This window comes from Lissotriton vulgaris, chromosome 12, assembly GCF_964263255.1.
Source record: "Lissotriton vulgaris chromosome 12, aLisVul1.2, whole genome shotgun sequence".
Lineage (NCBI taxonomy): Eukaryota > Metazoa > Chordata > Amphibia > Caudata > Salamandridae > Lissotriton > Lissotriton vulgaris.
In genome coordinates, this window is record NC_141700.1 from 763,228,754 (window position 1) to 763,289,701 (window position 60,948).

At 45.1% G+C, this 60,948-nt stretch overlaps 1 protein-coding gene across 1 annotated transcript; it reads right to left on the reverse strand.

The window, feature by feature from the left end:
* Nucleotides 1-29,340: 29,340 nt before the first annotated feature.
* Nucleotides 29,341-59,723, reverse strand: LOC147678619 (uncharacterized). The gene is made up of 3 exons (XM_086946613.1): nt 59,399-59,723; nt 49,317-49,416; nt 29,341-31,128 (listed from the first exon to the last, which is right to left on the reverse strand). The coding sequence occupies exons 2-3, from the start codon at nt 49,353-49,355 to the stop codon at nt 30,274-30,276; spliced, it is 894 nt and encodes a 297-aa protein (XP_086802739.1). The 5' UTR covers nt 49,356-49,416; nt 59,399-59,723; the 3' UTR covers nt 29,341-30,273.
* Nucleotides 59,724-60,948: the final 1,225 nt, after the last annotated feature.

Sequence of the window (60,948 nt, forward strand, 5' to 3'; positions counted from 1 at the left end):
CATGATAATGACATAATCATGAATGGAGCGTGACCTCCACGAGCACACGAAAGAGAGTGCTCGTGGAAACCACGCGCAATGGTACAGCGTATATATAGCAGTAGTCTCCTGATGACACATCCTAGTGCTGTCACCTCCCAAAGGGCGGCGGCAACACTCGCCCACAACCATCCAACCCAGGCTTCACCAGTCCGTGTTTTGATCCCAGAGTCATGAGTGCCTAGGGCCCTCAACACCACAATGGCGACGAGGCTGACTGACAATGTAAATGTACAAGAATTTATATAGCGCAAATCACCAACCGGTTTCTAAGCGCTTGCTTAGGGAACCCGTCCTGGTATTCCCCTGTGAGATAACCCCGGCAGGGTATCCGCAAGGTGAAAGCCAGGCATCCCGTCGCGAGGGGCCATTGTGGAGATTAAGCAAGCTATTGCCCAGAGTCGCAGAGTGTGAATCCATGAATCGAGTAGGCACCGGAGCGAGAATCAAGTCCATGGACATTTTAGGACTCAAGACCCCGCCGAGCTGGGAATTTAACCCTGGTCCCGGGCTGACCTCTGCTTCCAGGTCTGCCTCCTCTAACCAGTGAGCCACACTTCTCCACAATCCCGCCCCCACTTTGGCATCATTATTTCTATGACTGTCCTGGATCCCAGGGGTAATGGATCAAGCCTGTTGGTAGACACAGCCCGAGTATGGGCTCAGCCATGGAAGGAACGTTTGTCCTGGCTCTTTAGTGGTTGTTTGCCCAAAAAGATTTTGTACCAGTTCATTGCTTCCTGGACCATCGCATCCAGTGGAAGCTTCTGGATAAATGATCTCTGAACTGCATCCAGCTTTCAAGATGCCACTCACAGGTGGCAACGCCCAGGAATGGCCGCCCATGCCAAGGGCGTGTCAGCCCACAGGTTGTCAAATGACACACGTGATACAAATCTCGATAAGAGTCCAAAGGGTGCTGGGAAAGAGGTGCTCATTCCCCTGGAGGCTATCAAATAGAGCTGAAAGTTTTACATAAGAACCCACGTGGCATAATCCACTTAAGAATGACTCTGACTGCAAAGTTAGAAGCTGCATACGACCTCTTATAGGCAGCCTCCCACTAGCATAATAAAACTTGAGGGTCCCCCTGCAAACTACATAGAGGGGACCCCCTCCCGAACATGACCTCTCAGGCAGGGTTACCGTGCTGAGGGGGCACCCCTGTATCTCGGGCACCCCCCGCTCCGCGAGGCCTGCAGGGACCTATGTTACGCCCTGCGGTATCTCTATACCTATTGACAACGAATGTCTGACATAATATCTACATACAAAAATATCGGCACAAAAATATCGAAATAAAAAATATCGGAGTCATATCTTCATAAAGGTAAGTACAAAAATATCGAAAAAATAATATCGTAGTACAAAAATATCGAAATTAAAAATATCGTTTTTTTAAATGTATTAATAATAATGTAAAAATAATTTTAAAATACATATAATTTTACAAATATTAAATAAAAATATTAAAACATTATTAAAAAATTAAAACTAATACATATACATTTAAAATAAATTAAACACTTAATAATTTAATGTAATTTTATTTTTTTTAATTTCATTTAATTGATTTAATTTAAATTTATTTTATTTTTACCCTGTACGCCTGTACCCCAAAACCCCAAAACTGACCCTGAACCCTAAAAATATCCCTGTACCCCAAAAACCCAAAACTGACCCTGAACCCTAAAAATACCCCTTTACCCAAAAACTGAAAACTGACCCTGAACCCAAAAAATACCCCTTTAACCAAGAACTGAAAACTGACCCTGAACCCAAAAAATACCCCTTCACCCAAGAACTGAAAACTGACCCTGAACCCTAAAAATACCCCTTTACCCAAAAACTGAAAACTGACCCTGAACCCTAAAAATACCCCTTTACCCAAAAACTGAAAACTGACCCTGAACCCTAAAAATACCCCTTTACCCAAGAACTGAAAACTGACCCTGAACCCTAAAAATACCCCTTTACCCAAAAACCCAAAACTGACCCTGAACCCTAAAAATACCCCTTTACCCAAAAAAACAAAACTGACCCTGAACCCTAAAAATACTCCTTTACCCAAAATTAATTAATATTATTTAATTACCAATTAATTATTAATTAACAATAACAATAAAGTAAATATATTAGCACATTTTCTGTAATTAATTTAATTTAATAATTAATATTATTTTTCCCAATTAATTAATTAAGAATAACAAAAAATTATATATATAAAAAAATTACTCTAATTAATGTAATTAACTAATTAATATTAATTAATTACCAACTAATTAATAATTAAAAATATGTACAACATTATATTAATTAATTAACTAATTAATATTAATTAATTACCAATTAATTGTTAATTAAAAATATTTACAAACATATATTAATTATTATTAAATTACTTCCCACCCTATTCCCCTATAAACCCATAACCCGCTACAGAACATATTTATCAATTAATCAATTAATTAAAAATAATTAAAAATTAATTCTCAATTAATTAATTAATAATTCCTACTAATTAATAATTAATTTAACATAATTAAATTACTTCCCACCCTATTCCCCTATAAACCCACAACCCGCTACAGTACTAAAAGACAATATTTAATTAAATTACATTAAAAATAAATAATAAAACATAATAAACACAATATAATATACACAAAATTTATTTAAAAATTGATATTAGTAACATCGAAATTATTTATTTCGATATTATTGACATCGATATTTAAAACTTCGATATTACTAATATCATACTAATATCGATATTAAGACTGTCGATATTACTTACCTTCTATATTATGTCCCATCGATATTTAAACTTCGATATAATTGTATATCGAAATTTAAAACTCGATATTTTGTCTGTGTACCATTGACAACATCCGGAAGTGTAGCCTCTTCAGAGGCCAGATTTGATGTTGATGTAATGGATATGATATAGTGAGAAGTGTGGCTCAATGGTTAGAGCGGCAGACCCTGATGCAGAGGTCAGGCCTGGGACCAGGATTAAATTCCCGCCTCTGCAGTTTTTGGTCTCAATTTCCTCGGACCTATTAATTCTCGCCTCGGTGCCTAATTTAATCATGGGTCCCACTCTGCACCTCTGCGCAATAGCTTGCTTAATCTCCTCAACGGCCCCAACAGCGCTAGGATGCCTGGCTTTCACCATGGGGTGCCCAGGAGTGGCAATTCACAGGGAGAGGCCAGGAAGGGATCCTCAGAGGTATGCTTACAGCGCCTCGATGCCACGTCTGGGGTGATACGTGCGCTATACAAGCAACACTACATTTACATTCACCTTGCCAGTATGAGGAAAGTCTTCATCAGAATCTTGAAGTACGTATCACTTACCCAAAGAGCAAGGAATGAAGGGCTGGTCAGTGTTTTTCCATTCTTTACATTTAATTTGTTTGAGGACATAATGAAGGCGTAAATCACCCACTTGTACCACATTGCAGCAGTAAGCATAGAGTTAACAACATTCTGGAAGTTGAACATGCGGAAGTATAATTAGCCTTATGACAATGAAGAAATCTGCCTTTATATTAACAGAAAGTATGTGTGCTGATGCAGAGGTTAGGGAAATGAGCCTTTTATTAAACATGCAAGAAACGAAAATGCTGCTTATTTTATTTTAGTAGTAGGCTCCCATTTCTATGGTTCTCTCACTACTGGGCCTCAATATAGCCTTATAGCCCGCCGTAGAGGGCTATACCGGCTATTAAAGGCCCTCTCCAGCATTAAAGGCCCGAGCCGAATGTGAGGGCCTTTAACAAGGGAGAGGGACTTTAATAGCCGGTATAGCCCAGCTACGAAGGGCTATAAGGTTATTAGAACATCCTGCCATTAGAGGGCAGAAGGTTCTAACACAAAAGAACAAAGCCTTTTGGAAGCTGAGGGGATTGGAATCCCCTCAGGCTCCCCGAAGCCTTTGTTCACAGCCAGAGCTGTGAACAAAGAAACATTGGAATGTTGGAGCTCCAGGCTTTTACCAGCCATTATAAGCCCGGAGCACTCCATTGTTTTCAACGGAGCTCCCAACATTCCAATGTTCTAATATTCTTTATTAGTCCCTGTCCCTTTAATAAAATTAATGCCTTTAGTAAAATGTTGAATTAATGTTAGAATTGAACTGCAGAACTTGACCTGTTAAAACAATATTTTTATTAACGTTGCGCTCAACGCACGATACCTTTAGGAGTTGATGAAATACAGAGAGTTCAGCCGCGGGAACTTAGAACATGTCATCATTACAAACACATTTTGTAAGAATATCTCGAGCCTCTTTTCCTGTTCTATCTATCTTACGTCTCCCTGGGTGTAGATATCTATGGTGCTAGTGCACAGTTATCCCCCTAAGTGGAATCAGTGTGGGGCGAGGACCCTTGGGTAAAACAAGGGTGAAGTGGGGCATTAGTAAATCATTGCCCCCCTAGAATCCACTGTAATCTTGCCACTGTCCCCAAACTTTCCGCCATTTCCTTGGGCAGCCCCAACTCAGGTCTATTGTTTTCTACGCTAGGCAGGCTACAGCAGTCTAAATCGGATTTCCATTCCGCTACCTGTGGGGGGGAGGCCTCACCGCAGCATCTGGCTATGTTTCATTTTGACACCATTGCCGCCAGAGTCAGACAGATTCTTACGTGTTAAGGCCAGGTTTGCTCACTGGAGATATTTAGAAGAAACCACCTGAGTTCAATTGGGATCTCGCTTCCCACCACTTTGGCCGTGATCCTCCCTATCTCTTGCCGGTAGCCTTGTATGATCGAGTAATCCCTCAATATATGATAGAACGTCCCCTCTTGGCCGCAGCCTCTCTGGCACTGCACGCTCTCTGTTTGATCCTTATGGTATAGCATCTTCTCAGAGTAGTATGACCGGTGTAGTATTTTTAGTTGGACCAACCTAAATCTGGATCTAATTGCTACCTCTCTTGGGCTCTGTATCAATTCCACCCACTCGTCCTCATCTAGTGTTCAGCTGTCCAAGCACATCTGGAGAGTTGTTTATTAGAACTTGACCTTTTTAAGAATTGTGCTGTTTGTTGAAAATGTATTTCTTCTTTCCTCACCCTATACGACTTCATGCCATTTAGATACCCTCCTATGCCGCAAGCTTAGACTAATTCAGCATATTAATGAAAGAAAACGTTTTGCTATGGAGGGCTCTGTGTGATCTAACCAGGAAATGGTACAATATTTTGTTACATAGAGAAGTCAATTGTTACACAATGGAATGACTAAGCAGGCTTGCAAAAGTTCTCATGAGAAACTTGGGCATATTATCTAGATCTGCGTTTAAAAACGCACATCGCACAATTTCATATCGCCGGCTATCGCCGGAATTTTTCGCCGTGGTAGCGCGTAATTTTCAAGGCACACCACTTAGGCGAAATTAAATCCGGTGATAGTCGGCGATATGGAACATTAGCGCATGAAAACAAGCGTTGTTTTCATGCGCTAATGTGTGTCTAGATAATATGGGGGGGTGGATTCAGCTTTATGATCCACACCCCATGTTATCTATGCCTAACACCTGATTAAAGCAGTCTTTGGGAGACCTTATCGCAGTTCTCCTTCTCCCAACGCCTGCCTTGATAATAGGGTGTTCACACCTGCAACCACATTTTACATGTGGTTGATTGTGGGAACCCCACCCTGCATCCCATTAGCGATATCTATCGCCCCCAGCGCGGGGCGATAGATAACGTCAAGAATACGTCTACAACTCAGGTTAGAGACGTATTGGGAATAGTGCGATGTGAAAGAAATGTGTTAGCGACTTTAAAAAGGCTTGGTAATATACCCCCTTCTTCGAATGTTCACCATTGGGAATGAGCAAGGAGAAGACGAATTAATGTCTATTGGAGAGGGATGAGCCCATTGAGTGAAGTCTGCAACATGTCTTGTGTTTTTCTACATGGTACATGTTCCTAGTTAGTTAGTGCACTGCATTCTATGCACATCTCCCCTGCCATTCCCTTGTCCGAATCTACTGTGAGTTACTGCGAACAGTGGTTTTTCTGTTTTTTTATGCTTATTATGAAACGTTCTCTATTTTAATCATAACTACTGCTGTAATTTCCGTTTCTTATATGGTTTGCGGTTTCTAATGCAGTTGTTCGAGAACTCGGCTGAGTTTTCCCTGAACTGCCCTTCATGGGAAGTACGTTTCTCTATAGCTATTTGCCTATTAATTAAGATTCTCTTACTCTTTCCAAAGGAAATCTTTATGGATTCCGGCTAGATTGGGTCCATTAGCTAGAATAGGGTATTTTTCCTTAATGGAACATGCTGTTATTCTCATGTATGTTGTTTATAACCAATACTTTTTTTGATATTTCTGTAAACAGACATCTGGCTAGCTTGAATAAAAACCAAAAATATTGACTAATCTTCTAATAAGACAAATAAAGATTTCAAAACGTCATCAAACCTCTCATCATTGACTGAACATTAAATGTTGTAAGTTGATGATTTATTTGGTAATGTGCTAGAGTTGTGCTCCGTTCTAACACGGTGGCAACAATTCATTGGCTCAAGAAAATTGATGTGGAAACTGGAGTTCTCTTGAGTAAATTTATGAATAAGGGCTTCTTATAAAGATTTTCCAGATATTTCTGTGCTTGCAACATCATACAATAAACAAATATACAATTATAAAAGCTACAGTATGCTTACCTCTGCCTGAAGACAGAGAGGATACAGGAGGTAAGGCGGTGGGAGGGATGTTCTACCTTTTTGTAGAAATGGGAAAAGGACACAACGATCTGGGAATACATCCCACAGCATATTAAGGCTCTGTCTGGACGCGGGGTGCTAAATTATGTCAGAATTTGGATGAGGAGGACGAGATGAGGGGGTAATGAAACACAGCACCGAAAAGTAAGTACAAGAGGCATGAGTAACCATGAGCAAGTGGTGCAGAACGCCGCGGCCAGGGCAATCTTCGGCCTTAGTAGGCGCTCCAGTGCCTCGGGCTTGCTGGTAACGTTACATTGGTTGCCCATCCGCAAGAGGATCGCCTTTAAGGCTCTGACCTTGGTCTATAAAGCTCTTCACAAGGGGGGAGCCAAGTACCTCCAAAAGAGACTGGTCTTTTATCATCCGACCAGGTCTCTGAGGTCGGAATCCCTGCACCTTGCTGTTGTCCCTCGGGTAAAGAAAGCGCGCCTTGGCGGGCGCTCTTTTGGATTGCTGGCATCTCAGCTATGGAACTCTTTGCCGTTGGCCCTGCGGGGAGCCACTAGCTTGCTGGCTTTTAGGAAAGGCCTTAAAACGTGGCTTTTTACTCAGTAGCCGTTCTCCCTTGAATTCCTGGCTCACTGCTCTTTTAGTCTTTCATTTGTTGTTATGTTATTATGTTGCAGCTTTTTGCCTTCTCCAATAAAAGCGCCGGGACACTCTTTTTGAGTAGCCGTGCGCTATAAAAATGAACAAATAACATAACATAACATAACATAACAAACAAGGTCTGCACTCGCACCCTGCCCCCACAGCAGTCTCCACTGCCTGGGGCTGGTTGTGGCCCTACAGATGGGGAAGTGATTCTTGTGTTATCTTCTTATTATTGTGTTATCAATACAGACGAATAAAACTTTGGGGCATATTATCAAGGGTGGCGATAGGGATAATTCTATCGCCCTATTGGCAAGCTGTCGCTAACAGCAGTTAGCGACAGCTTTTAGGCGATAGCGAGCGGTTTGGGGCCCGCTTTGCATGTTAGCGATATTTATCGCTAATGACATGCACAGTGGGCGTACCCAAACTGTTAGCGACTGAAAACAGTCGCTAACATCGCTATCGCCTATTAGCAAGGCAGGCGTAGCGATGGAAATATTTGTGCTAAGCGCGAATATCTCCAAATACTAACACCTGCCCAGACCAGTTCTTAGCCATGTTATCCAATGGGAGGTGGATAACACGGCTAAGAGCATTTTGTCGCTAATGCGTGAATATCGCTGTATTCGCAGTGATATTCACGCATTTCGCCGCTATCGCCGGAAAATGTATCGCTTTGGAGATAAACGTTGCTAATAGCACGTTATCTCAGCGATAAATTCCGGCGATGTTCAGCGATAAAAAAAATCATCGCTAAGCCTATTTAGCGATAAATATTGCTACTTTTTGATAATATGCTCCTAAGTTTGTTAAAAAAAGATAATGCCCAAGAGGGAGGAGATGACATGTTGCCTCCTACACCACATCTTTCTTTTCCAAAGGAAAACAGGAGAAGGTAAAGCACCCGTGGCCCCACTCTCTGTATGAGCACCACCAGTATTGCTGTTGGGACTCACACACCATGATCGTCTCACAGAAATCCCACGAACCAGCCCCATTGCTAGATCTACATAGAAACCACAACCAGTCACAAGAGCTGTCCTGCTGCAGCATGCCCAATTGTGTTTGTCCCTGAAAAGGAGAATTCTGAAGGGACCCTCCACCGTAAGTCTGCCTGGCTTCTGAACTGCCCCCTCTTAGCGCACCTCAGATGTTGCTAAGACCTGGCAAAACACGACAAGAAAGGCGTGTAGTTGTTAGAATGGAAAAGTCCTTTGCATGGATTGAGACGTGCACCCCTGCCCTGAGTGCCCAACAATACTGTTGTCTGGATCCCTAATGCAGATTTTTTGTCATGAGCTAACAGGAGCCATTTGAGTGCACCATGACATAGGCCTGTCTCACGGATTGCGGTCTTGTTGGAGCAGCCCTACCATGCTATACATGTCCATCCTGCCACAGACACATTTGCTTTCTGCTTTAAGGTAAGCGGATTTATCAAACAATTCGAATTTTTATTTATAAACATGTCTTTAATGTTTGATGAAAAGCGCATTTAAAGCCTGAGAGAATGTTTATTTTGTAAGCGTTTAAAATGCTTGTAAATGCCAGCAAGCATGTTAATTTTACACACACAGGTTACAGCCTAATCTAGTGTTTATTTTGCAAGCGTCAGAACTTGTTTAACCCCTTGCATGGTCATGACGAGCTCAGCTCGTCATGAGCTCCAGTGCTCTGGTGCTCATGACGAGCTGAGCTCGTCATGGCCATTAGAACGCTCGCACGCTGGGATAATTCCCCTGCTGTGCTGAACGTTCTATTGAAACGGGTGTGGCCGTGACGAGCTCAGCTCGTCATGAGCTGAGCTCTGAGCTGAGCACTGTAGCTCATGACGAGCTGAGCTCGTCATGAGCACCGGGGCGATGTGCGTGCCCCCCCCCCCGCCCCCCAGCACAGCAGGAAAATTACCCCAGCAGCCAAGTGGTTAAATGCCAAAAATGAATAAGAGACTGACTCACAGGATGTATTTGCACGTGAAAATATGCATCTTGGTGATCCAGCATCATCACTACATCTCCCTTTGTCACCGATGCTGCCACTTATTGAAGGAACATGATACTGAAGGGGATCTTTTGGACATGGCGGTTCAATCCTTTGAAACCCATCACTGAACGAAGAGTCATTTGGCTTTGGAACCAGGAACAAGATTGAATAGAAACCTTGGCTTCTCTCTGGTACTTGGAATTCCGTTATCATACCTTCCAACAGCAAAGAGTCCACTCCTTTCAGGAGATAGTCTTTGTTTGTCACAGCCCGGGAAAGACCTTGAAGCAGGAATATGACGGGGAAAGAAAGCTTGAAATGACCTTTTAGGGTGCGGCTTGAGTCTATAACTTGGATTAAGGGCTTTTAGCAACTGGTGTAGCTCAGGGCAGTAGACTGTAAGGCCATATTATATTATTGTATGGGATTCTCAAGGTGTGAGCTTGTAGTGTAATGCATTTCCTGATGACAAGCTTGTTTTAAAATGTAGCATTATAGCCTATACCGGTTGTTAACCCCTTGCCTGCGGGGCTAATTGCTGTGCTGGGGGGGGCGCGCACATCGCCCTGGTGCTCGTGACAAGCTCAGCTCGTCATGAGCCACAGTGGCTGTGTGCTCCAATGGAACGCCCTTTTTTTAAAAAAAGAACGCCCAGCACAGCAGGGGAATTATCCCCGCGTGGGCACGGCACAACGGTGATGACGGGCTCAGCTCATCATGAGCACACGGCCACCGTGGCTCATGACGAGCCCAGCTCGTCATGAGCATGGGAGAGGTTAAAGGCCCTGAACCCGAGTAATAGCCTCAAACCACAGGCGAGGGCCTTTAACATGGGAGAGGGCCTTTAACAACCGGCATAGCCTGAGGCAGTAGGGCTATAAGGCTATTAGAAAATCCCACCCACTGAGGGTAGAATGTTCTAAATCAAAAAAGGAGAAACAGAAAGACAAACTTTGGAATGTGGAGCAGAGGGCATATACCAGCCATTAGCAGGCCTAATTTACAGTGAAACTGTGACAGAAGAGACAAACTGTTACTCTCTGTATAAACCACAAGGTACTTATAGACATAATTTAGGGGTCACCAGGGATCGCAGCAGTGACCCGTGGCTTACCCCTTGCGACCCTTGGTACTTCCTTTGCAACCCCTGGCTGCAGAGGTGGAAAATTCAGTGCCAGGAACAGAGTGATTCCACATTCCTTCGTTTCATCTTGTATTTCTTTACAATAATAGTGACTAATATTTTATTATTCACTTTTAGTGTAATAAAAAATGCAGCACACTTAGCTGGAATGAGACCTTTGGTGTCAGCTGTGGTAAGTAAAAATGTTTTTAAGTGTATGTTGTGGGCGTGCTTGCAGGTGAGATTGTGGTTATGTGAGAGAGAGTGTGTGTAAGCATGTGTCTGTATGTGTAAAGCATGTGTGTGTGAGGGAGTCAGTAACAGGTAGTGAGTGAGATTGTGTCCAGATTTACTATTCTTTGATGCAAGGCAACACAGCACCAAAGATGCTTTGCTGCCTTGTGTCAAAGGAAGAGAGAAACAATGCACAATTTCTACTGAAATATGATGCATTGTTTCTCTCCCTGTGTGATGGTGCACTTTTGGGTGCCACATGCCAACGCATCAACCCAATTCATCCAAAGATGTCCACTTGACCCAAATTAAAGGAAAGCAGTGCATAGCACAATATTGCATTACTTATTATCCAGCACAAATTATGATTTGCTTTGGATAGTAGATCCCACCCTAAAACTTTGCACCGGTTTGTGTCAACACGGTGCAAAGCATTAGTAAACCTGTGCCCGAGTGTCAGTGATTATGAGTGAGCTCGAGTGAGATTAATAGTGAATGCAAGTGAGTGAGAATTAATAACAATAATTGTTATTGTGTGTAAGAGGAATCATGAGGCATGCCTTCTTGGAAAAAACAAGGTCACGGTTCATATGATGTCACTTCCTGTGATATCATTAAGGTGATGTCACTTCTGCTACCTCAGAATCGACGCCTATGATGGTACGGACTGTGAACTATAACATCTGTATTGAGTTTGTGTTTAGGGGCGAGTGATGACGAGTATATAATCAGCACTGCTAGGAGCCTCTCCCAAAGCACAAAAGCTGCCAGTGGAACAAGCATGCCTTTCCTCTGTTATGACAAGCATTTTTAGGGCTCGGCCTCGTCACCACTTCGTCAGAAGTGGGGCGGAGCTCCGAGCCGTATTGTTAAGGGGAGTCTGAATCGTGCAGGAAAAATTCCTCAGTGCGCGAGATTTTTTAGTAGTCTCTTTTACCATCTGCATGGTAATTGGTCCTTGCGGTGCTGTCTTTCTAGTAGCCTGCACGCAATAGGCCATATGTATTTTCGCTTCAGCACTTTCGCCATATCCTGTGTGGTTATGCGCACAGCAGTGCAATAAATGAGCAATTAGAGCTGTCAGGGTGCTGCGGTAATACAATCCAAATGGTCGGGGCGCGTTCACCAGTGTGCCGTGAGTTTTGCGGGCGCGCGTCCCTCTGCCTCCTTTCATGTTTAAGTGTTGGCCTTTCGCCAGATGCCGGCTCGCAGAGGCCTCTGATATTGCCTCTCCCCGCCTGCTCCTCACTGCAGCCCCCACCACTGGAAACGACAGGCTTCTTCCAGCCTGCTCGTCCTTTCAGCCCCCACCGCTCCTCACTGCAGCCCCCACCACTGGAAACGACAGGCTGGGAGCTCACAGAAGCCTCTGACATCGCCTCTCCCAGCCTGCTTGTCCTTTCAGCCCCCACCGCTGAAATTCATATAAAAAGCATGCTTTGATGTACATCGATATGCTCTGTTGCTGTTGCTGCCTTGGCACAGTACCTGCTGTGAGTGTGTGCAGGCAGCAGTGGTACAAGCCTCTCACACTCACAAAGAGATCACAGGCAGCAGCGGTGCAAGCTTCTCACAGTCACAAGGAGATCACAGGCAGCAGTGGTGCAAGCTTCTCACACTCACAAAGAGATCACAGGCAGCAGCTGGGCAAACTTTTCATACTCACAAGGAGATCACAAGCACCAGTGGTGCAAGCTTCTCACACTCACAAAGAGATCACAGGCAGCAGCTGGGCAAATTTCTGATACTCACAAGGAGATCACAAGCACCAGTGGTGCAAGCTCCTTACACTCACAAGGAGATTACAGGCAGCAGTGGTGCAAGCTTCTCACAGTCACAAAGAGATCACAGGCAGCAGCTGGGCAAACTTCTCATACTCAGAAGGAGATCACAAGCACCAGTGGTGCAAGCTTCTTACACTCACAAGGAGATTACAGGCAGCAGTGGTGCAAGTTTCTCACACTCACAAGGAGATCACAGGCAGCAGTGGTGCAAGTTTCTCACACTCACAAGGAGATCACAGGCAGCAGCGGGGCACGCTTCTCACAGTCACAAGGAGATCACAGGCAGCAGTGGTGCAAGCTTCTTATACTCACAAGGAGATCACAAAGACCAGTGGTGCAAGCTTCTGACACTCACAAAGAGATCACAGGCAGCAGCTGGGCAAACTTCTCATATTCACAAGGAGATCACAAGCACCAGTGGTGCAAGCTTCTTACACTCACAAGGAGATTACAGGCAGCAGTGGTGCAAGCTTCTCACACTCACAAGGAGATCACAGGCAGGAGCGGGGCAAGCTTCTCACACTCACAAGGAGATCACAAGCACCAGTGGTGCAAGCTTCTCACACTCACAAGGAGATCACAGGCAGCAGTGGTGCAAGCTTCTCACACTCACAAGGAGATCACAGGCAGCAGCGGGGCAAGCTTCTCACAGTCACAAGGATATCACAGGCAGCAGTGGTGCAAGCTTCTCACACTCACAAAGAGATCACAGGCAGCAGCTGAGCAAACTTCTTATACTCACAAGGAGATCACAAGGACCAGTGGTGCAAGCTTTTCACACTCACAAAGAGATCACAGGCAGCAGCTGGGCAAACTTCTCATACTCACAAGGAGATCACAAGCATCAATGGAGCAAGCTTCTTACACTCACAAGGAGATTACAGGCAGCAGTGGTGGAAGCTTCTCACACTCACAAGGAGATCACAGGCAGCAGCGGGGCAAGCTTCTCACAGTGACAAGGAGATCACAGGCAGCAGTGGTGCAAGCTTCTCACACTCACAAAGAGATCACAGGCAGCAGCTGGGCAAACTTCTTATACTCACAAGAAGATCACAAGCACCAGTGGTGCAAGCTTCTTACACTCACAAGGAGATTACAGGCAGCAGTGGTGCAAGCTTCTCACACTCACAAGGAGATCACAGGCAGCAGCGGGGCAAGCTTCTCACAGTCACAAGGAGATCACGGGCAGCAGTGGTGCAAGCTTCTTACACTCATAAAGAGATTACAGGCAGCAGTGGTGCAAGCTTCACACACTCACAAGGATATCACAGGCAGCAGCGGGGCAAGCTTCTCACACTAAGAAGCAGATCACAGGCAGCAGTGGTGCAAGCTTCTCACACTCACAAGGAGATCACAAGCACCAGTGGTGCAAGCTTCTTACACTCACAAGAAGATTACAGGCAGCAGTGGTGCAAGCTTCTCACACTCATAAAGAGATCATAGGCAGCAGCTGGGCAAACTTCTCATACTCACAAAGAGATCACAGGCAGCAGCTGGGCAAACTTCTCATACTCACAAGGAGATCACAAGGACCAGTGGTGCAAGCTTCTTACACTCACAAGGAGATTACAGGCAGCATTGGTGCAAGCTTCTCACACTCACAAGGAGATCACAGGCAGCAGTGGTACAAGCTTCTCACACTCACAAGGAGATCACAGGCAGTAGCGGTGCACGTTTCTCACAGTCACAAGGAGATCACAGGCAGCAGTGGTACAAGCTTCTCACACTCACAAGGAGATCACAGGCAGTAGCGGTGCACGTTTCTCACAGTCACAAGGAGATCACAGGCAGCAGTGGTGCAAGCTTCTCACACTCACAAGGAGATCCCAAGCACTAGTGGTGCAAGCTTCTTACACTCACAAGGAGATTACAGGCCACAGTGGTGCAAGCTTCTTACACTCACAAAGAGATTACAGGCAGCAGTGGTGCAAGCTTCTCACACTCACAAGGAGATCACAGGCAGCAGCGGTACAAGCTTCTCACACTCACAAGGAGATTACAGGCAGCATTGGTGCAAGCTTCTCACACTCACAAGGAGATCACAGGCAGCAGTGGTGCAAGCTTCTCACACTCACAAGGAGATCCCAAGCACTAGTGGTGCAAGCTTCTTACACTCACAAGGAGATTACAGGCCGCAGTGGTGCAAGCTTCTTACACTCACAAGGAGATTACAGGCAGCAGTGGTGCAAGTTTCTCACACTCACAAGGAGATCACAGGCAGCAGTGGTGCAAGTTTCTCACACTCACAAGGAGATCACAGGCCGCAGCGGGGCACGCTTCTCACAGTCACAATGAGATCACAGGCAGCAGTGGTGCAAGCTTCTTATACTCACCAGGAGATCACAAGCACCAGTGGTGCAAGCTTCTGACACTCACAAAGAGATCACAGGCAGCAGCTGGGCAAACCTCTCATATTCACAAGGAGATCACAAGCACCAGTGGTGCAAGCTTCTTACACTCACAAGGAGATTACAGGCAGCAGTGGTGCAAGCTTCTCACACTCACAAGGAGATCACAGGCAGGAGCGGGGCAAGCTTCTCACACTCACAAGGAGATCACAAGCACCAGTGGTGCAAGCTTCTCACACTCACAAGGAGATCACAGGAAGCAGTGGTGCAAGCTTCTCACACTCACAAGGAGATCACAGGCAGCAGCGGGGCAAGCTTCTCACAGTCACAAGGATATCACAGGCAGCAGTGGTGCAAGCTTCTCACACTCACAAAGAGATCACAGGCAGCAGCTGAGCAAATTTCTTATACTCACAAGGAGATCACAAGGACCAGTGGTGCAAGCTTTTCACACTCACAAAGAGATCACAGGCAGCAGCTGGGCAAACTTCTCATACTCACAAGGAGATCACAAGCATCAATGGAGCAAGCTTCTTACACTCACAAGGAGATTACAGGCAGCAGTGGTGGAAGCTTCTCACACTCAAGGAGATCACAGGCAGCAGCGGGGCAAGCTTCTCACAGTGACAAGGAGATCACAGGCAGCAGTGGTGCAAGCTTCTCACACTCACAAAGAGATCACAGGCAGCAGCTGGGCAAACTTCTTATACTCACAAGAAGATCACAAGCACCAGTGGTGCAAGCTTCTTACACTCACTAGGAGATTACAGGCAGCAGTGGTGCAAGCTTCTCACACTCACAAGGAGATCACAGGCAGCAGCGGGGCAAGCTTCTCACAGTTACAAGGAGATCACGGGCAGCAGTGGTGCAAGCTTCTTACACTCATAAAGAGATTACAGGCAGCAGTGGTGCAAGCTTCTCAGACTCACAAGGATATCACAGGCAGCAGCGGGGCAAGCTTCTCACACTAAGAAGCAGATCACAGGCAGCAGTGGTGCAAGCTTCTCACACTCACAAGGAGATCACAAGCACCAGTGGTGCAAGCTTCTTACACTCACAAGAAGATTACAGGCAGCAGTGGTGCAAGCTTCTCACACTCATAAAGAGATCATAGGCAGCAGCTGGGCAAACTTCTCATACTCACAAAGAGATCACAGGCAGCAGCTGGGCAAACTTCTCATACTCACAAGGAGATCACAAGGACCAGTGGTGCAAGCTTCTTACACTCACAAGGAGATTACAGGCAGCATTGGTGCAAGCTTCTCACACTCACAAGGAGATCACAGGCAGCAGTGGTACAAGCTTCTCACACTCACAAGGAGATCACAGGCAGCAGCGGTGCACGTTTCTAACAGTCACAAGGAGATCACAGGCAGCAGTGGTGCAAGCTTCTCACACTCACAAGGAGATCCCAAGCACTAGTGGTGCAAGCTTCTTACACTCACAAGGAGATTACAGGCCGCAGTGGTGCAAGCTTCTTACACTCACAAAGAGATTACAGGCAGCAGTGGTGCAAGCTTCTCACACTCACAAGGAGATCACAGGCAGCAGCGGTGCAAGCTTCTCACACTCACAAGGAGATTACAGGCAGCATTGGTGCAAGCTTCTCACACTCACAAAGAGATCACAGGCAGCAGCTGTGCAAGCTTCTCACACTCACAAGGAGATCACAGGCAGCAGCGGTGCACATTTCTCACAGTCACAAGGAGATCACAGGCAGCAGTGGTGCAAGCTTCTTGCACTCACAAGGAGATCACAAGCACCAGTGGTGCAAGCTTCTTACACTCACTCGGAGATCACAGGCAGCAGCGGTGCACATTTCTCACACTCACAAGGAGATTACAGGCAGCAGTGGTGCAAGCTTCTCACACTCACAAGGAGATCACAGGAAGCAGCGGGGCAAGCTTCTCACAGTCACAAGGAGATCACGGGCAGCAGTGGTGCAAGCTTCTTACACTCATAAAGAGATTACAGGCAGCAGTGGTGCAAGCTTCTCACACTCACAAGGATATCACAGGCAGCAGCGGGGCAAGCTTCTCACACTCACAAGCAGATCACAGGCAGCAGTGGTGCAAGCTTCTCACACTCACAAGGAGATCACAAGCACCAGTGGTGCAAGCTTCTTACACTCACAAGGAGATTACAGGCAGCAGTGGTGCAAGCTTCTCACACTCATAAAGAGATCATAGGCAGCAGTTGGGCAAACTTCTCATACTCACAAAGAGATCACAGGCAGCAGCTGGGCAAACTTCTCATACTCACAAGGAGATCACAAGGACCAGTGGTGCAAGCTTCTTACACTCACAAGGAGATTACAAGCAGCATTGGTGCAAGCTTCTCACACTCACAAGGAGATCACAGGCAGCAGTTGTGCAAGCTTCTCACACTCACAAGGAGATCCCAAGCACTAGTAGTGCAAGCTTCTTACACTCACAAGGAGATTACAGGCTGCAGTGGTGCAAGCTTCTTACACTCACAAAGAGATTACAGGCAGCAGTGGTGCATGCTTCTCACACTCACAAGGAGATCACAGGCAGCAGCGGTGCAAGCTTCTCACACTCACAAGGAGATTACAGGCAGCATTGGTGCAAGCTTCTCACACTCACAAAGAGATCACAGGCAGCAGCTGTGCAAGCTTCTCACACTCACAAGGAGATCACAGGCAGCAGCGGTGCACATTCTCACAGTCACAAGGAGATCACAGGCAGCAGTGGTGCAAGCTTCTCGCACTCACAAGGAGATCACAAGCACCAGTGGTGCAAGCTTCTTGCACTCACAAGGAGATTACAGGCAGCAGTGGTGCAAGCTTCTCACACTCACAAAGAGATCACAGGCAGCAGCTGGGCAAACTTCTCATACTCACAAGGAGATCACACGCACCAGTGGTGCAAGCTTCTTACACTCACAAGGAGATTACAGGCAGCATTGGTGCAAGCTTCTCACACTCACACTCACAAGGAGATCACAGGCAGCAGCTGTGCAAGCTTCTCACAGTCACAAGGAGATCACAGGCAGCAGTGGTGCAAGCTTCTCACACTCACAAGGAGTTCACAAGCACCAGTGGTGCAAGCTTCTTACACTCACAAGGAGATCACAAGCACTAGTGGTGCAAGCTTCTTACACTCACAAGGAGATTACAGGCAGCAGTGGTGCAAGCTTCTTACACTCACAAAGAGATTACAGGCAGCAGTGGTGCAAGCTTCTCACACTCACAAGGAGATCACAGGCAGCAGTGGTGCAAGTGAGTGCAGAGTAGTGAGTGCAGAGTAGTGAGTGCAGAGTAGTGAGTAGTGAGTGCCGAGTAGTGAGTGCAGAGTAGTGAGTGGTGAGTGCAGAGTAGTGAGTGCAGAATAGTGAGTGCAGAGTAGTGAGTAGTGAGTGCAGAGTAGTGAGTAGTGAGTGCAGAGTAGTGAGTAGTGAGTGTAGAGTAGTGAGTAGTGAGTGCAGAGTAGTGAGTGCAGAGTAGTGAGTGCAGAGTAGTGAGTGCAGAGTAGTGAGTGCAGAGGAGTGAGTAGTGAGTGCAGAGTAGTGAGGGCAGAGTAGTGAGTAGTGACTGCTAAGTAGTGAGTTCAAAGTAGTGAGTAGTGAGTGCAGAATAGTGAGTGCAGAGTAGTGAGTAGTGAGTGCAGAGTGGTAAGTGCAGAGTGGTGAGTGCAGAGTGGTGAGTGCAGAGTGGTGAGTGCAAAGTAGTGAGTGCAGAGTAGTGAGTAGTGAGTGCAGAGTAGTGAGTAGTGAGAGCAGAGTAGTGAGTACTGAGTGCAGAGTAGTGAGTAGTGAGTAGTGAGTGCAGAGTAGTGAGTGCAGAGTAGTGAGTGCAGAGTAGTGAGTGCAGAGTAGTGAGTAGTGAGTGCAGAGTAGTGAGTAGTGAGTGCAGAGTAGTGAGTGCAGAGTAGTGAGTGCAGAGCAGTGAGTGTAGAGTAGTGAGTAGTGAGTGCAGAGTAGTGAGTTGTGAGTGCAGAGTGGGGAGTAGTGAGTAGTGAGTGCAGAGTAGTGAGTGCAGAGTAGTGAGTGCAGAGTAGTGAGTGCAGAGTAGTGAGTAGTGAGTGCAGAGTAGTGAGTAGTGAGTGCAGAGTAGTGAGTGCAGAGTAGTGAGTGCAGAGGAGTGAGTAGTGAGGAGTGAGTGCAGAGTAGTTCGTAGTTCGTAGTGAGTGTAGAGTAGTGAGTAGTGAGTGCAGAGTAGTGAGTGCAGAGTAGTGAGTGCAGAGTATTGAGTGCAGAGTGGTGAGTAGTGAGTGCAGAGGAGTGAGTAGTGAGTGCAGAGTAGTGAGTAGTGAGTTCAGAGTAGTGAGTGCAGAATAGTGAGTGCAGAGTAGTGAGTAGTGAGTTCAGAGTGGTGAGTGCAGAGTGGTGAGTGCAGAGTGGTGAGTGCAGAGTGGTGAGTGAAGAGTAGTGAGTAGTGAGTGCAGAGTAGTGAGTGCAGAGTAGTGAGTCCAGAGTAGTGAGTAGTGAGCAGTGAGTGCAGAGTAGTGAGTGCAGAGTAGTGAGTAGTGAGAGCAGAGTAGTGAGTAGTGAGTGCAGAGTAGTGAGTAGTGAGTGCAGAGTAGTGAGTAGTGAGCGCAGAGTAGTGAGTGCAGAGTAGTGAGTGCAGAGTAGTGAGTAGTGAGCAGTGAGTGCAGAGTAGTGAGTGCAGAGTAGTGAGTAGTGAGAGCAGAGTAGTGAGTAGTGAGAGCAGAGTAATGAGTAGTGAGTGCAGAGTAGTGAGTAGTGAGTGCAGAGTAGTGAGTGCAGAGTAGTGAGTAGTGAGTGCAGAGTAGTGAGTGCAGAGTAGTGAGTAGTGAGTGCAGAGTAGTGAGTGCAGAGTAGTGAGTGCAGAGTAGTGAGTGCAGAGTAGTGAGTAGTGAGTGCAGAGTAGTGAGTGCAGAGTAGTGAGTGCAGAGTAGTGAGTGCAGAGTAGTGAGTAGTGAGTAGTGAGTGCAGAGTAGTGAGTAGTGAGTGCAGAGTAGTGAGTAGTGTGTGCAGAGTAGTGAGTGCAGAGTAGTGAGTAGTGAGTGCAGAGTAGTGAGTAGTGAGTGCAGAGTAGTGAGTGCAGAGTAGCGAGTAGTGAGTGCAGAGTAGTGAGTGCAGAGTAGTGAGTGCAGAGTAGTGAGTGCAGAGTAGTGAGTAGTGAGTGCAGAGTAGTGAGTACAGAGTAGTGAGTGCAGAGTAGTGAGTAGGGAGGGCAGAGTAGTGAGTAGTGAGTGCAGAGTAGTGAGTGCAGAGTAGTGAGTAGTGAGTGCAGAGTAGTGAGTAGTGAGTGCATAGTGAGTAGTGAGTGCAGAGTAGTGAGTGCAGACTAGTGAGTAGTGAGTGCAGAGTAGTGAGTAGTGAGTGCAGAGTAGTGAGTAGTGAGTGTGGAGTAGTGAGTAGTGAGTGCAGAGTAGTGAGTGCAGAGTGGTGAGTAGTGAGTGCAGAGTAGTGAGTGCAGAGTAGTGAGTTCAGAGTAGTGAGTAGTGAGTGCATAGTGAGTAGTGAGTGCAGAGTAGTGAGTGCCGAGTAGTGAGTGCCGAGTAGTGAGTGCAGAGTAGTGAGTAGTGAGTAGTGAGTGCAGAGTAGTGAGTAGTGAGTAGTGAGTGCAGAGTAGTGAGTGCAGAGTAGTGAGTAGTGAGTGTGGAGTAGTGAGTAGTGAGTGCAGAGTAGTGAGTGCAGAGTAGTGAGTGCAGAGTAGTGAAGAGTGAGTGCAGAGTGGTGAGTGCAGAGTGGTGAGTGCAGAGTAGTGAGTGCAAAGTAGTGAGTAGTGAGTGCAGAGTAGTGAGTACAGAGTAGTGAAGAGTGAGTGCAGAGTGGTGAGTGCAGAGTGGTGAATGCAGAGTGAACAGTGTGTGAGCATGCAGGGTGAACAGTGTGTGAGCATGCAGGGTGAACAGTATGGGAGCGTCCAGGGTGAACAATGTGTGAGCGTGCAGGGCGAACAGTGTGTGAGCGTGCAGGGTGAACAGTGTGTGAGCGTGCAGGGTGAACAGTGTGTGAGCGTGCAGGGTGAACAGTGTGCGAGTGTGCAGGGTGAACAATTCCAATCCAAACCACATAATTCCACTGCACACTACATGCAAACACTCCATAACACATGGCTAAACGACATTGCATTTACAATGCCATTAGCTCTAACTCAAATATATCCGAGACCTATTGCATTTTCCAATGCTTGTTTTAATTTGAAATTAAACCCAGTGCTCGAGCTCCTCTTTTAGCGCCAATAGACCTTTGGTGCAATTATTGCATAAGTTTGTTGCATAAAAATATTTGAAGGGCACCAAATTAAACAAATTTTGACACTTTATTTCAACCTAAATGAAAGTTTCCAATTTGCACTAATTTGCCAACTCTGATTGAATTTGCCCCTAATTTTCTTTATGTCTTTAGTCAATGTTTATCTAGTTAACCGTTTGGCTAATTTCTTGCATGTTTAACAGTCCTGGTTATCATAAACATCCTTTTTTGTTCATGCCTTTTTCCCCTTCTCCACCTGTGCTAGTCATCTGTGTATTTCCTAGTTCCTGCTGCTCAGAAACTGTTTTTCCACAGAAGCCTGGGTAGTTCCAGAGAGCTTCTGACTCACCTCCTGAGCCTGGGCTCTACTGAGCATCTCTGTCTATGGCATCCAGCCGAAGAAAGGGGAAGGACCTCTAATTAGGTGGCCTGGAAGGGCCTCAAGCCAGGACCTCCACCTCTTCACTAAATGGCATCCCTTCATCGCTCCATTTCATGTGAAGAATCTAACAGCATCCTTCCATAGGTTTAAACACCAGCCCATCTTCACCTCAGCGCTAGTATCACCCATTCCGGTGGTGTGCACCCACTCGCTCATGTGTGCACTTAGCCGACACATATCATGGCCTGTTCTATTATGCTTTGTCTGACCTGCACTGCTCCTTAGTGGGTTGCATACACTGTGGGCTGCTTCTCTGCTGCTCCTCAGTGAACTCATCAGAATATAGAGTAGGGCTGGTGGTGCAACGCCCATTCACACGCGTTCCTTCTGGGGAACATAGTTTACAACAAAACCTTTACCCCGCACTACCATTACAACGCAGGATTTACAACGAAAGTCGTTACAACGACTTTCGCTGGAGGGCGCTGTTGGATAGGGAATAGTTTAATTTCTATCCAACAACTTCCCTACTATCCACGGGGACTGGATTTGGAATAGAAAATTAAACTATTCCACTATCCAGCGCCCCCCAACACAAGTCGTTGTAACGACTTGCGTTGTAATACCTGCGTTGTAAAGGCATGCGTGGTAAAAGCATGCGTTGTAACGTCATACATCCGTTCCTTCTCCACTTCTGGGTGGACTCTTCAGCCAGGATGCCATGATGGTTGTATCATGCCCCTCTCTGAACGTTGCTTCTCTGTCACTTCTGTTTGGGCTCCCCTCCACATACTTTAATCCAATGAAGGTGGCATCTCCCATGGGTACCATCCTTCACCTCTGCCCACTTCCTGTGATCGTTCCTCAATGTGGTGTGGATTGTTTGAAACAAAAGTTAGTAGGATTATGTCAATTCTCACACTTTTCTCCTACTCAAAAGGTGTGTAGCCTTTGAGCAGCTGCACTCTTGATGCCACACAGCTTGAGCAGTGTCTGGTCTACACACAAAATACAAGAAACATCAACCACAGAGCCCACATTTCACGCACACACTTTCTGGCCATCCGTGGGAAAAAGATCATACCTTTCGCTTGCTTCAGTTCATACCAAGGTGCAGGGGCAAAACATAAAAGCACAACTCTGGTCGTTACAGAGCATCAAAGCACTACTAATAGAGGCAACACCGCAGACACACACTACTCCATGCAAAGCCATCTCTGAGAGAAGTGTGCTGGCCTTCTTCTGCACATGAGTTTCAGTGCTTGAGGTATCAGAGGCAACACAGCAGACACACACTTCTCCATGCAAAGCCTTCTCTCAGAGAAGTGTGCTGCCCTTCTGCATATAAGCTTCAGTGCCTTAGGTCGATTCAAAAACTTTATTCGATCATTGATTAATAATCATAAAAGTACATACATACATAAGTAAAAACACGAGGGTACAGCAAATTTTAAGTTAATCACATATCAAAAAAGCATGCTATTCCTCAAGCATATCGATTTTAAAATAAATACAGCAGTAAAAAAACAGATGTCCTGTGAATCAAGTCCAAATAAAAGCCCCATGGCCGATACAATAGTGGATACATTGTATTTTTTGTAAAGCGGTTTCAGATATATTTTTCGAAGGTGGAGATAAAGAGGGCATAACAATAAAAAAAAAATGCTCCGTACTTTGCTTTGTGGTCCCATCACACGGACAGGGGGCAGTAGTATAGGTCTTCATTACAGGATACGCAACAAGCAAATGGACAATCCCCATCCGTAATCTTGTCAATACATATTGGTGGGATCGGATAGTAACCAATTTAAGGTATCCTGAAAGCCCCATTTCTTCCTTAGTATATCTGTCATAAAAAACATGTGTGGAGAACTGAGCAGTAGCTGCGTTACGCTTCACCATGCTAGCCCTCAAAAATTCATGTTTAAGCTCACTCTTCGGGATATCTAAAACACAAGAAGGGTTATCACGCACAGTAAGATTAAAAACATCATTAAATGTTCGAATAATATAGTTAAGCCAAGGGATGCGGGAACATTTGTCCATGTGAAGACAATCTAAAATGATCTTTCTTGTGAAACCCGTCTGTTCCTTACTCCATATAGATCTCCATACTAACAGGGGTCTTAATCTGATCAAGTCAGATAGATGTTCTAGACCAACCTCCTGATGGATCAGCTTTGTTGAGGCAGAAGATGGTAAACACAGGAGTTTTTTGACAAATTTGTTTTCCTCAACCTGGAGCATGTTGTTATTACAATGGCCCCACACTCCTGAGCCATATAGGGCCAGAGCAACACATTTGTGGTGGTATAGGTACAACATGTCTGGTATCCGTCTTGAGCCTAACTTGGATGCAAACTTAAATATGCCAAAAGAACACTTGGCCATTTTGGCTCTTACATTAATCATTTCAGGTGTCCACATCCCCCCGCTGTTAAAAGTGATACCCAAATAACAGAATTTATCCACCACTTTTATAGTTTGGTTCATAACTGTAAAGGGCCTTAAGTTTTTAATTTTCTTCCCACAGGGCATTATAAAAGTTTTTGAATTATTAATTTTTAATTTTCTCCCATTAATAAAATCTGCAAATTTATTCATAAGTTTTTGCAACCCAAGAGGGGTTTGTGAGAGCAGAACCGCGTCATCCGCTTATGCAATATTGGAATGGAAAGGCCGTCAGCAGTCGGTGCATCTGCACTGATGGTCCGTAGTTCCGACTCAATTGCATTAATAAAAAGGGAGAAAAGAAGAGGTGCAAGGACGCATCCCTGCCTAATTCCAGAACCTACTTTAATACTGGGTGTACACTCCCCCGATTGCCCGTAGCGTATCTTAGCCGTCAGATTCCTATAAAGTTGGGCCAAGAAATAGATAATATCCTGTGGAGCACCCATGTCCAGCAAGGTTGACCACAAAAGGCCATGGTCGACCAGGTCGAAGGCACTGGTCAGGTCGGCAAAGCAAAGAAACAACGAGCCTTGTTTAGCCCGTGTATATTTGCCTATAATAAGGTCTAAATTAATGCACTGTTCTATGGTGCCTAACCCCTTGCGGAATCCATACTGAGAATCCGCAAGGATCCCTTTATCTTCTACCCATTCCTCCAGACGACTCAGTAATACCCTACTCATAATTTTTAGGGAAGCAGTGAGGAGAGAAATCGGGCGATAGTTTTTTTGCCTCACCCCTCTCCCCTTTTTTATACACCGGGATAATGATTGATTCCCCCCAAGTCTGTGGGGCCGCAATCATTGCAGCTGCATTAAAAACCTTTGTTAACAATGGGCTCCAGATGGAAACCTCGGCTTTATAAAGGTCAACGGGTACCCCATCAGGGCCCGGCGCCTTTCCCCCCTTGCTGACCCGGATGGCGGCATCCACCTCAGAGACTGTGATATTAAGAGGTAGGGGGATAAAAGCCACGGTCTCCCTATCACCCCCTACATCTAGTCCTTCAGGGTTAAAAATACTAGTAAAATGTGTGCCTTAGGTATCAGGGATAAGAAAGCACAATATAAATGGGGGCCCCCTACCTACTGGAAGTTTTTAATGCAATCCTTGGGGGAATGGCGGTCCCTAGTACTTGGCTGGGGGCAGAGATTGTCCCTATCTTTAAGAAGGGCTCTCCTCTGCTCCCAGCCAATTACAGGCCGATCAGCCTTATCGACGTTTCACAAAACGTCTTCGCGAGGCTGATACTTGACCGCCTGCAGCAATGGATGATTGACCATTCAATCCTAAGTACGTTCCAGGCTGGGTTCAGGAGTAAGGTTTCAACTACGGACCACATTTTTTGTTTGGCCCTCCTCTTTTGGAAGACGGTGCGGGTGGAGGGCGGTATGCTCTACACCGTCTTTGTTGACCTCCGCTCAGCCTTCGATTTGGTTCCGCGGAGTAAACTATGGACGGTACTCTCCAACCTGGGTATCCCCCCCGATCTTTTAGATATCATTGTTCGTTTGCACACACGCAACTATGCACAGGTTAGGTGCGGGAGTATGGGCAGCCTCTCAAAAAGATTGCCCGTTGGCAGAGGGGTAAGGCAGGGATGTGTCCTAGCACCCACCCTGTTTTGCCTCTTTGTCAACGGGGTAATTGATCACCTAAATAAGGTCCCCAAAACAGACGCACCAAGGCTCGGCAGCAGGATGCCCGCAATTATGTTTGCGGACGACACCCTGCTGCTGTCGAAATCCCCAATGGGGATTCAGCGTATCGTGGAGGGTTTTGAGGCATTCTGTGGAGAGCACGGTCTTGAAATTAATGCTCTCAAAACCAAGTATATGATTTTTAACCCCCCCAAAAAAACACGTCCTAACCCCTCTAGAGGCCTGAACAGGTTAGAAAGAGTCTACACGTTTGAGTATCTGGGTGTGACCATGAACGACAAATTGGAATGGGGCGATCATCAAGCTAAGTCCCAGCTCAAACTAGCTCAAATAGCAGGGGGAATAATCAGGCTAGTTAATTCTAATAAATCATCTGTTAGACCGATAGGCCCCCCGCTGGAGATCTATAGACTCCAGGCCAGAGGTGCGATTCTTTATGGTAGTGAACTCTGGGGCCATGTGTGCAAAAAAGATTTAGTCACTGCTGAAAATAAGTTTCTCAGACAACTCCTAAAGTTACCGGCTAGCACCCCCCTTTTGCCCCTTAGGTTGGATCTGGGTTTGAAACCTCTGGATGAAGTACTGGGTGTAAAGCCCTTAACTTTCTGGTGAAGATTATGGTCCACTCCTGAGTTAGCCAACTATAGGCAGGAACTGCAGGAAATTCTTGCTCTTCCTACTATAGAGAACATCCCGTGGTTTAAATATCTAAAAACTGAGTTTGCCTGGCTGGGTCTTCCGACCCTGTGGAGCGATCCTGAATCGGCGTGTCAGGGACTATCCCGCAAACATCTGGTGGCAACTTTCCACGCATGCAATCTTGCATCCCACACACAGGGTACACGCCCAGATTCCATAACTAACATTTTCCTCGGGGTCAAAGATTGCTACAAGTTTGAGACTGTTCTAGACGACATTTTCCAGAATTTTGCCAGGAAATTATACCTGCAATGGCGGTATGGCACTCTTCCGCTAAGAGCCTTCACCAGTAAATGGAAACTGCACTCCCTGGAAAATTGTCCCAGCTGCAATTGTAGGCTAGAAGATGATTTGCATTTAGTTTTTTTTTGCCCTGCCTACATTGCTGCTAGAAGGTTTTGGATAATTCCACTTTGTATAAATCTAGGGTTTGCTAACTGCTCCAAGGCCTTCAGAATTCTTAAGACTGACCTCTCAAGTGCAACCGTCTTTGCAGTGGCCAAATTTCTCGAAGCTGCATGGCACAAGAGAATGTTTTTAATTCCTAGGGCACTCCAATCTTGATTCAGACCATGCATTAGTTAGTGTAACACATTTTTATGTATTATGTCATTTTATGCAAGATTTTTAGCTGTTAGTGTTAAATCGCTTCTATTTTTTTATATATATTCCGTAATATTATAGATTGTTGTTAAATAATTAATTAGTCCTGAGTCATTCGACAGTTTTTAACTGTATAGATTGTTGTGTATTGGGGCCTTGTCTTTGAGAACCACTAGCCTGTACATGTGTGCTACCCCGCTATTGATGTAGTAGTGATGTCTGATTTTTCATCTGTATTGATTTTATTCTGTATCTTTTATGGCAAAATTGCCGAAATAAAGATTAACGAACGAACGAACAATACAAATGCAACTGCAGTTCAATGCAATAGCTCATGCAGCCAAGGACCTTGAACCACACTCAAGAAAGAAATACAGCCAACAACGCCAGAATTAGCCTGGGTCAATGTAGTAAAGCACGCCAGGGTGCACAAGGACATGGTTACAACTAGAACAAAACACCACATAATCAAATGGACATTTGAATTAAAGAGAGCGTAGACCGCAAGGTCTAAAAAACAGACATCTCACTCAGTGGTCATTTTCTCTTCTTGTCATAAAAAGTGGTGGATCCTCTACACCATAAGATCTGTTTGGTTCATTGCAGTAGAAGCCCAGGTGAAGTTTTATTCCTCGAAGGTCTATTTCGCGGAGGCAGTATTTGTTCTTCCTTCCGCTGCATTTTGCACCAAAGGTGGTTTCTCATTTTCATCACCTTCAGTTAGTTGTTGTCTCACTTCCATGTCTTTATCTTTATCCAGATCCTCAAGACGAAGGTTTGCTACAACCTTTAGATGTTGGAATCATGAAATGTGGCCTATCTGACCACAAACACATCAGTTCTAACCAGTCCTATCATTCCTCTCTGTTTTACGGTGTAGAAGAAGTCATTCCTCTAATACCATGTACTTGGCATCTCATGTTCTCCTCCAGTCATGCAGGTGTTTCGTTGGTTGCTGCAGCTTGGTGTCGAATCATTATAACTCCACGGGTGACCACCTCTGGGGGGCGCCACATTCCACAGAGCGCTGCTGTCAAAGGTCTATCTATGAGCTCTGGACAGAGCAGCTTCCCTCCCATGATAGCTTCTCTTAGCAAGCTACCCATTTAGAGGCATATTTATGAGCCCCTTGCTCTGCCGGAGTGACAATTTTTCTGATGCTCCGGCGGCGCAAACCTTGGACTCATATCTATGAGGCCACGTAAAGCTACTTTATGTAGCTTTGAATGGCCTCCTAGATATGGAGTAAGGCAGGGCAGCCCAAATTGCTGCTATGCCTTACTCCGTGCTCTGGAGGTGTTCCATGGGCGTTCCCACGGAACACTTATGGATTTTGACGCTTCGCCAGATTTACAAAATCATGTAAACCCGGGGATGTGTCGAACCCTACACCTCCCGAGGTGAGACGTAATGAGGAGAAATAACTTTACTTCTGCTCGTTTATTCCTCTTTCCATGTGTGCAGCATTCTGCAATGCTCATAGAAAGAGAAAAACACTTCTCAGGATTGTGCCCCTTCCTGCACAAACACAATCCTGCTGACAACACAGGCACCCTTGAATGATGGTGCGAGGGTGGCTGTGTTGGTGCTAGGATGCCGAAACGGCTCCAGCGCAGGGGGAAAAGATAGGAATACACCATATTGGATAAATACAAGGAAGGTGACCCTTCCTGCACATGAACAATCCCCCCAAAAAAGACGTTTTGCAACTTCTATGTGTGCAGCATTAAACAGCACACATAAAAGTTACAAAACGTCATTTAAAGATTGTTTATGTGCAGGAAGGTACACCTTCCTGCACATAAACAGGCTTCCCCTCCAAGCAGACATCCATGCACTATGGTGCAAGGATGCCTGAGTTGGTGCTAGGCTTATGTTTAGTACAATACAGTCATTACAGTTCATCATAGTCGTGTTATAATCTATTGCCAGATAATTGATAATTCAACATGATACATCGCTAAAACAAGGACATATATTATGATTTAATGAAATATTTACACTAGACAAAATGATCATATACATTCTGAAAGCCGAAATGAAATGAACTATAATGACTGTATTGTACTAAATACAAGGATAGCCTTTTAAAACACAGTTTGTTTAATTTTAGAATTTTGCTGAAATTGTCCTGATGAAGACACACTGTATGTGTCGAAACGCGTTGACAGACATCAGCTTCGTCTACCAATTCTGGGAAACTCCAATACTTTAACATTTCCATGAATACTGTACATCAACTTGACTGAAAAATTGTTTTTTTAAGAATTTTAAAATATTTGTATCATGGAATATGTTCATATCAATTTTTATAAGTAAAATTAAATCTCTCATGCTATCATAGTTCGTTGTGTTTTTGTGTTGTTTCTCCTATTGTACCTTACTTTGCCAGATAATTCACTTTAATTTGCCTGGGTTTTTACCTTTGCTTCATATTGCTTTACCCTGACCCAGGACATTTATCCCACTCAAGGGGTCCTTCTTTGCTTCTGCAAGGGGCCACTGCAAGGTACACAGAGGGGCCCCAGCTCTGGATTTAATCTGGAGCTCTCAAACCTAAATCCTGTGCTGAGGTGCCCCCCTGCAGCTCGGGGCTCCCCTGCACCGCGGGGGATGCAGGGGCCTGTGTTAACCCCTGGTCAAGTTGCACATAGAGTAAGCAGTGCACTAGTTTAGTGCAGTTTGTGTGCTGCTGCTCCGTGTCCCATTACCAATGCATGTTGTGAATGGAAGGTCTGAAAAGTCCTCATCTAGTCGGGAGCCAAGTTACACTCCATGTCCTTTCTAACTTTCCTCTGTGGGGAATAAATAGAGAGATATTTTGAATTCAAGAGAAGGTTCTTCTGTTAAAACAATGACCTATGATGTTTCAGCCTTCTGTGATGTTGCATCAATGTCTTCAGAGGGGCATTGCAAACTGGGTTAGGGCTGCAATATTGCATGTGAACGCTATCTGCCTATCCCCGACTGCATGTTAAAATATCAATACAAAACGATCCACCTGAAACAATATAACTCCAAAATATTGCCTTGCACAATGTAGGCAAACACAGAGGGGTATTCGCCGCAGCTAGGGCGACTGACTCCGTAATCTGGGGATCCCGGTTCGATCCCCGGCACCGGCGGCAGATTAGCCCAGCACCATGTGACCCTGGGCAATAGCTTGCTTAATCTTCCTGACGGTCCCCAGCGCCTAGAGACCCTTACGGGTGATTGTGCGCTTTACAAACGTGGGTTATTATTAATATTATTCATTTTTTGTACTAACTCCACTTCTAGTCCTTGCCGATATTGCATAAGCAAATATCCTGCAGTGGACATTGGTACAGGTCAATATTTGAAAGTCAAAATGATGGTACTCCATCCCCTACTATAATTTGCTTTAGAGTTCCTAGAGGTGGTCGCTGAGAAGCCTGTGTTTCAGAGTATTACTGAAACTCCCAATTGCTTCGGATGATGCGTTGGACAAGCTCTGCTCCCGGAAAATCCATGACCATCACCCCACCGGACCGAGTCCTGCCGGCTACCTCCCTGTCTAGGAAGCTGAAGAGCTGAGGGTTTAGCTTCTTAGCTAGAGCCGCAGGGGTGAAGAGCAGCCAGTGGACCCCGGAGACGTAGGTGATATAGGTACTCTGTGGATCACCTCTGAATGCGGTGGTGATGTGGCCTTCCACCACATTCCACTTCTTGTCGGCATCTGTCACTTCATAATCGTCAGATATCCTGAAGTTACCGGGATAGAGGATCCCCAGCGGATCTCTGGGAGGGTTAAAGTTCTGGAGTATGATGATCTTCCCCCTGGCTTCCCCTAGGGTGGGGACTCGGCTGGTCCTTAAAAACCACTGGCTTCCTGCTCCCTCCACGTAGAGGGTGACCGTCTCCTTAAAGGTGCGGGTGTTGTTGAAAGGGTTGTGCTCTTCCTTCACGCGCATAAGGATGGTCTCCCGCGGGTGCTCCTGCAGGAAGAGAATGGTATCCCGCAGGACATCAGCATAATCGGCACGTTGGTAAATCACACCATGGTGGATTCGCAGACGATCTTCATAGTGGCGGCATCGGATGTCCACAAATCGTATCCCGGCTTCATACTGCTTGAGGAGCGGCCAGCTCTGGCACTGGGCAATAGCACCACCGTAGAAGGCCATAGTGTCGTGGGTGCCAGGCATGGCGATGTCGGCTAGGGACTTCCCATCAGGAAGGGAAGACATCCAGTCAGGCCATACCACTGCTGGGGTGTCAGTTTTGTCAAAGGCTGGTGTCTGCTGTGCTTTGACTGCTGCTACCTGTGAATGAGATTGCATAAGAAACCATTAGATATAAGCAGTATGGAGATGCCAACAACTTCTTTAAGGCATTTGCCCTCCCATTTATATCTGCTTTCAATGCAGGTGTGCTACATGTAGTCCTTGCAGTTTAACCCTGCAAGCTTCCATAGCTCACTTGAAGCTTGCAATGATAATGTAAATGTAAATGTATTTGAGCTTATATAGCTCACAGCTACCCGCAGTGGGTTTCCTGGCGCTTGCTTAGGGAACCCGTCCTGGTATTCCCCTGTGAGATAACCCCAGCAGGGTATCCACAAGGTGAAAGCCAGGCATCCCGCCGCGAGGGGCCGTTGTGGAGATTAAGCAAGCTATTGCCCAGAGTCGCAGAGTGTGAACCCGTGAGTCGAGAAGGCACCGGAGCGAGAATTATCAAGTCCGTGGAATTTTTAGCCCAAGACCCGCCGAGGCAGGGAATTGAACCCAGGTCCAGGACCGATCTCAGCTTCCGGGTCTGCCGCCTCTAACCCCTGAGCCACACTTCTCCACTATAATATCACTGCAAGCTTATCAAGAAGTCCTGCAACCTGGATTATAGATGTTTCTACTAGTGACATCTACTTAGGACTACATTTAGGTTTAGAGTATGTTGCTATGGTGAACTGATGCATGTTTTGCTCTGCCTCATTTAGAGTTGTGGGAGCTCTTGAGTTTCAGTGGAAGAGGTGGATATGAATATGAAACAACTCAGTAAATAACATGGGCTAAGAGGAAACTCCCAGTCAGAGTCAATGTTTTTTGTGGTTTACATAAGGATACCTCTGCCTTGAGGATGTGTTCTTGTAAAAAAAAAAATGTCTAGACTGCCAGTAAAATAATATTGCTGAAAGTTCTCCTGCTGAGCTGGCTGGGATCCCAAGATTCAACGGGTGGTTCAGGGCTGGGATGAGAAGAGTGAGTCCTCCACTGACCTGGCTGATTAGCAGACCATCTGCAAATCTCTAATGATACCATTAGTCTTGCTGGAGGAGTAACCAACCTTCAGCTTTGCTTCAAAATATATTTAATTTATTGCATATGAAAAATATTCTTTTTAAAGTCAGTAATATGTTGTTCCTGGGCTTGGCTTACACCCAACTGTTACCCAATGGCAGTAAAATATTCAGGAAATCTGGGAAGATGAAGATTTTTGTTGGGACACACCCTTTGATAAAAAAAAAATGGCGGGGAATCCCATGTCTATTGTCCAGCTGGTCAGGATTCAGCAACTCAACATTTGAGTATCCCCCTCCGGCAAAGACCGTTGGTGCTGTTAGAGGATCCAGCTGGTGCGCCTCATCAGCTGCTACTGTTTCCCACTTTCTAGTCGTCTATCATACTGAGGATGATGGATGGATTTCCTTGTGGTCACTATCCCCCCTGAAAAGACCAGGCTATATCAGCACAAAATACATGAAAGGGTGACAGCCACCAAAGTGTGCCGTGATGTCAGCATGCCGCCGCCAAGCTGGCCCTCACCCAAGATGATACCACTGGGCAAAGGAGCATGGCCCTAATATGTGTGCTCCACCATTTTCCCATCATCTCTCCTCTGCACAGGCTCCCCACAGAGGATGGGCAATGAGTTAGCAATTTGGAAGCCATTGAGAGGGCATTGAGAGTAAGCAAGTTACCTCTAGTTTGTTACCCAGAAGAGCTGCTCTCTCAGAACATACTGTGGTAAATAAAGATGCAGAGTAGCCAGTAGTAGAGGTGAAACAGGATAAGGTTTATTCTCAAGGCAGGAGTCTCAGGTTACAGGTAAGGATGGTAGTAAGGAAGCCCCACCGGGAGCAGCATCCTTCCTGCTCAGCCGACGCACTCCGACTGAAATTCACTCAACCAGGCACACATCAGCATTCTAATTACATCACACCCACGCTGGCTGAGCAGCAGGGGACATAAACGGAGGAGAGAATGCATGGCATAGGAAAGAAGATACCACACATACACATCAATTCACCCTCAACTGGTGGATGTCATGCACTTTTCTTCTATATTCACCTTCTAGCTCAACAGAATGGCTCCAAAGGCTTTAATGAGTCATTGGAAACTTCATTGCTGAGGAACGCCTTGCGGACTGTGGATTGTTGCTGATTGCCCCCGAGAGCCTAGGATTTGAATAACTCCCTGCCGGACCCGCTCCCCGGGTTCCGCTTCGTCGTCTGGAACAGAGGGGCTGTGGGGCTTGCGGGACTGCAGCAAATTGAGCTTCCAGGTACCGGCAGGGCTGCGAGTAGCACAGCAGGGACTCAACTTCCCAGGAGTCCCTGCTCGCAACACCTGAGGCTGCTCTCCCTGCCGGTCACGCCCCCGCTCCAGCTTTACATAACTGACAGAGGAAACCGCTGCGCGGGAGCGCCCAGGGCGAAGCCCGGGCAAAGGGCGGGCCCTCTGAGGCCCTTGTAGGCCGGAGTAGGCTGGGCTGGGCCTACCCTCGTGTCTTTGTTGTATGCGTATTGATTCTTACTGCTTTTGCTCCCGACAAGGGTACTAGATACTAGATATGCCATCTCCAAATTTGGAGGGAACTACTGTGAAGGTGAGGGGTGTTAAAAACAGAACTCTGGACAATTATTTTTCACGACCATTGGGTGATGGGGATGCGGATAAGGAAGCCTCTCTGGCGGAGCGCAGGGCGGACCATCGTCGCTCTATTGAGAACCTGAAAAACAGGCCCCTTGTTGACATTTCCATCTCCCAAGAGGGAGGCTCCTCTAATGTTAGCGAGGAGCTATTATCCCAGGATAGCGTCCCGCTTTTGTTGAGGGATTGCATTCCTAGCCCCTTTTTACCTACTGAGCAGGTCCCTAAGGTTACCCACCCAACCAGCCCTAGCTGTATGCCCGTTGATTTAACTTCTCAACCCATCCCAGCATCGAAAGCTAGGAAAGTTACGCCGAAGCTAGTAGTTGTAGCTGAGATGCATGGCCCTCCTCCCAATAAGAGAAGAAGGAAGTTGAGTGGAGGGCAGGGTAAAACTAAAATCCCCCACTCTGATTTCGGGAAAGCCTCTAAGCCCCCCCTAATCCCCGATAGAATAATGATGGATGTGCGTAATTCCCCCCCCGATAAGGGTATTAATATTATTGATCCTGTTGATGCCCCTGGGGATAATTCGTCTAATGTACCACCCCCTGTTGCTCCTCTAGGGAACCTGGAATTTTTATTAAGATCATTGCTCCTGCCCATCAGTGAGAGCATAAAGAAAGTGGAGATTAGACTCACTATTCTAGAGGCTACTTTAAGTAGTATGAAACTACCGGTTACCGCCCAAGGTAGATCCTCTGAGTCTAATCCCCCCTCTATTATCCATCCCATTCCACAAATCCTTCCAGTTAACCCGGGACCTCCCTTGGTGACTACTGCTATTCCCCTTTTGCAACCTCTTATGGCTAATCTAGTCCCGACCCAACATAGGAAATTTAGTATTCCATCTTCACAACTAGCAGGCCCAGTTCCCCCGGTGACAACCTACGACGGGGCTACACTGACTGACAGTATTGCCCCCTCACCCCCGGAGAAACCTGCTCCCAGACCCCGGAGACCCGACCTTCCCCCTGAGGCTAATGGCTTTATGGTAGTTATGGCCGGCGTTCCCCTTCTTGAAGTGGGTGAAGGTGAGAACTTCCGCTCACTCAAAAGTAGAGTTATTAAATGGTTGAACTGGAACAGACCCCTCCCAGCGCACCTTAACAATGAAATTATCATGGTGAGAAGGGTACCTTGGCTGGGTAAAACCAGAAAATCAATAACAGGGGATTGTGTCATGGTGAGCTTCCGAGACCCAAGGACTGTTCTTCATATATGTGCCGGGTCGAATAGATCTCTTGAATCCACCATCCGGACTCTGCCAGTATCTTTTTTCTTCCCCCCTACTCTTATGTATCATGATCAAGTCCAAGGTAAATGGACGAGGGTTGATCGGGGGGGCAGACATCGTGGGTATACAGCACGACCGGTTTTCCAACCCCCGATGACACCCTTCTATGATTACAATCGTTTTAGTTGTTTAAACGGACTGGATGGTGTTGACTGACTGCCCCCAGCCCTTGATCCCACTCTTCCCGCCTCGGACAATGGGGTTGTTGTAACATCTGGTAGTAGTCCATCCCCTATTCCCAACCCGGTAACGCCATTTTTTACTGCCCCGGTGCACCCACCCCTCCAGGGAATAGGCACCCTAATTATTAATCCAGTTACAGATTTGGGCCAAAGCTCGATAGTTGTATCACCCCCCACTCTTTCGCAGGTGCATATAATTTTGCAGGGAGCTATAACAAAGGTCCCTGCTGTTTCTCCTGCCCCAGTGGTTCCCCTAGTTGCCAACAAACCCTTAATTACCATTGTACCAGCGCCAATTAAATTTCCCCCCTGTGTTTCAGGTTTTAAGTTTGCTAGCTGGAATGTTGCAGGGTGGAGCCGGCAAACGTCGTCCCTAGGCTGGAGTGAAACCCTCTCTGACTTTGACATTTTATGTTTGCAAGAGACCTGGGCAACTACAGATATAAACCTTGATGGATTTGTGTCATATAACAACTCGGCACTAAGGTCAGGTATGGGTAGGGCCAAAGGGGGGTTAGTAATCTTACTCTCGGTGAACCTCCCAGTCTGTATGAAATCACACCAGCCTGTGGGTCACCATTCCCAAATCCTAATATTAGAACACGTAAAGGGGCATGTAATAATGGTGATTAACCACTATATTAACCTGTTCAATGCATCTAATACTTCAGTGGTGGAGGAGTTGGGTTCTGCCTTGAGCAACATCCGAAGAGGCATTCACAAACCAATTGATATCATCTGGGGTGGGGACTTCAACTTACGTACTTGTCCCCATTCATTTACTAGAATTTGTGGTTATGACGGGGATAATGGGGAAAACCGGGCACATTTTGTTCACTCACCTTATGGTGATTCCCTTAATTCCCTTATGTTAAGCATGGACCTTATGATTCACCCTCCGGCTGTAAATGCTGATGGCAAACCTGCCCCAACTTTTGTAGGACATAATTCGGCCTCTGTTATTGATCACCTATTGGCCTCTACGCACCTTGTTCCCTTTTGTACGGTTCCCATTGTCGCTGATCTTGGAAGTAGCGACCACAATGCTATTACCATGTTGATTTCTGCCTGGGGGTTACCAGCTAATAGTCATCACTTATTAATTGAAGATGTCACCCCCTGTAGACAGAATGGCATCCGTATAAAGTGGTGCTTGGACAACTCTGAGAAGTTGCAAGCTAAAATCATAGAAGCTGGGTTTGCCGAAACTTACAAATGTTTAGATTCAGAGGCCTTTTATGGGTGCATTATTGCTAACTTTGTGGAACTCGGCATTGTTATAATAAGGTGTCTTACTAATACTAAAACCCGAATTAAGAAGCAAAATGTGGGTTGGTTTGATAGCATGTGTACCAAATCACTGCGGGAACTTAAGCAGGCCCTAACTAATCACCCCAGAGACAGGGAGGCTATTAAATCCCTTAGACTTACCTACAAAAACAATCTCGCACGTAGGAAGCATGAGCTAAGGGAACTAGCCTGGGATGCTTTGAACCAATGTAATGGCTGGATTTTCTGTTTAGATGGGATCAGCCCCCAGGGGCCCCTGTGACCCAGCCAAAACGTACTCACCTTCCCTCCTCAGATCGTATCCACAATGATTAGATATACAGATATATATACAGGTCGCACCTAAGGATGGGGAATGACAATATATGTATGTACGGATTTTCTACAATATCTTATTCACATCAGTTGGTCTCGCGGCCACCCCGACCCAGACCGTTCTACCCTAGGGCAGATCTGACACACAATCCGGTGTGTCTACACATGGGCCTGCAGAACCCAATGCTCCCTTTTCCAAACTGTTCGCAATCCTGCGAAACTACACACTAGTTCGACCTCCTAGTGTTCTCACTTATTCAAGCCACAATCCAGTGGGTATACACACTGGTAATCCTCCCCAGTGCTCTCATTAACGCCGCATATCAACGACGACCACATTCCTATGAACAGTTATCAGGATAATATCTCAGTTACCTACTCGGAATAAAACTACAATAATAACTTTGAATATAGTTCCAGATTGTATAGTGTACTCCCTGCTCTTGGCATCAAAGGTCCACTCACTCCCTCTTTATTCAATCACCATTTACCTGATCGGGATTTCTCATCCGTTCACTTAAACAGCTTTTGACTAGGAATGCAGTTTACCGAGATTGAACATGAACACCAGATACACAGTAATTCTATATGAATTAGGGTATTTATTAACAATAGACACAAATCACATTACTATGCAACATAACTCCTGCAAGAAAAAGGTAAAGATTAGAGTGCACATTCTAGTTAAGTTAGACAGAGATCACCTTATTAGTGGGAAGTCTGGACTCGGCAGTCATCTAGGTTCCCTTCTCGTCTCTGTATCCTGGCTCGCCTTGCAGTCACCCTCAGCCGTCACAAGTACACGTCTGCACCGCTAGGCTCAACCTCGTCTGCTTCCCCTCAGGACACCGGAACCTTGCTGATTATTAGCTACCGTCTCTCTCTCTCTCTCTGTATCAGTGCGCTCCGCGCTACTTCTCGTTCAGTCTTTCTCAGAGAGTTTCAGTCTTAAATCTTTCTCCGACTTCAAAGATGGCGACTTGTCCACCATGAAAATGAGTAATGGCAGAGATGCTAACGGCTAGATGCCGCCTACGGACTAACTGACAAACTGACTAACACCTTCGCTAATATCAAAGCCCGTTCCTTCATGGAAATTCACGGCCAGTAACCTGCCGCCCACCAAATTCTTGTACCTCCCCGTACCAAGGACACTTTCCCAGCCGGCCGGCCTGAAGTTGTGTCTTCGGAGTGGAGAAAAATACATTCCTTCGATAAGGGTCAGCCTGAACCGGTTCTCTCCAAGCGAACAACAGCTTGAAACTAAAACATTACACTTCACCTAGAAAGCCTTCTCGAGCTACCAGGCAGAAAGCAAAATGGAGTCTGTCTCGTTTAAGGCCTACGGAGCCCACAATATGCATAGCTCCATGGAAAATAGCCTAGCATGTTAGCAAATGAGCAAATCATGACTAATACTTATATATCTATCCCCTAACTTAAATTCATAAGCCTTACTCTAAGGAAAATGGTACGAAAATGCCCTAATATATGTAAGACAGGGTCCCTGTCTATCGGCCTAATCCCTATGCTATGGGGGTGATAGGCTGGAGTCACTCTCCATCATTCTCCTTCTCCTAAGAGCTAGCAAAAAGGCAGCCATTACATTACACCCCTTGACTCCAGTCTATTAACCACAAACTAAATGGAACTAACATCGGTAGAAGAATAATATGAAACAAAACTAACTGATCTACGACCCTTGCTAAGTCTAAAAAATTGCAGCAGGGAAGGGATGCACTGAATAAAGCAACAAATAGCTATTAGGACACAAATAGCGACAATAATCCCCCCTAAAATCTGTCGTAGGGAATGCATGTCAGGGAGCCAATTAAAAAGCCAGTCAAAGAAACCCTGATCAATATGTTCTCTAATTTCTGCAGTCAAGTCGTGGAGTTTGTCAATGTGGGATTGGATAGCTTTAGAATGGTCAGACAAATTAAAACAGCACAGACCTTCAAAATCAGAACATTCATGTCCATGTTTCAACAAAAGATAATCAATAGCGGCCCTGTTCTGCAAAATAGCTCTACGTTCACCTTGGGCGTCTAATAAGAGATCAGATAAAACAGTAGATGTTTGGTTAATGGACTTAACCATCCAGCAGGCCATTTTGCCGATAGTTTTGGCATTATAAACGGCCAATGCAGGCACTCCAATAAATAGAAAAAGCTAAACCAAGGTACTCTGATCTAGAATAGAGATGAACAGAGGAATCACAATCTTCATGCAATGACATCGAATCACGTACAATACGGGAATGTGAAATAGGATGTGAGGAAAACATTAGCAAACTTAATCTAGTGATGGCACATGGGCCACCAGAAATATTCACAGGAATATAGGGCCAAGATGAATTCCCACAGGAAAAGAGCCATCCAGCTGGCAATAGCATTGAACGATAATGGCTAGTGGCTACTAATAAACGTTTACATGTCATATTATTTTTAACTGAAAGACATGAATTAGGAAGTCTCTTGGAACATAACAAACGTTGATGAGTTGAAAAAGTAGTAGCGGCTTGGAGCTTCAGCCGCAAGCACTCAGTAATAGCTTTAGGGTCACAAGTCATAATGAAGCAAAGGTCTCCAGGGGTAATATTAAAAGTAGTGATTCGGGAATGAATAGGGACATCGAGGTCTGGAAGAGTAGTACATGAGGGACAAAATTCATGTGCCGCGAAATCACCCAGAATAACATTAGGTCGGGCATTAGATATCCAAAAACCTAATGGCACTTTTTGTCTGCCCTGCTTTTGCCACAAACTCCAAATGGCATACAGGCCTTCCACGGACACATTCAAATCCACATCACCTTCACTCACGGGCCACAAATCCAAAGCATACTGAATAGCTTCTTTAGCCAGATTGAAAGCAGTCTGTTGAGGTTCACCCCATTCAAACGCATTCTTTTTACGAGTGACTCGATACAATGGAGCCAAGATTTGACTCAAATGGGGAATATGCTGACGCCAAAATCCAAACAAACCAATAAAGCATTGAGCTTCTTTCCTGTTTCTGGGAATAGCAAAATCAAGTATTTTTCGTTTAACCTGAGGAATCACCTCTCTGTGACCCTCATGCCAATTAATTCCTAAAAATTTCACAGCTTGGGATGGAGTTTGTAATTTGTCAGGATTGATTTCCCAGCCTTTCGCTCGCAAACAGTCAATGATTTGATCTAAATGGGACTGCACCTGGTCTTGCGTTTCACCTTGAATCAAAATGTCGTCAATATAATGACAAATCTGAACTTGTGGATTCGTGGGTACTTCAGACAAATGTTCCGCCACCAGCCGGTGACAGATCGTAGGACTATGTACATAGCCTTGAGGAAGACTTCGGAACGTCATTTGACGTCCATTCCATGTAAAACTGAATTGTTCCTGACATTCGGGGGCAATCGGAATTGAAAAGAACGCATTAGCAATATCAATAGAAGCATACCACGTACCAGGATGCTTTTGAATTCTCTGAATCAGTGTGACAATGTCAGGCACAGCAACAGTCAATTTAGGTGTATTTTTATTTAATTCTCGATAATCAACAGTCATGCGCCAAGAGTTGTCACTTTTGCGCACGGGCCAAACGGGATTATTCCAAGCAGATGTGACCGGAGTAATGACTCCTGCGTCAACCAAATCCTGAATCGTAGCGGTAATTTCTTCATGACCACCTGGGATGCGATATTGCTTTTGAGAAATCACTTTCGTTGCTAAAGGTATTTTAATAGGTGGCATGCGTAAACGGCCAACCCGTACGGGTCTGGTCGAAATGTACTGTCGTGTACCAAATTGATAGTACCCATCATCCAAATGGAAAGTCATACCTTTCAAAATGTCAATTCCAATAATGTATTCCAAAAGTGGCACAACCAACACAGAGTATTCTCTACGAGGAATTCTACCAATTTTAATTTCGAGTGCAGTTTGAACTGCGGGTGTCTCCTTACCACCCAGACCAGTAATCGTAAAAGATTGTCCATGAAATTTTCTCGACTTACCATGAATTAAAGTGGCCTCCGCCCCAGTATCAACCAACGCTCGGGCCCTTTGGATATTACGATGTTTCCAAAAAAATCTCAATATCTACATAGGGTCTGTAATCTCTGTGGGCCCACTTGCGTACCGGAGCTTGACCTATTTCCTAGTCATTTTTCCTGCGTTCTGTCAACCAAGACAAATCAGGGTAAATGTTCTCAGTTTTCTTTGGTATTAGAATGTCTTGTTCATATCCGTCTCCAGTACGAAACGGATTAGTGTCAGGTTCAAAAAGTTGTGAGTTACGGTCAGAGAGTCTGTTACGATCCTCCCTCTTTCTTACGTCAGGGGAATAACTCCTTGCATCTCGTCGTCTGCTAGAAACACGATCATCTCTTCCCCTCTCGCGATCATCCTCTCTCCCCCTCCCGTCATTACGACGAGGGGATCCATCACGTTCATAGCGCCGATCATCACGGCGATCAGAATTCACACGTCGTCTCTCATCACCACTGTCATCCGAACCACGATCATACTCATTCTTTCGCACACGACGGGCACCCTCCTTTCGATCCAAACCACGCTTACGAAACATGTCCCATAAGCGATTATTAGGCTCGCCATCAATGTCTTCCCTTTTGACACCATCAGCAATGAGAGCAAGAAACATGTCACGTCTAGAGAACTTATAGTCCCCACCAGTACGACCCTCAGGTCGAGATTGTCTTTCAGGTTTAAACCATTCACCCAGCTCACCAAGCTGACGAACAGACTCAAGCACAACAGACAAAGGATTGCCAGTTTGGTTAATCAATAATGTCATCATGACCTGCTTGTAAGCAACAGGAGAAGAACGAATAATGCGATTACGCACAGAAGATGTTAAAAGACCATCCAATAACTTGTCAGCAGTACTAAGGAAGATAGACGTTTTCATAACTTCCTCTTTTAAACGTTGCGACGCATTGCGCAGAGTGTACCACGGTTTCTCATCAGTAGGCCAATCAGATTCAGTTGGATATTTATGATTACAGCCGTCAGACGCAAGCTGGAGCAAAGAAATTTGACCAGCACCATTATAATTCCGAAAATGATCCTGAATCGTAGAATCAGAACTCAAAGAGCAGAATCGTAAGCAATCAACAGCATCGAGCATAATACCGGCAGCGCCAAGCTCATAAAGGCGCACCATCCAGGTAAGCAAGGCCTCACCAGGCCGTTGTCGAAATCGTTGCAAAATGTCACTAACCTCCTGCTGAGTAAAGTCTTCAATACAATCAAGAGCTATACCACCCGGGTTACCAGGGGCCTGTTGTAATTTTCGTCGAAAAATCGGGTGAGCAGAAACTGCGGGAAGAGCTTCCGAGGAAGCCCGCATCTTAGATTTAACAGCACAATCAGGGCAAGCTACGTCATCCACACGGGAAGAACGAGCACGGTCACAATCGGGAGTTGAATCAATACATGAGGCAGATTTACAATCACGTCCGGAGCGAGAAGACTCGCGCTTGTCACCCTCCTCTGCCGAGGAGTCAGAAGTATGAGAATCCCAGATATTACCGTCCCACTCATCGGGGTTCCAATCCATTCCAGCTTTAGCTACAACCATACGCACTTTGCGTGAAGACACACGTCCACGACGATGTTTATACTTATATCGTGCAATACGGACCGCAGCCCTTTCGGCAATGGTCTGATATGTTTCAAGTTTGTCGGCAAGCAGTTTATTTTGACAACGCAATAAAGTATGCGCATTTTGCAACTCAACACACTGTCCTTCCGTATCTTTAAACTGTTTCTGTAGTTGAACAAACCTCTCATGCAATATTCTGTATGCATTAAGAACAATCCACCCTCTGCGTCCTAAAATAGGAAGCTCATCACCCTTCACTACTGGCGCTTTCTGCAAGCACGACACAACATCGGCAGGCTCCGCCTGCTCCAAGCATGAAGACCAATTTTCACTCAAACCAGTAGAATCGGCCCACTCACGGGCCAAAGCCTCGTAGGGAGTACATTCCCAGCCGGGAATCTGAATCGGTAATTTGAAAACCGACGATGATTTTTTCGCAAACATAATGACACAAAAAAAAAAAAAAAAAAAAAAAATTATATACACAATTATAAACAAAATTTTATACGTACAAGCCGAGCGCAAACCAACGAGATTAAAACAACACAATGCACACAGGCTTCGTATCCTGTTCGTGACGCCAGATGTAATGGCTGGATTTTCTGTTTAGATGGGATCAGCCCCCAGGGGCCCCTGTGACCCAGCCAAAACGTACTCACCTTCCCTCCTCAGATCGTATCCACAATGATTAGATATACAGATATATATACAGGTCGCACCTAAGGATGGGGAATGACAATATATGTATGTACGGATTTTCTACAATATCTTATTCACATCAGTTGGTCTCGCGGCCACCCCGACCCAGACCGTTCTACCCTAGGGCAGATCTGACACACAATCCGGCGTGTCTACACATGGGCCTGCAGAACCCAATGCTCCCTTTTCCAAACTGTTCGCAATCCTGCGAAACTACACACTAGTTCGACCTCCTAGTGTTCTCACTTATTCAAGCCACAATCCAGTGGGTATACACACTGGTAATCCTCCCCAGTGCTCTCATTAACGCCGCATATCAACGACGACCACATTCCTATGAACAGTTATCAGGATAATATCTCAGTTACCTACTCGGAATAAAACTACAATAATAACTTTGAATATAGTTTCAGATTGTATAGTATACTCCCTGCTCTTGGCATCAAAGGTCCACTCACTCCCTCTTTATTCAATCACCATTTACCTGATCGGGATTTCTCATCCGTTCACTTAAACAGCTTTTGACTAGGAATGCAGTTTACCGAGATTGAACATGAACACCAGATACACAGTAATTCTATATGAATTAGGGTATTTATTAACAATAGACACAAATCACATTACTATGCAACATAACTCCTGCAAGAAAAAGGTAAAGATTAGAGTGCACATTCTAGTTAAGTTAGACAGAGATCACCTTATTAGTGGGAAGTCTGGACTCGGCAGTCATCTAGGTTCCCTTCTCGTCTCTGTATCCTGGCTCGCCTTGCAGTCACCCTCAGCCGTCACAAGTACACGTCTGCACCGCTAGGCTCAACCTCGTCTGCTTCCCCTCAGGACACCGGAACCTTGCTGATTATTAGCTACCGTCTCTCTCTCTCTCTGTATCAGTGCGCTCCGCGCTACTTCTCGTTCAGTCTTTCTCAGAGAGTTTCGGTCTTAAATCTTTCTCCGACTTCAAAGATGGCGACTTGTCCACCATGAAAATGAGTAATGGCAGAGATGCTAACGGCTAGATGCCGCCTACGGACTAACTGACAAACTGACTAACACCTTCGCTAATATCAAAGCCCGTTCCTTCATGGAAATTCACGGCCAGTAACCTGCCGCCCACCAAATTCTTGTACCTCCCCGTACCAAGGACACTTTCCCAGCCGGCCGGCCTGAAGTTGTGTCTTCGGAGTGGAGAAAAATACATTCCTTCGATAAGGGTCAGCCTGAACCGGTTCTCTCCAAGCGAACAACAGCTTGAAACTAAAACATTACACTTCACCTAGAAAGCCTTCTCGAGCTACCAGGCAGAAAGCAAAATGGAGTCTGTCTCGTTTAAGGCCTACGGAGCCCACAATATGCATAGCTCCATGGAAAATAGCCTAGCATGTTAGCAAATGAGCAAATCATGACTAATACTTATATATCTATCCCCTAACTTAAATTCATAAGCCTTACTCTAAGGAAAATGGTACGAAAATGCCCTAATATATGTAAGACAGGGTCCCTGTCTATCGGCCTAATCCCTATGCTATGGGGGTGATAGGCTGGAGTCACTCTCCATCATTCTCCTTCTCCTAAGAGCTAGCAAAAAGGCAGCCATTACAACCAAGCATCGGTATTGCGTGACAGTAGGCTTTTTTGGTCTACGGTCAACAGTCCCTTTCTTGCAAAAGAAGATTTTCCTTCATTGTCAGCCCAGGTAAGCAAAGCAAATTGGGTTGCCCACTTTTCTGGAATTTTTAACCCGCCCAGGGAGGACTTTGCCAGTTCTCCTATCCCGTTGCCTGAAATGAGGATACCCCTGGATATCACTCTTCCAGAGGTTGTCAATGCTATAAGTCGGAGCAGCGACGGCTCGTGGAGGGAGTTACGGTGGGGCAGGAGGGCGGGGAGGGGGAGGGGCAGGGCGGAGGTTGCTAAAAACCGGCATATGGATAATTGCAGGTAAGTAAACAATTTAATTAATAAAACGAATTTCGTAGCTCGCACTGCATTGCATTTTGCGATGCAAGGCGCACTACGAAATTCGTTTTATTAATTAAATTGTTTACTTACCTGCAATTATCCATATGCCGGTTTTTAGCAACCTCCGCCCTGCCCCTCCCCCTCCTCGCCCTCCTGCCCCACCGTAACACCCTCCACGAGCCGTCGCTGAGTCAGAGTAAAGGGGGAAAGGCACCGGGACCCGATGGGGTCCCGGTTAACCTGTATAAATCCAATCCAACTCTTTGGAGCCCACTCCTCACGCAGGTGTTTAATGCTTCAGTTTTGGAGAGTACACCACCTAACTGGAGTGAATTTATAATTTTACCCATCAACAAGAAGGGAGATAGAGGAGAGGCTAAGAACTACCGCCCTATCTCCCTTCTTGATTCTTCCCTCAAGATCATGAGTAGGGTCCTACTGATGAGGCTGGAGGAATGGGCAGAGGAAAACAAAATCTTGGCTGAATCCCAATATGGCTTCCGCAAAGGATTGGAGACAATTGAGCAGTGCATTAATCTTGACCTCCTCATTGGAAAGTGCACGAGAGCGAAACAGGGCTCCCTATTTCTCTGTTTTGCTGATCTTTCGAGTGCCTTTGACCTTGTGGACCATAATCTGTTATGGTCCACTTTACTGGGTATGGGTGCTCCCCCAGCAATTATTCATTTCCTGGCCAGACTCTACAATAAGTTATCAGCCCAGATCTGTTTTGGCCAGGCAGGCGAATGCACAGATAAAATTAGGGTTAAATCAGGCATAAGGCAGGGATGTGTGCTGGCCCCCCTGCTATTTTCCCTCTTTATTAATTCTATAGAATCAGAACTGAAGATGGTACAGGCAGACTCCCCGCAGGTTGGTGGCCACCCTGTGCCAATCCTACTTTATGCCGATGACACGGTATTGCTCTCTCGCACTCCAAGGGGGCTTCAAAAACGAATGAATCACTTTTATAATTTTATTAACGAGAGAAAACTGAAAGTTAACAACTCCAAGACTTTTATTAAGGCCTGTGGTAAACGGTTGAAATCCTTAATGCCGTTCCATTTTAATAATCATAAAATAGAGGTGGTGGATAGATTCTGCTACCTCGGGGTAACTTTTAATAATAAAGGGACTTGGGCACAAGAGATTTTAAATGTCAATGGTAGGATGGCCAAAAGCTCCTCCGGAGTTTTTCGATTCGCATCTAAGCTAGGTAGTCGCCGCATACCAGACATGTTAGATATTTACAGGCATAGGTGTGTATCTATTGCTCTATATGGTTCTGGTATATGGGGCTACTGTCAGCACAGGGAACTGCAAGTCACTGAGAATGGGTTCCTTAAAAGACTCCTTTGTTTACCCCCCTCGGCTTCCATTGAATTGTGTCTTAGCGAGGTGAGCATGAATTATGTAACGGATTTGATGGGAATGAGACCTTTAATGGTATGGAGGTCTATTTGGGCTAAAGACGAGACTGACTTTACCAGACAGATTATTTTAGATTGTCTTAAACTGGACAAAGCCTACAAGAATCCCTGGTTGAACTATGTCTCTTCTTCTTATAGTGATGTTTTTAACCTAGATATTGTCAACGACCCCCACAGTGCTGTTACTGTACCAAAAAAGGAACTCAAAAATGTTTTTATTGGGACCAAAACTGATTTACGCAGGGCGAAGTCCAGCTCCATGTCTACTCATGTATTTTATTATTCTAATATGTTGGAAGACAGGGGCATGCCTATGTACCTTAAATTCATAACCAAGCAATTGCATCAGTTTGTTCTTACGAGGTTTAGACTTGGTATTGTACATAACCTAGTGGCCTTCCCAATGCGGAAATTACATAGCCAATCACCTTGCCCCTGTGATGGCCAGTCTAGGCAAAGCACTTTGCACTTTATGCTTATTTGCCCTCTTTATTTGCACCTTCGTCGTTACTACCTTAGACCTGTGTTTTTAAAACATTCAGTGTATACTACAGCCCAAGCCCTGAAATTGTTATTTGCACTAGATTCTGCAGATATCTGTTTTTTTACCGCTACCTTTCTACTCAAAGCTGTTTTGCATAGGAAAAGTCTGGTGTTTTAATACTTTTTAAATTCTAATACTGATGAGTTATTGTCCCCACTGTAATGTTTGTATCTTGTGTTTTTATACTGTATGCTTTTATGATTGTTTTTAATAATCGAATAACGCTTTGAAATTGAATTGAGTCATTGACGTTTTCGGGGTGGTGACCGATGACTGGTTATTTACACCCAAGCTGCAACGTCAGGGAAATACGACGCAAGAAGCTACTGATCTTTGATCTGGAGAAAAAGTGTCCTGTGACCTTCTTAAAGAGTCATGCCTGGGGATTTGTCTGCCGGGAAAAATAGTTGTCACACATGCACCTAAGCTAGAACTTTGTTCCTGTGCGTCGGCTGCCATGCTATGGGTGGAATTCCCTAAAATCCTGCTACATTTTTTTTTGGTGAGAAGTGCCTCTCGCAGATAGACCACAGGGCATTCCTCTCCTAGTGCCCTGCCACAAAATGGTTGCAAAGCTCTGACTCAGCAGGCACAGCAGATCCACTCTCGCCTGTTCAAGGGATGGCCTATGGGTGAATGGTGGCTCAGCTGTTCATCAGCCCTCCATCATTTACTGCTCTACATCAACAACAAGGGCCTGTGAAAAAATCTGCTGTGTGGCAGCTTGCTACTCATTTCACTCTTATGACACAGATACCCTGCTCTACAGCTGTGGGATAGAGGCATTGAGTTGGCACTGAGCTGGTTCTGGTGGCTTAGTTGGCTGATGCACCTCCTGTCAGGGACTCTGTTTGACCTCATGGTCACAGGTTCATATCCTGGCGGGTCCACTCAGCCTTTCATCCTTCTGAGGTCATATCTGGTAATGGGTCGGGTCTGGTGGCTTAGTTGGCTAATGTGCCTGCTGTCAGGGACTCTGTTTGACGTCATGGACCCAGGTTCAAATCCAGGTGGGTCTGCTCAGCCTTTCATCCTTCTGAGGTCATAGCTGGCACTAGGCAGGGTCTGGTAGCTTAGTGGACTAATTCGTCCACTGTCGAGGCCTCTGTTTGACCTCATGGACCCAGGTTCAAACCTTTGCGGGTCCACTCAGCCTTTCCTCCTTCTGAGGTCAATAAAGTGAGTACCATTGAGTTGGTTAACAATAAACATCTGCTATTCAGTGCCAAGTTACCCTTTGTGATTTACAAAAGTTGGTAAAAATGAAATAGGTAGTCCGCCTTGGAGATGTAAAGGAATATGCAAGGCATGCAGATGTTTTGCAACGTTTAGCTTCACCATTCAAGCCCATTTGTGAATACAATTTTCCAAATTTTCTATGCATTTCGTAGCAAAATAAAGATCTTAGTTTCAAAAGCCAAAATAAAAAGGAACGATTGGAAAAGCCAGGAGGTCTGGTGTTGCCTGCCAGCCTTTTTGATTTGCCAATGTTTGTTTTATTATATGATGGCTTTTGTAAAACTTTATTGTTGTAAAACTGGTGAGCCCTTGACAATAGTAAAAACATATATTGATTAGAAAAAAGAATATTTTTGGCCTCAAATAGCACACATTGACATAGAAGTCTGTGGCACTGAAAGGAACTACTTTGTGTGGGGATGTGCTCCATGTGATAGGGTTGAATGCCCTCACTCAGAGTGAAGTAAACCAATGGCTAAAGTGGGCTGAGCCATGAAGCCATGCTGTCATGGGCGAGAGAAAAATGTGAATGAAGCACCAATAGACCAGTGGAAGCAGCGGGATGGCTGAAAGCCCCTATAAGTAAGCATATTACACATATAATATTGCTAAAATCAAACGGTTTTGGCTGAAGCCAGACCTAAAAAGACTCTTTCACCAATTTTAAGTTGAACTGTTATGAACTCAGAATCTACTGTTTTGAGAATAAGTTAAGACTGCTGACCATAATATAGGCGGACGTTTGCGCTCCAGGTAAAGGCAACATCATGTTGTCATCTGACTCTGGTATTGCCAAGGTGGCAACCACATCCAATGGGGTGATTTTTAATATTTACTGGTACTACTTAGTACTGCTGAGCTGTATGGAAGAAATTCATAGGGGTTTACTCACTAGACCCTTGCACCACCAGTACATCACTTTTTCCCATGTTAATAGTGGCGCACCGACAGCGCAAGGGGCTTGTAAATAAGCCCCATAATATTCAACGACACGTTGCAGTATGTTCTCGAGCTTACCAGAAAGATGCAGACGAGGACGATACAAGGAGGTGACATTGCCTTGTTGTTGGTGCGCTGCTTTTAAGGCCCTCCAGGTGGCGCAGTCAGTACAGGTTACCTGCGGTGTTAATGAAAGAGGTGAGAGTGAAGAAAGACTTAGCCCCTTAGAAGTTCACATGTTGATAACACTCAGTGCTATAAAGAGGCCGGTACTGTCGGGTACGGAGTACTTGCACTTTTTTATTTTGAGAGGGAGAGTACCGGCACTTCTCAAGAGAGACGTAATACTTTTCATTGGAGAACACTGGCACTTTTCAGAAATAAGCAGATACTCTGCTACAGAGTACCTGCACTTCTGCTTCTCCATTTCAAGCACGGATAACACTCGACCAAAGGTTACGTTCTGTGCATATAATACCCTCTGGAAAGAATGTGTTTAAAATACGGCCTTAGGTCACTCTGCTTATCATACTTGACATTTGGTTTATCATCATTTTTCATTTCTTGTTAATATTTAATAGACATAGGGCCATATGTAGGTGGGAAAATACCGGTCGGTAACGGCCGATTTCGGCCGTTACCGACTGGTATTCGTAATTCCAGATGTAGGGGGCCTGAAAATTACCGATTCTGTATATTTACCGAATCGGTAATTTTACCGAATCGGTAAAGTACCGATTCGGTAAATGTACAGAATCGGAAATTTGGGATGTAGGTGGCACTGGAAACAGTGCCACAGGCCCTTAGAAATTCGTTATTTACCATGAAATACAATGGCATGGTAAATAACGAGTTTCTGTGTACATGCACATCTGTGCATGTACACCTGTGCCATGTGGCACACATACATGCCCTAAGGGCATGTATGTGTGTCACATTGCACACAAGCCAAAATCTGGGGTGCTACAGGGTGTCAAAGTGACACCCTGTCCCCCTTGACAAATCGGTAAAATTACTGAATCGGTATTTACCGATTCGGTAATTGCCATTGATTCCTATGGGCCTCAAGGCCCATAGGAATCAATGGCAATTACCGAATCGGTAAATACCGATTCGGTAATTACCGCATATTACCGATTTGGTAATATTTACAGAATAATTACCTACATGGCATTTACCGAATTGTAAATACCGAATCGGTAAAATTCGGTATTTACGATTCGGTAAATGCCATTTACCTACATATGGCCCGTAATATGGTACACAGATCAGGGAACTCAATCCAGAGGAGGTGAATTTTGCACACAGTCATTAATTTACCAAACTTTTCATCTTTTCTCCTTGAGGCCTGATGTTGAGGTTGCGGGTAAAGATGTTTAGTGAGTAAGTTATGTGGTGACTTACCAGGCCAATAATGTCAGCAGTCAGCGAGAGTGTATGAGAGAGTGCAGTATAATTGCAGGAACCGTCAGTCAACAGGGGGTTATGTGTGTAATGCCTGATATGAAGCAGGAGTGAATGTAGTGCTCCGGTACAGGGCCAAACAGGGAACCCAAAGCAGCCCTGGCAATTTTGTAGGACCAGCCCCCCACAACCACCGGTGGGGGGCAGGTGGGGGTACAAGTGTGAATCACTGTTGCTTGTATTACTGGGGGTCGATATTGCAACAACGCTTAAAAACTGTCTCCCACCCTTCCAGCCTCCCAGGAAAACGCCCGATGCCCGCTACACCCAGTCCGGCCCTGCTCCGGTACTAATTGTTGGTCTTGTTTGGCGATTTACAAGTGTCTGATGATAAATAAAATAACAGGCTGGTTCATGTGCGGATATACGGTGAGTAAACCAATTCATGGGATACTATACAGATGTCTCTGCAGACTCCACAACTGATGAACAGCCTTTTCTAGTGAATACATCTCTACTTTTCTATGAATATTGTATTATCAGATTTCACCATTACAAAAACATACTCCTTATTGCATAGAATATCTTAGAAGTAATTAAAGATATATCACACATTACAGAACGTGCTACCTTTCCAATTTCAATCCGTTTCTTAATTTCTGTTCTTTTTTAGATATTCAATAAGTTATTGATTCGGTTCCATATGTTCTGCTTCTTCAACACGCGACTGTACGTATGCCTTCCTTACTGAGGATGTGCTAGATCATGGATACTCACGAACATTTTCCTGGGGTCCACAAAGTTTGGTCTATGGTGTGCCGATGCCGGCAGGGGGTGTAAAGTGGATGTCGGGGAAGCAAAGCATGTATATCTAGTGGCTGTCGTTAAAAATTAAGGTGCTCCTAAAGTTAAGGGCCTGGTTACTTCCTTTACCTTAACTGCAAATTAACCTTTAAGTAAGTGATTGCTGTTTTTTTTTTTACGTTAGTGCTGTCGAGTAAACAGCAGCCTACTGCTGCTGCTGCTCAGGGGGGCCACATGTAAAGGTCGGGAGGGTCCTTACTTAGAGTATCACTGTGCTAGATTAACCCTCAGGAAAAGTTCACCACATTTCAACCATAACCACAGGGGTAGAAGAGGGGCATTTTCAACTGCATGCTTGATTACCAGACCTTTAAAGTACACAGGTTTAGTGATGTTTTGTCCCTCCTGAACTGGTCAAATACCAATCAAATAAACTGGCTAAAACCCCGAAAGAAGCTCCCAAGTCTCTAATATCATCTAAGGTATTCTCCTCCTTCTTTGCTGATAAAATCACAGCTTCAGGAAATGAACTCAGTACTGCTACATCGTCTCAACCCCTTCCTGACCAGCCCCCCTTTCCATGCCACTCCCTCTGGCCTCTCCTAAAAACCAAGCAAGTTGGACCGATTTCAAATACTATGATGAAGACTCCGTCACTAGAATCCGCTCCACCTTAAACCCGAATAACCACTTTAATGACCCTCTACCATCCAACTGCCTCGCTGCTGCCTCCCAATCCATTGTCCCTAGCTGGACTGCAATTATCAACGCCTCTCGCCAGCAAGGATTGATTCCCGATGCTCTGAAAACCGGCCAAGTCCTCCCTATTCTAAAAAAAACATCACTGGGTCCTGCCTCCCCTGACAACTTCAGACCTATCTCCAACATCCCTCTATTAGCCAAAGTGTTAGAGAAGTGTGTACAACAGCAACTAAGTGAACACATCAATAACTTCCACCTACTTGACGACTTCCAATCTGAATTCAGACTGGGGCACAGCACTGAAACTACTATGCTCCACATCGTGGACGATGCCCTCCAAGCCCTAGACCAAGGCTAAACCTGCCTTCTTATCCTCCTAGGTCTATCTTCGGCATTCGACACGGTCAACCATGAAAATCTCCTCAAACGCCTCAAACTTAGGATGGGTTTGGATGGCTCTGTTTTAGAATGGTTTAGGTCCTTCCTCCACAACCATTCACAGGGATTCTTAATTGACGGCAATCTCTCAGCTCCCACCCCAGTCACGGCTGGAGTCCCTCAAGGCTCAACCCTGTCCCCCACCCCAATCTTTACCTATAGCCGCTTACCGAAGTTCTCTGCACCGCTAACATCTCCTACCATATGTACGCGGACGACACCCATCTATACATTAAAATCTCTTTGCTCGAGGAGATCCTCTCCCCGAATGTGGTCCTGAAGCTGACTGTCCAATGGCTCGCCTCTAACCAACTCAAACTCAACGCAAAGAAAACTGAATTCCTCCTAATCTCCCCTACAAAAGCCAACCCTGAGATTCCGTCATGGATCATGGACATCACAGCCCTAAACTGTCCGCCGACCATCCTGGACTCAGCCAAATCCCTAGGTATAATCCTCAACAGCAACCTGAACATGAGGGACCACATTACCTTGATGGCCAAGTCAGCCAGTTTCCAGCTGAGCTACTTAAGGAAGCTGAAACCATTCATCGAGGCTCCCGACCTAAAAAGGGCAGTCCGGGACCTAGTCATCTCTAGGCTGTAATATGGCCTCTCCGGTTTATCCAGGCTCTCCCTGGCACCCTTAAAAGTCTGCCTCAAAGCGGCCGCTAGACTATTTACTGGCACCAGGAATTTGACCATATCTCTCCACATTTTAAAGCTTTGAATGGGCTCCCCCTCGAGGCCCGAATACAGCTGAAGCTGGCATGCATCACACACAAGGCTCTATACACAAACTCCCCTGCTTATGTGGCACAGAAACTAGTGGTATCTGGAAGAAACAGGAACTCTCGGTCCGCCAGAGACCTCTTGCTCCAACCTGCCCGTTTCCGGAAATAAAAACCTACAATCGGGCTTTTTCCGGGGCCGCACCAAGAATTTGGAACTCTCTCCCACCCGCCATAAGAAGAATCCATTCTTTGGCACGCTTCAAAAAGGAGGCCAAAACTTTCCTCATGGGCAAATTCCTCATCTAAACTCCTTCGTCGACCACTTCAGTTGTGCCTGACTATACAAAGACTACCATCTTTGCCGCAGCTCACCTATTCACACCCCCAAGATTCGGTGGGGTTTTTATGGTCTCTAACTGTTAACGTAATGATCCATATGTGTTTCCTTTACTCCACATGGGTCCAGCACTACTGCATCTCTCCATTTTATTTATTTTGTATATGCTGCTGTACAGATGTGCCCTTTTGTATGCCTTTTTGTTCTCTTCTGTAAACCTTGTAAAGCGCTCTGATACCCTCACGGGTCAAGTTCACGTTCTATAACACACTTAAATAAATAAATAAATACATAACTATATATTCACTCCAACTCACATTTGCAAGCTGGTTGTTTAAAGGAGAAAACAAGCATTGGCAAAGACAATAGGTCTTGACTTTAAAATTCTGAGGTATTTGGTTTTCCAATGCTTTATCTCATTGGCATGCACATGTATGCGGCAAGAGGCATGCACTCAGATAGATGGCAATCTTCTAATTTGTTTCATATATTTATAAAAAAATTATTCTAAGGTAGCCACAGATGTGTATTTGTGCGTTATGATGCGTATCGACATGTGAGATATGATGGACGTGCATATGTCATGAGACATGCGTTGTAATGCATAACATTAGAGGTATTTTTATTTATCGTTCTAACAAGCCATGTTATATTAGAAAATAGATTGGAAGAAAAAAGCCAAAAAATTGCATGCTAGTGCTAAAAAGGGAATGACATCCCAGCAGCACTTTGCAGGTGCCAGGTCCTCATAAAAAATGAATAAACAACTACAAAAAAACGGAAAAAAGTAGGGTAGAGCAGGGAAACATGCATTCCATATAGTGCTGGTACAAACAGAAAAAAGAGTTATTCACGGAGGTATTGGAATGATACAACTTATCCAATGAGAACACCGTGAGATGGAAAGACTACTAGGTGGGGATAGGCGAATAGGAAGGAAAGAAAAACAAACACCCTTAGATACAATCAATGATCCTAGGGTGTCAAAGGAGAGACCCATTAATCCTACACTAAAATAAGACATCATCTAAACTGTCCAACGAACCTGGACGTTTGTTTTTCTTTCCAAAATTTTCCCCACCGTCCTCTACTAAACTAGAGTGGGGTCCTCCTATTTGTTTATACAGAAAAGGAAGGAAAGCCATCAAATCAAGAGATGACACCAGAGATAGAAAACAAAGCCATCCAATCACGAAGAAGAGGCTGACTCAAAGCCTTCTCTTAAAAAATACGATATGTATTGCTCAGAAGCCGCGTCTGGAATCGGCGCAGAAAATACCAAGGCTTCATAGCCTGGCATCAACCTCATGCCTCTTTAATGGACTTCCAGACACTTCCTGCACCTTCATCTCTCTCTTGCTGGTACTGATTTCTCCCTTCACAATGGGGTTTCCACCTTTCTCTTTCTTTCTCCGTTGTGCGTTTTCCTGCTCTTGCTATTGGGAAATGTTGGCTGAGGAAAAATAAATACAAACCACACAAGAGCCCTCGGGTCTATTAAGAGTAAGAAGGAAGACAAAAAGGCAGACTAGGAAGAAGGCGTCCCTTTAAGAATATAGCTTGTTACAACGCATGCTATTACATTGCATACTTTCACAACGCGGTTGTTACAACAACCGCGTTGTTAGTATGCAATACCTTTACATCGCAAGTCATTACGTCGACTTGCTGTAGGGGGCACAATGGACTCTGGAATAGTATTATTTACTATTCCTACTCCTGTTTGCGCAACAGCCGGGAAGGTGTTGGATTTCATATCCAATACCTTACAGCCCCCTACAGCAAGTCATTGTAATGAATTGCGATGTAAAGGTATTTCGTAGTAACAACGCAGTCGTTGTAACAACCGCGTTGTAATACCATTGCAATGTTTTAACAGCGTATTAAAAGCTGCTTCCAGCCTTTAAAGCACGGTTTCCCTCACCCACCATAGGTGGCATGCTTCATCATTGGGAATCCTCCTCACATCCTGAGACCTAGTCATAATGCGGGCTACAACCCCCTTTGCTGCGTGGGAGGAAGTCAGGGATGTTTTTATATAAGAGGGGTTCTTACTTAGACCCAATGTGAGCTAACAGAGCGTTGTGAGGGGTACAGTGCTGATAGAGAGGTGGATTAAAACTAGCTACAGGGTTTACCACTTTATTTTTATTCTGGCTACCTTGTGCCAGGATTAAAAACAAGACGTACGACAGAAACCATTAGATCCTATTTTACTAGACTTAGATTGACATGTTTCAGCCAATGACCTAGGGAGTGTTGTGGCTTTCTTCAGGATCTTGAATAAGCTACAGCTGTGAGAGTGATATCTGAAAAAGTGTGCAAAAATTATACATCAAGGCATTGAGCCGGAATATTGGATTTAGATGCAAAACCAGTGACCCAAGGAAAGCAAGATGGTGGATTCACCAGGGGTACCTGCAAACGTCAGATATACTCTGCCCCAGCTGTCCTTAGCATAGGTGCTTAAGGGGCAAACGCGTCTCCAACCTCCACAGTGCAGGATGGTTGTTCACACGCGTTGTCGGGGGACAGATCCTTGTTACATAATTTACAATGTCCCCTTAAAGTCCTTCAGTACTTATTGGTCCACAGGTTCTTAGTAAAATATGCCTCCTGAATATGTTTCTGTTTGTCATCCAGTAATTCTGCTTTTTTCATTTCCTGCAGAAAGCATCTCAGTCTGCATGTAACACAACGACCTTGTTATCTGCTGAAAACCACTTCTCACAGCTCCAGATCTCTGCGCCCACCCCTTAAACACCAAACACTAAGGGGCTTATTTACAAGGCCCTTGAGCCACCTTTGCATCATTTTTAACATGGGAAAAGTGACGCAAAAGTGGGGCAAGGGGCTAATAAATAAGACCCCAAATGTTTTCTCCAAGTACTTTGGAAAAACGGTTTTTGGTTTCCCTCCGCACACCTGCCTTTAAACACTGACCAGCATCCTGTGTGTCTTTTTTTGCATTGGCATTCATTTAACTTTGTGCCTAATAATATATAACTAAACAGGGGAAAAGTAACATCAATTGTACTGTAATCTCCAGAATGCTCACCAGTTTTTGTAGAAAGAGCTGAGACACCACCTCTTTTATGACATGCTGAGTCTGTTTGGGTGAGGGGACCCAAACCTAGCACCATATTACACCCATGTGACAAAAGGTGATATATTAACCCCTTCGCTGATGGGGTTTTCCCCCCCTCTGTGCGGGGGGGGGGGTAGGGGGGCCGCGCGCAGAGCCGCCGTGCTGGTGACGAGCTCAGCTCGTCATGAGGCACAGCGGAGCTGCCCTCATGTCAAGCTGAGCTCGTCACGGCCACACCCGTTTTTGGAACGTTCAGCACAGCGGGGAAATTATCCCAGCGTGCGAACGTTCCAACGGCCGTGACGAGCTCAGCTTGTCATGAGTACAGCTCAACTGTGCCTCATGACGAGCTGACCTCGTCAGCAGCACCCATGAGGTAAACAAGAGCTAGCTATAGAGGAGTGAAACCCCACGCAAAAATAGATCCCAGAATCCCTTAACAAAGTTGACTGGTTCAAGCAATAGTATCTTCGGGGAGTGGAAGCAGCACAGCAGAAGTGACAGAGGCAGACCGACGAATTTCAAGGACAGCGAGAGCGCAGTCAAGTACACTTACAACACGCAGTGCGGCAGAATGCAAAATTCATCCTCCACCTAGAGGGCATTAGGCCTGATTCACTCGCTGCACTTTGTAGTAAGGTTTGTAGTAGTACCGTAGTGCTACAAAATGTACTCAAAAGTGCTATTCACACACTGCACTTTGGTAGTAACTTACACTTTTGAGTAAGTGCTACTTTTAAATAGTCACAAACTGCGCTTTTGTAGTAATTTACACTCTTGTAGTAACTCGCTACCACCATTATTTTCTATGGGAGGGTGTCACAGTACGGTTGGCTGGCCATTCGTAGTGCTGGACTTACTGCAAAAGTGCAATTTGTGAATATCAAAAGTAGTACATTTACTCAAAAGTGTAAGTCACCTTTGTGAGTCATCTAATGCTCTCCACGGGCGATAGGTAGATTTAATGAAAAAAATAGATTATTTTTTCCACTGAAAATACTTTGCACATAGAAGATGCTATAAGGATGGGATTTCCAGTAACATTAACCTCATGCGCACTAGCGGAATTCCGCTCGCACGCTGAGATTTTTAAAAACGCACTTTACGTGACGAGCTGGGCTCCTCATCAGCGTGCGAGGAGGCTACGCCATGACGAGCCCAGCTCGTCATCAGCATGGAAGGGGTTAAGTAATGTTTTTGATAGACTAATAGAGTAGGCTGTAAGGAGATACTGCTGTCTACAGATTATAATTTTGACTGCATTTGATGTATATTTCGGATATTATCACAAGCACAAACAGTGAACATCTGATAAGGTAGATACAGTCTTTCCAGCCAAATAACAGTTCAATACATTCTCGAGAGATGTATGGCGCTACAATGGGTGAATATCAAAATATTGTTAGCAAAAATATTGTTAGACAGAAATATTGTGCCCTAAATATTGTTTTACCAAAAACTTTGTTTGATTGCAAGTCGATTTTCGATTATTAACTTCAACAGGGCAATATTTTTTAAGACAATATTTGGAACACAATAAATCAGTTAGATTATATTTTAGTTCTGATATTCAGATACCACCTCATTAGTGAAAGCTATATTTTCGAAAAATTATCAGCGAGAGCTGGCCAGGGCTTTTTTCCCATTCATCAAATTTGCCACAGGAAATTATGGTTTTCTTTCTTGGGGACATGAGTTTTTAGAAAGCCCGAGAACGTTGTTTATGTGTGTATTACTTTTATTCTGAGCACCATTTGGTAATTACCAAGAATCTGCCAGATTGAAGAACAGTGGAATGAATGAAGCCACCTGTTGATGTTTCTCGGTTATGCTATCTCTGCAGCTATTGGGAGACCACTCCAAAATGCTGCTGGACCCTGGGGTCAGACTAGGCTACTGGTAGTGCCCAATGGGCTAGTCTGACAAGTCAATGAATGGGCCAATTTTCTGGCTATTTGTTGGCCTGCTTTATTATTATACAATTTCTGCAGCAGAGTCTTGCAGAGTTGGGGTGGGACAGAAAATAGGCCTGGGCGCCAAAATAGACGTAGCCTCCATCAGGAATTCATTGGCTAAAAATTGGCCCATGTTTGCAAATTGGGGCATTTTTGAACTTGTAATTACAGCTGTATAAATAAATATTTTGCAAGTTATGGAAGACTGCATGAATTTGAACTTCCAGCAGGCAATGTTTGTTTTAATGTCAGGGAAATCAACAGTAAAAACTGGGCTACAAGCCAGGCAGAAGTGATCCTTCCCACCTTTACTAACCCACCCCTTCCATCATGGACTTGAAGAATCTTCTCACTTAGGGCCTGATTCACAGAAGTAACTTAAGACAAAATCCTAAATTTACTACTTTTGGTATTCACAGAAGTTAGGATGTTGTCTTAAGTTTGTCTTAAGACAGACTTAAGACAGGCTTAAGACAAAATCCTAACTTGAGCCTGTCTTAAGTCTGTTTTAAGACAAACTTAAGACAAAATCCTAACTTCTGTGAATATCAAAAGTAGTAAGTTTAGGATTTTGTCTTAAGTTAGTTCTGTGAATCGGCCCTTAGTATTTAAACCTCACTTGGAGGAAATTCCAGGGCTTATGTCAGATCATACTTCCTGGGAAAAATTTGAAAAGTTGTGAAAGGGATTAAAACTCACCTGAGCTTTCCAGTCCAGAGGTTGGTTGTGTAAAGGGTTCAGGGTGAGACATGTATTTATAACATGCTGCTGAGCTCAGAGATTGTATTGCCCCTCCCAGGAACGGGCACAAAGCAGGCCACAGGTTCCGTGTCCAATGCAAATACGACAAAGGAAGAGAAGAGTTGTGAGAAATCCAAGTGGGGAATCTGGAGCTGCTCCATGGATGGCTGGAGTTCCTCAGGGCTGATCAATATTGAGCACTTTCCAAGAAATAAAGTGTCTTCAAGGAGCCTAGGTCAGTTGCTTTACAACTATTGGCCCCACCTCCTCCATGGGTTCAAGTGAAGCCTGATAGACTTGTGTTAGCAGAAGGGAATTGCAGCTGGTGAGTGTTTTTCCAGTGTCAACAGGTGGAGTGAAAAATGTGTGCTCACCTTGTTGTGCAGGATCAGCGCTATCAGGCGTGCAGGTGGCCGGGTTCCCACTCTTATCAAGGACAACTGGAAAGGACACCCACCCCGTCTACACTCCGTATGCAATCTTTTTTGGTTGTAAACACTCTTTGGGGAACACAGTGGTATATCACATTATAAAATCTGTGACATAGACCAGTGTTTCCTAGACTATGGGTTGTGACCCACTTGGGGGTCTTGAGTCGATTTGTGGTGTGTGATAAAAGTCCAAGCAATAAATAAAGATGTTTTTTAAATGCTGCATTTATCTTGTCACATTTGCTGTGCTTCAAAGACAGAGGACAAATGTCAAACTAAAGGTCTGATTAAGATCATGGTGGACGGATTTTCTCCATCACAACGGTGATGGATATCCCATCCGCTGAAATATAAATCCCATTATATCCAATGGATTTATATCTGGGCCGACAGGATATCCATCACCGTTGTGATGGAGTTGCCCATCTGCCAAGATCTAAATCAGCGCCTTGAGACCCCCACGGGTGAGTAGCTGCGCTATACCAACTCTTGACTGACTGCTTGATTGCCCTATGTCTTCTGCTTATTTTTAAACATGGGGACTGCTGTTTACAAACTCCTCTCAGTTTGCAGCCAGAGAAAAAAAAAAAGTGAATTATGTTACAACATTGCCGAGGTACAGGAAGTGTGAATGGAAATGCTGTAGGATGCTATTTTCTCAAGACACAACAAAATGCAAATGCAAAGGTTTCATTCTCACTTCAGAATAGCAAAACAATGTGCTTCCTTTTTCGTTCCTAACTGCTGAATATGTACCATTTATTTACAGGTATATTTTCAGCAGTTAGGAATGAAAAAGGAAGCACTTTTTTGTATTTCTCAAGTGAGATTGAAACTAAGATTTTATTAGGATCAGAAAAAGTCAAAACACTTTACTTGGTGATGCACTTATAATAACTATTCACTGAAACCTGATTTCCACACATTATCATATGTTTGCCATACATTTTATCAGTAGAACTGTAGGTCTGTGCAAATTTAGTGCCCATTTCAAGGAGAAATTTGCTGTCGGTAAACGAGAATGTGCTACCACCAATGCTTTAGTCACATTAAAAAATTGCCCGCCTCATGTCTAAT

Coding starts and splice junctions, on each gene's coding strand:
- LOC147678619 (XM_086946613.1), bottom strand. CDS start 49,355: ATGTCACCTCCTTGTATCGTCCTCGTCTGCATCTTTCTG. Junction 31,129..49,316: donor TCCTCGTCTGCATCTTTCTG/GTAAGCTCGAGA, acceptor TCTCATTCACAG/GTAGCAGCAGTCAAAGCACA.